This window comes from Notolepis coatsorum (assembly GCF_963971535.1).
Source record: "Notolepis coatsorum genome assembly, chromosome: 3".
NCBI classification, from domain to species: domain Eukaryota; kingdom Metazoa; phylum Chordata; class Actinopteri; order Aulopiformes; family Paralepididae; genus Notolepis; species Notolepis coatsorum.
The window spans coordinates 17,480,805-17,552,893 of record NC_140167.1 but is presented as its reverse complement, the minus strand read 5'-3'; the positions used below and the strand labels follow the sequence as shown (position 1 = coordinate 17,552,893).

The window sequence follows — 72,089 nt, the reverse complement described above, 5'->3', positions numbered from 1 at the left end:
GTTGAAAGATAACTTCACATTTATTGGGTATTCGTTTCTTTATATCGCTTCATGCATCGAGCTCCTCAGCTTCCAACTCTGTGTTGATATCCTGTGTGTGACGTCATCAACTACAGCAAGCAACTAGGAAGCTCAAAACTCAAACCGAATTTTGTGCAGTAAGGCTTGAAAATAGATATTATTTTCTATATATTATCTACTGGCCTAGATCTTTATGCAGTTTTAAAGCACCTTGGCTTTGTTCTGAATGCACTTTGTTCTGAATGCACTTTGTTGTAGTTATCCTACAGAGAAAAGAAAATGCACTTGACTTTAATGCACATTTTGTTGTATGCAAAGAGAAAATGTTTTAATTGTACAATCTTTCAGCAGTCAGTCTGGAATTAATGTATGCATTCTAAAGTGCTGAATAAATGTTTTATGGACCTGTTACAAAGGGTCAGATTAAACCGAATATATATATTTATTGCTTGAGATACCCTGTATAATATTTGTATATCGTTTGATATCCCTTGTATATTCTTTGTACATATACACAGAATATCCCTTTACCTAGGTACAGGCCAGACCATAATATTCGTTCTCCTATTGGACAGCGACCCCCTAGGCGCCACGGCCATACCCCCAATGTCTAGTTCAAAGTCACCGCTAAGACATGTCTCAACATGCCCAGGTTTGCGCAGTAATACGAGACAGAACTGAGGTTGGCACTAGATTATTCACCTTACGTATAAATACGTCGCAGGTGGATACAGCAGTTAGTTACCCTCAAACGAGTTAACCCAACAAGTTGAAGCCTTCACCACGAGTCAACGACCAAGTGAAGTGAGCAACCTTGCGTCTAAATAGAGCACTTAGAACCGCGTGCGAATAGGATAGTAAAAGTGTCAGAGCTTAGTGAAATAACGTCAAGTTCGACCTAATTAAATGTGAAGTACCGTGCACAGGAGAATCTACACCGGCAAATGCAGAGCCTTTTCCGGCTGGATTATACTGCTTTTGGTACTGTGGCGGCTGGAGCAGAGAACCGTCTACCCCGCTGCTGTGTGGGATCTACCCGTGAGGAGCATCACTCGAGCCCGTCTCTAGGAAGAGGCTGGCTGGCTTTCATCCATGCTGTCCCGCATACTTGGATTATAGCTGCTGCTTTTGTCTGCCGATCGAGGGGAGTATATGTACCGCCTCCCGTAGCTGGAGCTTATTGATTCCTCGTTGATCCAGACTTTTGCATCCGAACATTCCTCTCCCCTGCTGGCTTACAACCGGAGGGAACCCCCTTAGTATCTCCAGCTGACCTACGAGTGTGCCTTATATAATTCTTATGCTACAGGTGGTATTAATTATCCCCATCGTAATATGCTCATGGACTTACGCTCTTGACCTATTCATGCACATTCTTCGCCATACAAGCGCGACCCTAATTCTCAATACTGTAATCTAATATTGCTGCTCTTCTAATAAATATTCCAAACAGGACTTTCTTTGTTAAGCCGTGTTATTGTGTGGGTGTTCATCACATATACCTGTGTACTGTATGGCCAGTAATTAAAGTACATAACGCAGTAGTGGTTTAATGATACCATACTCTCAATACAGTCAGGGAATTGTACCCCTCAGTTACAATTGGTCCTTCGAGCCGGAGCGTATCAGTGTAATATTTAATATAATATTAATATTGACATGGCCAGCGGTGAACACTCCACAAACGGCTCTCCTAAGCTAGAACGCCCGCAGCGCAGACGGCAGCCACCTCCTTACCTAGAGGACTACGCTGCCAGTCTACTACCTAGCTTTATACAGACGTTAAAGGCGGATAAAATAAATAAAGCGGATAGTAAAAGCATGTCAAACCCTACCGACCAGGCGACCTTGCCAGTAGAGACCCTAGTGGGTTCTAACGTAACTGACCAAGCCCACGGGGGGGACCAGGGGGGACATGACATGATTATACCCCCAGACAACGTCAACGGGACGGTCCCCGGAGAGCTCCAGGATAAAGAAAGCGCTCCAGGGACAGAACCCGACCCACTACCAGAAGAGAAGCGCGCCCAGGAGACGGACCTCGAGGCGCGCCCAGAGAACAAATCTCCAACGAGCACTGCCAGAAGCCGATCACCTCCGTCAGTGTCTTCCCCCAGCGAAGCGGACAAGATGCTGGCGCAGGCATTCATCGCCACCCTGGCAGCCTCCACCGAACGCGATCGACTTCAAGCGCAACAACTAAGTGAGCGCGAACATTCTACCATGGAAAGAGAACGCCTCCAGGCTCAACAGACGAGCGAGCGCGAACACGCTGCAATCGAGCGAGAGCGCTTCCAGGCGCAACAAAGGAGTGAAGACGACCGCATAAGACTGGAGACCAGACGCCTTCAGACGGAAGAGAACATTGAAAGAGGCCGCGCCGATGCACAGCGCGCCGCCGCCAATGCACAGCGCGACGCCGCCTATGCCAGCGCCAATGCACAGCGCGACGCCGCCCATGCCAGCGCCAATGCACAGCGCGACGCCGCCAATGCCCAGCGCGAAGCAGTGCGCGACGCCGCCCATGCCCAGCGCGAGGCAGAGCGCGACCGGCTGCAGGCGCAGATGATGGAACAATTGATTGCCATGGCGACACCCCCTCTCTCTGCACGGAGCTCCCGGAGATCATCACGACAAGGGTCTAGGGCACATTCCCCTACCCGACCAAGCGACCCGGGTCCCCGCCAACAGGAGGATCCTGTCCACGTCTCCGAACCCCCTCCCCGACCAGTCCATACGAGACCCAGCAACCGGGAAGAACCGGCCTATGTCGCCGAGAGACTGACCAGAAGACTCCAGGACCTAGCAGAGGAAGAGGAAGAGGAGGAATGTCAAGCCGACCAGCAGCAACGTACTCTGGACCAGGAGGCCCAGTACAGCCCCGACCAGCAGCAACGTACTCTGGACCAGGAGGCCCAGTACAGCCCAGACGTCAGCCCCGAGTCACTGCGTTACAGACCCCCGACTCAACTCAAGGGTGAGTTTGACGCACCGCCAGCCCCGAGGAACAGCACCTGGGTACCCGGGCTTTGGCACCCACCAAGTACCAGCCCACGACAGCACGTACGGGGAGACTCGCCCAGGAGGCCTCTCCCCCAACGCTCACCGATGTGCCAGCCATCCATGGCATCGTACCTTGGCACACCGACGTTCCCGGATTTTACACGCGAGGACAGAGCACAGTACACGGAACTACGGATGTGCTTAGAGACTATGATGTCCGACGTCCCCGATGAAACGTACAAATATGCTATCCTCCTCAAGCACCTGAAGGTGCCCAGAGCGCATAATATAGCGCTGGCATATTCCAACTCAAGTACCCCATACACCGCGGCTCTAGTAGCCCTCGACCAGCGTTATGGACGCATATGGGACTACGTGATACAGGAAATAAGAGATATCGACCGCCTCCCCCCAGCCAGAGACAACAGAGCATTGGATGACCTCTCTATCAAGGTACAGTCCCTGGTAGGGATGCTGGGGTCCCAAAAGGAAAAGGGGATATACGAACTGTACGCTAACTCTAATGTAGAAAGGATATTAGAGAAGCTCCCTCCCGCCCGACAAGAGCGTTTTCGGCGGCAGAGACCAACGCGACTCCAACGGCCCAGAGGCATCCCTCCTAGACTTATCTGACTTCCTCGCGACCAGGACCTCGGGGATCAAATGATAACCGCCGGTCGGTGACCGTTATGCACCAAGCCGAATCAGTACCGCAGCACAAGAACCACAACACCCCCTCGACGAAAGAGGAGTGGAAGATTGAATGCCAGTACTGTGAAGGGGAACATCGGCTGTATCAATGCGACCCTTTCAAGAAGCTGACCACGGACGAGGTGAGTCAGTGGATCAAAGACTACCGCCGCTGCTTCCGCTGCGCGCGCAGCCATATGGCAGCTGAGTGCCGTTTGAAGAAGAAGTGCAGCAGGTGCGGCGGCGCCCACCTGGAGGTCCTGCATGACATCAACAGGCGTCCGCCAGGACAACAAAGTGGGCCCGTCACGGTAATGTACCAGGCCGAGGCGGTGGCACCAGTACCGAAGATCCACCAGACCGTCCCCTGGTGTCCCGACTGCTACAGCAGACACTGGGAGTCACGGTGCTACTCGGACGACTGCGAGTCGGCACCACCCCAGAAGATCCAAGGCAACCCACCAACAGGAGTGCTCCATATAGACCAGCATAGCGGGACCCCCCGAGTGCTCATCAAAGTGGTCAGAGTGCTCCTGAGCTACGAGGACAAGGTCCTGGACACTTACGCCGTCCTAGACGATGGGTCTGAAAAGACTCTCCTCCTCGCTTCCGCCGCAGCCCAGTTGGGCCTGCGGGGTGCCAAAGGAACAATGACAATACGTACCATCAGAAGAGACCAGAAGACCATAAAGGGTGAAAATGTCTCCTTCAAGATAGCAGCGGTGGACCAGCCCGAGAAGCAGTATAGTATTACCAACGTCTTCACCAGCCACGACATAGGCCTGTCGCAGTACACCTACCCCATCCCACAGCTGATGGCGAAGTACGTGCACCTACGCAGACTACCTATACCGCTTATCGACGGCGCCACACCGACCCTGCTCATAGGCTCCGACCACGCGGACCTCATTCTCCCAATTGAGGCGGCCCACATCGGACCCAAAGGATGCCCAGTCGCGGTTCAGACCCGACTGGGGTGGACGCTCCAGGGCCCCCTCTACGGACTTGACAGTCAACCCACGTCTACACGCTGCCTACACACAAAGGTGAGCGACACCGGCCACTCTCCCGTACAGCCCGTTGAGAGGCTATTGACATTAGGCGAGAGGCCTGTGAGAGAACCGTGGGCACAAGAGGGAGTTCCGAACTCCACCCCCCTCAGCTGCGCTCCAGACGTAGCTGACCTCGAACCCAGCACCCCAAGCGACTCCTTGATGGGGCGGCCGGAACCGGGCCCTCCTCAGACGGGGTACAGACCAAACAAGAGGAACAGACGGAGGATGTGGAGGCGCAGGCAAGCACAGATCAAAGCAGTCGCAGGCCCGCTTCCTCCTAACCCCCCTACCATCCCTTCCAGCCCGTCAGAAGCGGGTCAAGGACGGGGACAACTTAAAAGTGGACACAGTCGTCGTGATCATAGACCAGTCACTACCCCGAGCTGCGTGGCCGGCCGGCCGCGTAAGCAAAGTGATCACTGGTGCCGACGGAAAAGTCAGAGCGGCAGAAGTGCTCGTCCAGGGACGGACATACACCCGACCCGTGGCGAGGCTGATAGAGTTGCCAAGGCTACCCGACTCCCTTAATGACGACCATGACCCACTGACTTTGTGAATTGCCCTACTCCTCACAACGGACATTGAGTAGTGGACAAGACGGTTAATCTGTCTCTGCTTATCTAATTAGGTGCGGACTAATTAGGAGGCGGCTGTTACAAAGGGTCAGATTAAACCGAATATATATATTTATTGCTTGAGATACCCTGTATAATATTTGTATATCGTTTGATATCCCTTGTATATTCTTTGTACATATACACGGAATATCCCTTTACCTAGGTACAGGCCAGACCATAATATTCATTCTCCTATTGGACAGCGACCCCCTAGGCGCCACGGCCATACCCCCAATGTCTAGTTCAAAGTCACCGCTAAGACATGTCTCAACATGCCCAGGTTTGCGCAGTAATACGAGACAGGTCAGTAGCTCACGTCATGTAGCCATTCACCCCTAATGTTACCGGAGGAATTAGCTAGCTAGATAACATTACTAAGGATAGAGGCTAACTATACAAAGCTACTGACCATGTAACATTGCTTACTGACAGTTCTTCAATTCTTTCAAGACAACTGAAAGATTGAGGTGTAAAAGTTGTCACTTTTATTATCATTAGTAAGGAGGGAAAGCCGAAATGTAGTCTGGTCCGGTCAGACTCCCGGCTATTCCAGTGAGATGGCTATCAGCGCGAAACAGTGCATAAATAATACCTAGGTGGTTCTAGTCACTCAGGACCGCTGCGTGAATGATTGATTTTGGGAAAGCTTAGCTTTGTTATAGTTGACCAGATATAGCCTAGCTAGGACCTGTATACAGTAATAGCCTATCTGCCTATGTGTAGCATCCTGAATATTCTGCTAAGTATTCAGAAGTGCTGACTAACTTGTTACTTCCCCTGTGTGTATAAAGTGTGATAAACAGTGTTCCTTTTGATATCTCGCCCGGACTAATGATGCGAGGTGCTCTTCTTTCTCCGGCTTCGATATGGACCATTAACATGACATTGAAGCATCTTTCTCCCTGCCTTGAGTTGTCCTATAGTGGGACCAGTTGCGGTCGCCAGCAGGGGGCAGTGGTGGCAGGTGGAGCGGAGGAGGAAGGAGCAGCGAGTGAGAGATGATTACCTGGAGGGTGGAACAGAAGGAAGTTCTCTTCGACAGTGAACTCGGACGTGAGCGGACGTGAACGGGCGTGTGCTCTGGACGAGCCCCGTTTGAAGAGTCCCGTTGAAGAGCCCCGTTGAAGAGCAACGGGAGATAATAAGTACTTGCTATAACACGGGTTATCCTAGAAGTACAAGCGGTAGTGAAGTGTGTGAGTAAGCGATACGGAAAGAAGAACCAACGTCCATAGATAACGTGTTATCCCAGAAGTGTGAGCGGTGTATTAGCATGCTGCTAACGGCTATAGTGACTCAAGTATATCACCAGGCGAGCGTCGCTGAAGACCAGTGGTGCATACAGCCACGTTGCGTTAGCAGTACAGACAATAGCAGGAGGGTTCACTAAGACCCACAGTTTAGCTATGTTTAAGGTATCCAACAGTTTAGAGCGCGCCAGCCCAGTCAGCAGCCCCGCAGTGGACGTCTCATCAACGCAGCAGAGGACACCTCTTCCTCCAGCAGAGGTCACCACAACACAGCACGCTCCTCCAGTTCAGCCACTGCCCCTGCTACCTACCCCAGCCCGCTGGCTGTGCTTGCAAGATCGCCCGACGCCATCTTGTCACCCGGACGAGGGGTGGTGAGAGTGGATCCGCCATCTTGGTTAAGTACAGCGGTACTTTGTGTGCCCAAAACAGTATCCATTTGAGCGAACGCTAACGACCAGTGTCTAGGGATACCCCAACCATTATAAGCCGGCTTTAGTGTAGGTTTTTATTTGGTAACGTGGGCCCACATGTAACTTATTTCTTTTGTATTGTGATAACTGTGTGACGTTCTTGAATTCCCATTGAACTCCTTGACATGTGCCTGGGTCTTCCCCTAATCCAGTGCTTCTCAAACTTTTTCTGTCAGGCCCCCCTTTGGCGGACCAAAATATTTTTGGCCCCCCCCCTCGCCCCAACAAAATAGTCATGAAATGGGCCATGTTTAAATTTATTGAAATAACACCAATATCGTGACCTTTCAAATTGACAACACCTTCCCTCGCGAGAGCCACCTTGCATCGCTGTGAAACAGCACTGCAGAATGGTCAGCTCCCATCTCCTCACACAGCACAGAGAACAGGCGCGCTTTCAGGGGTCGGGTTTTGATGAAATTTACCACGTTTATAACTTCTGTCAAAACCTCATTCAGCTCAGGGCTAAGCTGTCTTGACGCTGGCGCCTCTGTGAATTTACAGTGCGTCCATTGCGCGTTTGGCGAGACCCCCTTGATGAGCGCCTGTAGCCCCCTCCTTTTCCCTGCCATGGCCTGCGCACCGTCAGAGCAAAAGCCCACACAGTTCTCCCATTTCAGTCCATGTTCTGTCAGGTAACTGTCAATAATTTTGAAGAGCTCATCAGCTGTCGCTCTGTTTTTGACATATTTGCAAAACAGCAGATCTTCACTCAGTGACTGGGAATTTACAAAGCAAACATAGGAAATAAGCAAACAGTCTTTATTGCTGTCAGTCTTTGACAAGGCAACACGCATGTCATCCTCAAGGCTCAACTTGGCCCTATATTTTGTTTTCAGAGCTGTCATGGATGAAAAGCCAGCTTCACACAGATATGTGGTGCTGAATGGTATCAACACCTTAACTGCTGCATCATGAGATACTTGGTACTCAGCACCACACAAGAGTTTGGATGGAGATGTGTCAGGAAGCTTTGTCTCAATGCTGTCTGTAAAGTATTTTTTTATCCAGAGTAACTTGGTGATCCTTTTCTGTGTTTTATTAAATAATGATTTTCAGATTTTGAGAAATGGTCAAACGTATCCAAATATGGCAACAGATAGCACTTTAGTGATCATTTTCTTTAATCCAATTTTTTTTTTATTTATTTATTTTTTTTATCTCAAGGCCCCCCCTGTCATGCCTCTGCGCCCTCCCTGGGGGGCGCGCCCCACACTTTGAGAAACACTGCCCTAATCCAAGCGGGGTTTTGTAATAATGTATTGAGCACTAGGTGCCTATGTTGGGAATAGCGTTCCCCTATAATGCAAGTGAGAGCACCCGGTGCCTAATGTGAATATATGCCATATGAACCACATAAAGTATAAACTGTAACTTGCTAATTGACCAGGCTTACATAAAGGAGACGTAGATGGGAGCACGGTGTGAGTGTCTATTTCTGAGCCCATATTCTAACCTTGTTGACCGGGTAAATATATATGACTGTCGTATATTTATTTAACCCTTCCACCCTATTCGCAGCATATGATTAAGGGTCTCTACAGGTGGTCAAGGAAGGGTACTGCTTTGAGGGAAGCCCAATATCTTTATTGAACTAACAGTCACCGGGTGTGGGAGGGCTAACGGAGGTACTGGGGGAAGTGAGAGTGTGTGGGGAGCTACTGCTGACCGCCCTGGAAGGCGAGGAAGACCAGAGTACCACCCCCCAGGTTAGTAAAGCTTGGGCCCCATCCGCTCCTGCTGCCCGCCCTCCAGAACGACGTTCCGGGCCCAAAGACGGGGGTTCAGATAGATTGAAATCTACTGTATCCCGCTACCAGGTGGCTGTGTATAACTACTCCCATAAGCAGGGATAATCCACCCTTCTACATTTGCATAACATTATTTTCATGTTGCTCCAGATAAAGTGGAGCAGAATGCAAGAAGAGGAGGAGGAGAGATGGAGGTTGAGCTGGCTGAGTCAGGGGAGAGAGAGGCAAGAGACAGACAGCAAGAGACAGAAGACAGACAGTATGAGCCTGAGAGAGATGAGAGAGAGGAGCCTGACTAGAGGTGAAACTGAGAGGTGAGTAGAGATGGGCCTGAGAGATGAGAGAGAGGAGCCTGACTAGAGGTGACACTGAGAGGTGAGTAGAGATGGGTATCGAAATTCGATTCTTGTTGAAGTGAATCGATTCTTTAGACGATTCCGCTATCGATTCTCGATTCACTAATTCCAAAGAATCAATTCATTTCAGTCCATTGACTTGCATTAATGTTCTAGTCATTTTGTCAAAATGTTGTAGTCTGTAGGGGAAATATTAGGTTAATGTTGTAATGATATGCAACTGAACTAGTGAACTGAACTGTTGAACTGACTAAACTGAAATACTAGAACTAGTGAACTGAACTGAACTGGTGAACTAAACTGAACTAGTGAAGTGAACTGAATTGAACTAGTGAACTAAACTATCAAACTGATTCAACTGAACCAGTGAAGTGAATTATTGAACTGAAATTAACGGAACTAGTGAAGTGAATTTAACTAGTGAACTGAACGAGTGAACTGAACTATTGAACTGAACTAAACGAGTGAACTGAACTATTGAACTGAACTGAACCGAACAAGTTGCGATGCATTTAATGGGTTAGTGCAGTCTAATGGTGAAAATGTCATCAGTCAGTGAATCTGAGAGGTGAGACCTGGCTGACAAGCTATAGCTAGCTATAGCTAGCTAAGCTAACTAACTTGCAGATCTAAAATGATCTGATGCTACAGTTGATCATATTAAACTTTTTTGTAATTTGCATCAGACAGGAGGAGAGTAGAGGAGAAGAAGGAGTGATTGAGCTGGCTTAGTCAGGAGAAACCGAGAGAGTGGAGAGAGACAGGCAGCAAGAGACAGGCGACAGACAGGAGACCCGGGGCCACCCCACAACCCAGAGATGAGACTGAAGAAGCCGTTGCTAGAGCAGCAGAGAACATAAGACTGGGGGCAAGAGGAAAAAGCAGTGAGGGGAATGTTAGTGACCTAGGGGGAAAGGATTCTGGCCCAAACCAAGTAAAGTTGAACCAATATCCCCAGCACAACTTTGGTGTCAAGAAGAGATCCTTTAATGCTCACTGGTTTGACTGTCATAATCACGGCGAGAGCCTTCTTCACCCCTCCTCCTCCTCCCCCACATTCACGGCGGAAGCCTCACTCACCCCTTATCCTCTCACACCCATATGGGCAGCATCCGTTCCCCGGATTCACACGCTGCCAGCTCATCAATCAACACGGCTGTGACTCATCCCCTCATCAACGAGATGGTACTTCAATCTGCAGATCCTGTCCTACCCTCGTCGGTGTTAAACTAGCTTCCTAGGTACGACGACGAACCTAGGCCTTGCAAACCTGTCCCTGTTGATATTCCTTGTCCTATATATGCCCAGGACCTCCGCTCCAGTACACCTCCTACCTGGACATCCCGTGCTGCACAAGGAGTGCTACTGCTCTCGCCCACGACACAGTCCTGTGTCTACTGCCCCGTGCTGCACTAGGAGTGCACCTGTCCTCACCCCAAGAACATTCTTGTACCTGTCTGTCGCACATTCCTGTAAACTGTCTGCTTGGGGAAATAACATTAAAACCACCCTAAAACGCTCCATTCTCTCTCCTCCTGTGTTCTGCTATTGGGCTCCGCCAAACCCCATCCTCACATTGACAGCTTTACATGGCTGGAGTACTCCAAGTCTAGAAATGCAGCCTTCTGTTTTTCTTGTAGGATATTTGGGAAACATGTTAAGCATGACACCTTTGTAAATACTGGCCTACAGAATTGACAAAGAATCAAAAACAGTGCCCCCCTGTGTCCCAGTATGTGCTTGGTCTAGATACGCCCCTGCAAGGGGCTACAACCATGTGGGTTCAACCCCATTACATTATTGGTGTGACATTTTAAAAATAGAATTCTGGTGCCGTGGTGACTTTTGGTGACAACTCTTTGTTGTTGTCAAGGAGATTTGGATGATTGTCCAGACCCGATTTCAACAGACCACGGCGCTGTCCAATGCTTCATGAAAACATTAACAAGATTCTATGGCTGTAGCTACCAATGGAGATAAAACTATGATGCACTAACAATATTCTATGGCTGTAGCTACAATGGAGATACAATATGATACATTAACAAGATTATATGGCTGTAGTTACAATAGGATAGGCTCCAGTACATTCAGAACTCTGGGTTCTCAGCCACACCAAACCCTGGCAGCACATCACCCCCACCCTCCCTCATACACCTTCACTGGCTTCCCGTAAAATATCGTGTCACCTTCAAGATCCTCCTGCTCACATATAAATCCCTACACACCACCGCCCCTCAATACCTATCCGACCTTCTCCACACCAACACCCCCTCCCGGAATCTCCGCTCCTCTGACACAGGCTTACTCACCATCCCACAAGCCAGGTTGCGGACCTTTGGGGACGGGGCTTTTAGTGTCGCGGCCCCCACCCTTTGGAACTCCCTCCCCATGGACATCCGAAATGTGAACTCTCTCGCCCACTTTAAAAACCTGCTGAAAACCCACCTCTTCACCCACCAGGCACATGGTCTCTGATGCTCCTTAGCATCCTGTTCATTCTGTTTGTTCTATTTTGTTTTGTTCTGTTGTCCTGTTCTGTTTGCTCTGTTTTGTTTTTGTAATGTTTCTCAGTTTAGGCCACCATTATCCCTCTCCCCCTCCCCCCTTCTTTTGTAAAGCGCATTGGGTATGTGAAAGGTGCTATATAAATCCAAGCCATTATTATTATTATTATTATTATTATTATTATTATTATTATTATTATTATTATTATTATTAGGGATGCTCGATATTGGCTTTTTTACCGATACCGATATACCGATATTGTCCAACTCTTAATTTCCGATACCGATATCAACTGATATCAACCGATACCGATATATGCAGGGTTCCCCCCCCCCCCACCAGGGAAAATTATAGGTAATTAACATTACATATATCTTTGTGGAATTAACACAACATTATGCATACTTTTGACAATAAATAAAATCTGAATTTGTTCTTACTTGCTTGTCTGGGTAAATAAAGGTTATAGAAATGTAAACTAAAAAAAAACAAAAAAAATTGAAAACCGATACAGATATTTTCCGATATCAGATAATATCATTATTATTAATAGAGATAAAATATGATACATTAACAAGATTATATGGCTGTAGCTATCAATGGAGATACAATATGATACATTAACAAGATTCTATGGCTGTAATTACCAATGGAGATAAAACTACGATACAGTACATTAGGAAAGGTCATTTCTATCTATGCTAGTCCGTGCTGTATCCAGTGACTAAAACAACTTTTAAAACATGGAAGTCTGAACTGAAAGAACTTACTCAGTGATCATTTGTGTTCCATCCACCCACAGCCAGGTCCGCCCGTTCATTTGTTGCTTGTTCTCTGTCAGACCAATCCAATGGCGGCGATTGGTACCATTCCCGATGCTATTCTTAATCTTCTTGATGAGGTAGTTCTGACAATGTAGTAAATAAACAACAATGGTCTGATTTACCACAATTTTATGGTTGTTTTTATTAAACTGGACTTTGAAGAAATCTTTACTCGTTACACACAGTCATAGTCATGCAGCGAACACACACATATGCGATGGGTGACACACACAGGAAACACACACAGAAAACACACATAGGAAACACACACACAGGAAACACACACATAGGATCTTTCGCAGATGAAATTTCCCCTCTGCACTTGACCCATCCCGACCCGTCGTCCTCCCCAAGGGCAGCCGGGAGCAGAATGATCAGATTTGCAACTGATCATTTTGATCAGTTGCAAATCGCTTCCGCGCTACCTGTTGAATACGGGGGTCAGCACGGAGCAGATGCAATGCTGAGCCTCTCACTGTTTTGCACACGGCCCTCACCTTATAAGGAGCTGGCGGGGCGTGTCTGTATGGACATTCAGGTGTATGAGAACGTGCTTCCTGTTTAAGAATGAGTGACGTCTTTCATTCATGGGAACCCAGCTGCAATGATTTTTGGCCACTTACGGAGACCGTTTCACGTGTTCAGGAATGCGGAGGGGGATTTTTGTAAATTTGTTAGTACAACGTTTTTACCAAGATATTTACAAAGGTACTTACTTATCAACATGTTCGAGAATGAGGACCAATGTCTGTATCCCTAAGAGCTGCCTCTGCTTCCTGCACTGCCCCTGTCTTGGGTTCCATCCCTCTACTCCCTCTAGTTGGATTTGGGACCAACTTGCAAACTACTGTATCGTTGCTTTCTGATAACAATAACTCACCTTCACACACTGAAGCTCCTCTGTTAGACTTGTTACTGGTAGCTGGAGAATTCCTTTCCCATACAATGCCACACTACTAATACACATAGGAACCCCTAGCCATTTCCTAATGTAAGAATGAACCAATCTCTCAAGCCTCTCCACCTTTGATATTGGCACTTACTTCATATTCTGACAATGGCCACATCAAGGGAATAAACCAAACTGCAAACACCATACCTTCAACTCACGTATTTGTATTTTCTGGTTACTGTTCATAGCCCTATACATTTGTTAGACCATTTTGTCCTATAAAAGGGACAACCCACGACTTCCAGCAGTTTGTGGAGGTTGTACCATCTTGTCACTCTTTGGAACTGAACCTCACCCGCTGTTCTCCCAGAGCTCTGGTCTGGAATAAACCTCACCCACTGTTCTCCCAGAGCTCTGGTCTGGAATAAACCTCACCCACTGTTCTCCCAGAGCTCTGGTCTGGAATAAACCTCACCCGCTGTTCTCCCAGAGCTCTGGGTCTGGAATAAACCTCACCCGCTGTTCTCCCAGAGCTCTGGGTCTGGAATAAACCTCACCCGCTGTTCTCCCAGAGCTCTGGGTCTCTTTCTGTCGTCTTTGCCTGAGAAATGCTTCGTCTGCTGGGGTCGGCTTCTCACATCCTTACAGTAGTAACTAACAGATGACATCTAATGGTTTCATGGTATCAACACAGTACCTGTTCCCCCGGGCTGTTGATGATCACCAGGTGAGCTCCATTTCTCTGACAGAACTTGCTGCTCTCATTCCAGGTCTTCTTCTCCGTAGAGTAGTAGTAAGAACTGCGACCTTCAGCCTCTTTCCCTGTACATGAATCATAACAATCATAACAGTCTCATAACACACCGTTTTGATGAATTCCACTTTACTTTAGTATTTCTCACCTGCAATCTTCTCATTCAGTTGATATGCATTTACATTTACATTTAGTCATTTAGCCGACGCTTTTATCCAAAGTGACTTACAAGTTCTGTACGACAAGTCATCAGGAAGGGCACAACTCTATCAGCTGAGTAACAATAACAATGTTCATCTAAGTGTTGAGTGCTACAGTGTAGGTTAGTTTATTAGGACGAGTGCATGACAGTAAGGTTAGTTAGGGTTCGATTTTCTTTTTTTTCTTCATTTCAGATAATGGTTGAAGAAGTGCGTCTTTAGTCGACGGTGAAAGTATATATAGTAGAGGGGACTCCTGAGACCAGTCAGTTTTTATAAGACGGTTTGCCAAAATGTATTAGAAGTACATAGTACAATTTAGTGCAATCGTCTTACCATGAGTTTTGATTAAGGAAAGTATGCAAAATGTAACTAATTTGCACAAGGAAGAGCTAGAAATGTGTATAGTAGTGATGAGGAATGCTGAGAAATAGACATACATCATTAAAATACACCACTTTTACATTTGGTCACGCCATGACAATTTTACTCACTAGCACATTATACTAATGAAAAAGATAAATGTATTACTCGAATAAAATCTACAATACCACAAATAGTTTTAGAAAGATTAGAGTTCTAAAACAGAACTGAATGATTTCCATTACCCATATCTGAAATATTTAAAAAGTTGAGAAAAAAAAGAACATACCAAGTGTTGTTGTTGTAGGTGGAGTTGTTGTTGTTGTAGGTGGAGTTGTTGTTGTAGGTGGAGTTGTTGTTGTTGTAGGTGGAGTTGTTGTTGTAGGTGGAGTTGTTGTTGTTGTAGGTGGAGTTGTTGTTGTTGTAGGTGGAGTTGTTGTTGTTGTAGGTGGAGTTGTTGTTGTAGGTGGAGTTGTTGTTGTAGGTGGAGTTGTTGTTGTAGGTGGAGTTGTTGTTGTAGGTGGAGTTGTTGTTGTAGGTGGAGTTGTTGTTGTTGTAGGTGGAGTTGTTGTTGTTGTTGTAGGTGGAGTTGTTGTTGTTGTAGGTGGAGTTGTTGTTATTGTAGGTGGAGTTGTTGTTGTAGGTGGAGTTGTTGTTGTAGGTGGTGCTGTTGTTGTCATCATCATTATTGTGGTTGGATCTTCTGTGGATACCACTGTTGAATCTGTCATGGAAAAACAAAGATAATTTCAATAAATTATTAAATTAATAATTATTGAAATAATAATTACAATAAATTATTATGTCTATTGTCCTATAAAATATGTAACACAAAAGTATAACAAAGGCTAACGTGCAGCCAGATAGCTTTCTACTGAACGCACAGAGCACCATATTCTCCCCACGAAGAAGGTGCAGGTTTTCCCAGCAGCTGAGGCGTCTGCGGCAGTAGCAGCGGAGGTAACACCGCCGCCTATCCGAGTGGGGGCTCGAGAGCCGCGTCTTCCTCCTCCAGAGCGCTACGGTGGAGCTACATAGGGCTGCAGAGAGTTCATCACGCAGTGGTCCCTTGTTTTCAGCTTACAGCCTCTCACTTTTCCCACCGAACTGTCCAAGGTGGCGTATATTATCACCCTGCTGACCGGCCGTGCTCTTTCCTGGGCCACGGCAGAATGTGAGATTGGCTCGGCAGTCTGCACCAGCGTTGATACCTTTACCCAGGAGTTAAAGAGGGTCTTCGAGACCTCCCGGGTAATTTCCATCTACGAGGCAGGTGGACGGCTCACGTCCTGTCGACAAGGTAACCACTCGGTGGCCAACTACGCCATTGAGTTTCGCATAGTGGCCCGAGAGACAGGTTGGCAGGAAGGCACCGTGTGTGTTCTCTTTGTCCAGGGACTTGCGGAAGAGATGCAGGATGAGCTGGCTTCCCGGGACCTTCCCGAACATTTGGATGATGTCATCAACCTTGCCATTCGTGTGGACAACCGTCGCCGAGAACGAGGACGGGAGAGGGAATCATTGCCACAGGTACCCTCCCGACTCCCTCTTGGTTATGGTACACCTGCCCGATTTCCATGGGAGAACTGGGGTGACGAACCCATGCAGCTGGGTGCTATGCACCTGTCCAACATCGAGAGGCGGCGACTTATTGAACAGAAGCGCTGCTTCCACTGTGGACGCACTGGTCACCGCTTTAACACCTGTCCTGGCATCTCGGGAAACGGGAGCTCTCGCTAGGCTTGGGAGGGGTATTAGCGGGAATGCATTTATCCTCTGCCACCAACAAGTCATTTGGGTGGGGCTCTCTGCCTCATCTTAAACATGCACAGGCCTTGGTAGATTCAGGGGCAGCGGGGAATTTAATGCACAAGGGGTTGGCTCGGGAGTGGGGGGTTCCTTTAGAGGCTTTAGAGGTACCTATTCCTGTTCAGGCCCTTGACGGCCAACCTCTGGGTAACGGCCTTATTACTCAGCGCACGCCACTGGTGCGTCTCCAGGTAGCGGGGGGTCAGTGGGAATCATTGCATTTTTATATCATTGTTTCACCTCATTCTCCTATTGTTTTGGGTCATCCTTGGATGGTAACAAATAATAACCCTTGTAATAACTGGTCTACGGGTGAGCTTTCGCTGGAGAGAGGCGCTGGGCCGGTCTCCATTGAAGGTTCATCCACTTTGTCTTCTTCTGTCTCCCTCCAGGGTGGCCGTAGCTGCTGCAGATTCTACATCCTCTCCTAATCCCGATTTAACAGGGGTCCCCGATATTTTTTGGGATCTGGCGGAGGTTTTTAGCAAGACCCGTGCTAAAGCACTTCCTCCTCATAGGCCATATAATTGCACTATTGATCTTCTACCCGGTACCTCTCCACCTCAGGGTCGTTTGTTCTCACTCTCCCGTCCTGAGACGCTTTCCATGAATTGCTATATTGAGGAGGCATTAGCCGCTGGTCACATTCGTCCTTCCACCTCACCTGCGGGCGCTGTTTTTTTTTTGTAGCTAAAAAGGATGGTGGCCAGCGTCCTTGCAAAGATTATCGTGGTTTAAACGACGTTTCTATTGAGAACCGTTACCCATTGCCTCTCATGGACACCACCTTTGAGTCACTACAGGGGGCGCAAGTTTTTTCCAAACTTGATTTACGTAATGCCTATAACTTGATTAGGATTAGAGAGGGGGATGAATGGAAGACTGCGTTTAACATGCCCTACGAGTACCTAGTCATGCCCTTTGGCTTAGCTAATGCTCCTGCAGTCTTTCAAGCGCTGGTCACGGACGTGCTGCGGGACCTAATAGGAGTGTCGGTCTTCGTTTATTTAGATTCTTATTTTCTCTCGTGATATTTCGCAGCATCAACAGCACGTTCGACAGGTTCTCCAGCATCTCTTCCAGCATCAGCTGTTTGTTAAGGCCGAGAAATGTGTGTTTCATACAGACACTGTGTCCTTTCTGGGGTTTGTATTAACCCGGGGCGATATGCGTATGGATCCGGGCAAGGTGAGGGCGGTCCTAGACTGGCCTCGTCCTTCTTTGCTCAAACAGTTGCAAAGTTTTTTGGGGTTTGCTCATTTCTATAGGCGATTTATTCTTAACTTTAGTGCCTTGGCTGCTCCCTTAATAACGGCTCTCACAAAAGCATCTCTCCCAGGCCTTGACTGGTCGCCTCGAGCCGAGACAGCTTTCTGTGACCTCAAACGTCGATTTACCTCCGCCCCTATATTGATTCACCCCGACCCAGAGGTTCCGTTTCTGGTAGGAGTGGATGCCTCCGACGTCGCGGTGGGGGGGGGGGGGGGTGCTCTCTCAGGACGGGAAAGTGCATCCTTGCGCTTTTTTTTTCACGTCGTCTGTCCTCGGCTGAACACAATTACGACGTGGGGAATCGGGAATTATTGGCCATTAAACTAGCATTAGAGGACAGTGGTTGGAGGGGGCTGCACACCCATTTATTGTGTGGACCGATCACAAGAACCTGGCTTATATCCAGGGGGCTAAACGCCTTAACGCTCGCCAAGCTAGGTGGGCGTTATTCTTCACACGCTTCCGCTTCTCCATCTCCTTTCGGCCCGGGTCAAAAAACGTCAAACCTGCCGCACTCTCTCGCCAGTTCGATCCTACGGACAGAGGAGATACCCCATCCCATTATTCCCCAGGCTCTTATTCTTGCTCCTGTGTCATGGGGCATAGACAGGGTGGTAAGGTCGGCACTGGCACGGAAGCCCGATCCTGGGGGGGGGGTCCTCCGGGGCGGTTGTATGTGCCCAAGGCTGCGCGCTCACGACTGTTGCAATGGGCGCATGCCTCCTTCCTTACCGGTCACCCTGGGGCCTCCAGGACCCTGGAGTTCATCCGCAGGAGGTACTGGTGGCCCACAGCGGAGGGGGATACGCGTTCCTTTGTGGCAGCCTGCCCGGTTTGTGCGCGCAGCAAGACCTCTCTGCGTTCCCCGGCGGGTCTCCTCCGTCCTCTTCCCATTCCTAATTGACGCCTGCTGTGTGTTTGACTCTCTTTATAATGGCCTTTGGTGTTTATTCTCTCATTTGTCAGTTCTTCATCTAACGTTACCGTGAGTAGCTGTCTACGGAGAGTCGTGTCGCTCCAGGCCTGGAGGATGCAGCTGCCGTGTTTTTGATTATTGTTTAATTATTATTTAGTTTGTTTTTCTTTTGTATAATACCAGTATCGCTCTTGATGTTTCAAAAATAAAAGGAAACTGTTTTTGGTGAGAAGAGCAACTACCTTCTCCGCACCTTTCTTCTGTTCTGCATTTGGGTTCAACACACCTACCTGAGTCGTAACACATGGAGACGCTGTTGAAGACGGGTGGCTTATTGGTGAGCGTTACCCATTCAGGCCTAATTTTATTTAATACAATTGTATTTTGTGTCATGTTTCCAAATAAGATTGTTCACAACAAAATACTTTCTACCTTCAATTTGTTCATGATTAGATGACCTCCGTGATCAATCTTGCTCTCAGTGAAGTCTATCTTTATAGTTATTCCACATTCCACAAACAGGCATGTTCCCATCGCGGTATTTAATTACCATATATGGTTGATTAGGGGCGGTTCTGTATGCAAATACTTATAATCGTGCACAAGCATAGACGGTAAGAACAATTGGTATTTATCAACACGGAGTGTGCGTACGAGCCGGTACGACCTGTGCACGCACGGTTGATAAATACCGATCTTTCTGTGCGTAGACATTCTAAATTCTGTGCGTAGGAATAAAAATGTAACACTTTCTACGCATTATTGATAAATGAGGGCCCTCCAACCCCTGCATCATTTACATTTTCACATGTGTACACACCTATGTATTTTTTATTTGTATTATTATTTATTTTCTCTGTTTCATCTCTAAGCTGTCTCCCTTTCTCTGTAGTATCCCCACCATGTTGTCATTGTGAAAGTCCAAAGTCCGTATTGTGTTTGTCCGTGTACTGTAATGCAATGTCTGTAAAGTGCTTTGAGATACCATTATGTAAGGCGCTATATAATCTTTATTATTATTATTAGACTCACAGAACACTCCCAGGTAGATGATTCCAGCCAGTAGAAGACATAGCAGCGCAATACTCAGTGCAGCAATTCTCCACTTCTTCAATGCTGTGGAGAGACATGAACACATGATCAGAGGGACATGAACACATGATCAGAGGGACATGAACACATGATCAGAGAGACATGAACACATGATCAGAGGGACATGAACACACGATCAGAGAGACATGAACACATGATCAGAGGGACATGAACACATGATCAGAGGGACATGAACACACAATCAGAGAGACATGAACACATGATCAGAGAGACATGAACACATGATCAGAGGGACATGAACACACGATCAGAGAGACATGAACACATGATCAGAGAGACATGAACACATGATCAGAGGGACATGAACACATGATCAGAGGGACATGAACACATGATCAGAGAGACATGAACACATGATCAGAGGGACATGAACACATGATCAGAGAGACATGAACACATGATCAGAGACATGAACACATGATCAGAGGGACATGAACACACGATCAGAGGGACATGAACACATGATCAGAGGGACATGAACACATGATCAGAGGGACATGAACACATGATCATGAACACATGATCAGAGGGACATGAACACATGATCAGAGAGACATGAACACATGATCAGAGAGACATGAACACATGATCAGAGGGACATGAACACATGATCAGAGGGACATGAACACATGATCAGAGAGACATGAACACATGATCATGAACACATGATCAGAGGGACATGAACACATGATCAGAGGGACATGAACACATGATCAGAGAGACATGAACACATGATCAGAGAGACATGAACACATGATCAGAGGGACATGAACACATGATCAGAGAGACATGAACACATGATCAGAGGGACATGAACACATGATCAGAGGGACATGAACACATGATCAGAGGGACATGAACACATGATCAGAGGGACATGAACACATGATCAGAGGCTCTGGAGGGACTCCGCTACCTTTGAAAATACACTGATATAATAACATTGTCAGCCTAATTAGGATGTAGTATGTAATGAAGGATGAACACCTCTATACTCATTATCAATCAATCATCTTTATTAACAGACACAGGGTCCACAGAGTAAAAAACACACACAAACATAATAATCCACAAATTACACTAATAAAAACATAAACCAATAGCAGCTCTACAATGTCGGGGAGGTTGCGACCCTCTCTGCGCCGCCCCCCCATCTCCCTGTCTCCGGCTGTCTCGGAGCGATGACCGGAGTGTTGAACGTCCCGTGATTAAGACGGGGAGGACGCGACCCTCTTTGCGTCGCCCCTGTGCCTCAAATAGATTCGCTATCAGCTCTATCTTTAATCTTTCAAAATGTTCAGTTGCTATCGCTATCAGCTCTATCTTTAATTTTTCTAAATGTTCAGTTGCTATTGCATGCACTCATCTGTGTTTCACTACACACATGAGTGCATGCAGGGCCGCCTCAGGGGGTGTGCGAGCAGTGCGGTCGCACAGGGCCTCGCGGGAAGGGGGGCCTCTCACAAAAGAAAATTAAAAAAAATTAAAAATAAATATTTTTTATTTATTATTTTTTTTATTTTTAATTTTATTTTTTTTTTTATTCTTTGCGAGGCCCCCCTCCCTTTTTCATCACAGACCTAAAATCTAGTTTTGCTTATATGCTTATATATTTCACATTAGACACGTTTGTAGAATGTGTCTGACTTGTTCCTGGCTCTGAGGCTCTGCAGGCAGCTCTGAGGCTTTGCAGGCAGCAGAATTGGTTTCAATGAGGGGAGGGGTTACAGGTAAGGTAGCGTCTGACTATTTCGCGCGTGCAGCATTGGAGGTTATGCCAGCCAAGATGAAGAGGACATCGTTCGGCAGATGGACTGAAGATGAAAGTTGTTGCATGTTAGACAGTTCAGTCAGGCTAGCCATCCCGGCTAAAGACAGGGACAGCTAGTTAGCTTTAGCTACATTATAATATTGAGTGCTAACGTGTGGTTCAGTCGGGATATAGCCATGATGATGTCGGCTAGTAGCTAGCTTAGCTAAAGGCTAACTAGCGTTAGCTAACCTAGAGACAGCGCGTGCAGCATTGTTATGCCAAGATGAAGAGGACGGTCGTTTGGCAGATGAACTTCGTCAACTCCATGCGGTTGTCTCCATCCCCCTAATGCACTCTATTCTATTCCCGCCGTGGATATCTCTCTCTCTCTCTCTCTCTCTCTCTCTCTCTCTCTCTCTCTCTCTCTCTCTCTCTCTCTCTCTCTCTCTCTCTCTCTCTCTCTCTCTCTCTCTCTCTCGGGAGCCAAACGGGCAGACTAGCTGTTGTAGTACTAGTAGCTAACGGTGTGTGGCCTGGTGTCAGCACCTGGTGCGAGGGAGGTGAGCTTGGTGTTTCATTATGAGAATATCTCCATGCTCAAGTCGGCTATAGTCCACGAGGGACTTGTTGCCGGCACCGCTATGGTAAACACCACTCTGTAGTGGGACGTGTATTGCCTTCTTTTTCCCTTCTCTCGTCGTATGAGAAGAGGAAAACACAGCGGCTGTCTGAAGTGTTGGCCTGTATTGCTTTTCTCACGTTGTACAGTTTTTCAGTGGTAGCCGCATAGCTTGCTTCTGCGTTAGCTAGTGGTTAGCGATAGCCGGGTTGAGCTAACTGTTAGCCAGTTAGCTGTTTAGCTACGACGTTAGCTGCTCGTTTTCGCTCGCCTGGGAACGTTAGCTTGATGCTATCAGTTAGCCTAGAGTTAGCTGTAGCTTGTGCTACGACCATTGACATTAGCCGTGAGAATAGCGGGCCCTGGCACTCTGACTACGACATCATCTTTGACAGAAGATGTAGTCGGGCCTGCACCATGACAAGGATCCGGCCATAGCTTCTTTTTGTCCCGCCAGCGAGAGGCCTTTCGTCAACGTGGAGACCTGTGTTGCGGCCTTTCGCCCTGCGTTCCTTGGTGCAGGTAAGATGTCCATTGGACATTACCCCACTCTTCCTTCCTTCCCCTCCCGAATGTTTAGTTAATAACGATGTTTTTTTCCAGGCAAAACATATGTTACTTCACAACATTTGGAGATACGACATGTGCTGTGTGTGAATTGTCTTGGTCGTTTGTGTAGCTTGGGTAGCGTTGGCCAAAGCTGTGTGTGGCCTGGTGTCAGTACCTGGCTAGCCTATTTAGCTGATGTCGGCCATTGGCTCCTTGCTACTTTGTTTTCTCTGGTATAGACCCTCTTCTCTTTGGATTTAAGTGTTGATCTTTGTCCTTTTGGATCTATGTATATTCATGTTGCCTTTGTGAAGTTATCTTTTCCTTCTGTTTTGTTCTTCCATTAAAAGTTGAATATCCTTTAGGGGCTCATCTTTGCTTATCTCTCTCATACATGCTCTCTCTCTAACACACACACACACGACACACAGACATGCTCTCTCTCTCTAACACACAAACACACATGCTCTCTCTCTCTCTCTCTCTCTCTCTCTCTCTCTCTCTCTCTCTCTCTCTCTCTCTCTCTCTCTCTCTCTCTCTCTCTCTCTCTCTCTCTCTCTTTCTAACACACACAGTCTGCCTATGGCGGCCTTTCTCGATGGCTAGGCTGTGCTCGCTGAGTCTGTACATAGTCAAGGATCTTCAGTCACAGTGCTCAGGTATTCTGCCACTGTGTACTCTCTGCTTAGGGCCAAATAGCATTTAAATTTCTTTCCAATGTGTCTCTCTCTATCTCTCTCTCTCTCTGTACACTGTATATTGACTGTAGAACGGGAGCTCTCTCTCACTCTCTCTCTTGCTATATGTTGACTGTATCATGCCCAGCCTCGGGCAGCGCTATTATTTAAGAATATGTTGACTGTATGAAAGAAAAATAAAAAAAATTATATATATATATTTATTTTTTACCTTTTGGGGGGGGGGGGGGGGGCTCGCGTTTAAATCTCGCACAGGGCCTCGCATTTCTCCCAGGCGGCCCTGAGTGCATGCTTACCAACTGTCCGTCTGCATCACTACTATCACCGACATCTAAGAAGGGAGAACCCCCCTTGAATGGCCCTTCTAAGGTTTCTCTCCTCCACACTGCCTGTGGAGCATTTTTTCCCTATTGTTAGGTTTTAGTGAGTTTTTCATTACCTTCGCGTGGGGTATGTCTGGGAGTGCTTGCATTCTATTATTTATATATTATATTATTATTTACATGCATCATTGTTTACAACTGGACACGGACGCGTTAAACTAACCTAAAGTTAGTTGTTCACCAACAATCTACAGACACAAACAAACACAAAACCGGACTGTTATATTAAATTAATTTATTGCTGTTTGCGTCCGTGTCCAGTTGTAAACAATGATGCATGTAGTTACTGTGTGTTGTTGTTGCCACCGGTTAATTCGCGATTTTTTTATTGGTTTGTCATGACAAACCAATTACATAATCCACCATATGTGTAAAGGCACAACATATTCCAGTTAAGGGTATATTTCTTTAATGATTCGTTATGGCGTAATCAATACTTCCATTTGTATAAATTGCGTTAAGCGGAGCCTGGCTGAGGAGCTGGCTGAGGAGCGCGTCGCGGCCAATCAGAGCAACGCGGAAGGGCAAGTTGGCTGCCGAAAGTATTCACACAACCCGGAGTTTATGGAAGCTAGCCTGCTTAAACTTGACCCACAAGGGGGCAGTATAGAGTATAGAGAGGAGTGCAATATAGGCCCTAAACAGATTCATTTTCACCCCAGCAGAGCAGAAATGGAACTTCTTCCTCAGCACGTTCGCTTGAGCATACAGTACTCGCCGCTGTCGGTACATGTCATCATCATCACTCATTTGATCGGTAATAATGTGACCCAAATATTTTGTACTACAGCAGACGGCCAGCACCAGCCCAGACAGATAGAAAGAAGGAAAAGAAATATCCTTATCGCGTTTAGTCCTGCAAATCAGAACGACACTCTTCTTAGCATTGTATTTCACGTCACGCCTTACTCCATAATCAGAACAGATATTGAGCAGCTCTTGGAAACCACTACTACTTGGCGACAGGATGACCAAATCATCAGCATATACATGAAGTGATTCACCACCATGTTACCAACGCATAACCCGTTCGGCAATTGCCAAGCTGTACAGACAGTTCATTCATATAAAGATGGAAGAGTGCAGGGGAGAGTAACCCTGCGTGATTTTTTTTCGTAGCCGCAGTTTGCGGAGACGCTCCCTGATTGGCCACTGACGTTTCTGGTCATGTGACACGTGCGCCCAATCGCGTGACGTTTGTGTCTTTACCCATTTCCGCCTCGAACAGCATGCAAACTACCTAACGCCTAGTTTATCACTGGTTAAGCTTATAGGCGACTCTTTCGAAGTTGGTTAAGGTTAGAGTTTGGAATCAGGGCTGGCGTTCTATCGCCCTGCTCTAAGACAAACTCTAACCTTAACCAACTTCAAAAGAGTGCCTAAGCTTAACCGGTGAAAGAAACAGGCGTCACACGATTGGGCGCACATGTCACATGACCAGAAACATCAGTGGCCAATCAGAGAGCGTCTCCGCAAACTGCGGCTATTACCAGCGGAAGAGTGCTGCCGAGTGCTTCCGCGTTTTCCCTGATTGGCTGCGACACGCCCCGCGGCAGCGCGGCAGCCGCAGAGCGGAGCGGCAGAGCTTGTGGCATTATGTAGCCGTAATCCCTGATGTTTTTCATTCGATGCTTAGCTCAACTGGCAGCGCTGCCGTGCTGTGGATCCTGCGGTCCGTTGTTGACAAGTTTGATTCCCTTACATTTTTTTTATTTAATTTTTTTAACATGCATTCTTTCGCCGGTTAAGTTTAGGCATGTTAACTTTAAGCATTGTTTCGGAGTTGGTTATGGTTAAGGTTAGGCATTGTTTCGGAGTTGGTTAAGGTTAGAAGGGTTAAGTTTAGGCGCTGTTAAGGAGTTGGTTAAGGTTAGAGTTTGTCTTAGAGAATGGCAATATTCTTTCGGAGTTGGTTATGGTTAAGGTTAGGCATGGTTAAGGTTAAGGTTAGGCATTGTTTCGGAGTTGGTTAAGGTTAGAAGGGTTAAGTTTAGGCGCTGTTAAGGAGCTGGTTAAGGTTAGAGTTTGTCTTAGAGAATGGCAATAGACAGCCTATTTCCGCGCTGCAGCGCGAGGCAATAGACAGCCTATTTCCGCGCTGCAGCTCTCTCGCGCTGCCGCGGTCACATGGGCGTCATGGCCAATGGAGAGCGACGTCGTCGTAGGGCGGCCATCTTGCCCCAGGCAGCTCAGCTACTGATAACATTAATGTCTATGGTGCATGTAGTATTTAAATAACCATAGATTGCTCAATTCTTTACCGATTTTCAAACGGGTTGGTTTGCTATAAACATCAAAGATGTAGTTATGATGCTGCATACGTATAATTTTTTGTTGATTTTTTTGTTGATGTTTTTTTACAAACCGCTTGAATCATAGCCACGTTAATAATGCTTGTAATAAACCAAACCGTTTGTAAATCCGTCAATATTTCAGCGAGTTATGAGTATTTTCGTCTGTGCAGATCACTCACACAAACAGAAAGGCTGACTGGGGCAAGAATTAGTATGTAATGTAGTATGTAGTATGTCATGTAGGATGTAGTATGTAATGAAGGATGTAGTATGTAATGAAGGATGTAGTATGTAGTATGTATGTTCAGTCACTGTAAATAATCAAATATTGATAAATGATGATGTATATTGTACTGTGTGATGATGACTGAAAAAATAAACTACTACTACTACTACTACTAATGTAGTATGTAGTATGTAGGATGTAGTATGTAATGAAGGATGTAGTATGTAATGAAGGATGTAGTATGTGATGTAGTAGTATGTAGGATGTAGTATGTAATGTAGTATGTAGTAACTGACCGCCAAGGGTAAAGATGCCTATCATCTTTACTGTCAGTAAGCTTTGATTTGCGTTGGTCTAGAATAGATGATCAATTTCTCTGTATAGGCTCAGAATACTGAGCCCTCTATTTATCTATCTAAGAAAATAATATTTCGGAGCCACTTGTGCACTTTCATTTAGTGTCCACATGGGGGCAGAGCTCGTCTTTCTTTAGTATAAAGGTCACAGCTTTCTGTGTGACCAAGGCGGAAGTAACTCAGATAACGACGGAGCAGGCAGCGAATTGTATGATGGAAGGACCTTACTCCAGTTAAATTAACTACCCTTGGTAAAGCGGAATAAGGTATGTCGAACACTCAAATGTATTATTATTATTACTGTTGTTGAAGATATGTTGTTGTATATTTATGTGTGTAACCGCCAAACATTTATAAACATATAAAGTGGTGCACTCACGAAGCAGATTCTAATCAAAGGCACCTGCTGCCGGACAAGTAACGTTATTATATATCATTGTTTTTCCCTGAGTGCCTTTGCTATGGAAGACGAGTTCACCCTTTAAATATCTTTAATACAATTGTTTGTTTGAACACTTTGGTATAATAATGAACGACATGTGAACAATATTGAAATGTGAAATATGTAACTAATTGTATGTTTGTGTTTGACTGTCCTATGCAGTTTTCACGGTGCAAACGAGGTGCAAACGGACCAAATGAGGCAACCGTCACTACCTGTACAAAGTACCAAAGAAAAGCTACAGTACTGCTAAGCTGAAATGCAAGAGAAAAAAGAGAAAATAAATAAAAGCATCTGTACGAAACATAACCGCATCTTTATTTCAAGACCAAGCCGGGGGGCAGTTACAGTGAAAACTTACCGACTCTGAAGAGTGAAAACTTACCGACCAGTGGTGAGCGAAGACTTACCCATACTCTGAAGATGATAAACAGTGAGTAAAACCCATACTCTGAAGATGAGCAACAGTGAGTAAAACCCATACTCTGAAGATGATAAACAGTGAGTCAAAACCCATACTCTGAAGAGGATAAATGTATTATGAAACCTCATTCTGAAGTGGATAAATGTGAAATAGACCTTACTCTGAAGAGGATGGATGTATTATGAAGACTTTATTCTGAAGTGGATAAATGTACAATGAAGACCATACTCCAAAGAAAATGCATGTATGTTGAAGACCTCACTCTGAAGAAAATGCATGTACAATGAAGACCATCCTCTGAAGAAAATGCATGTACAATGAAGACCTCACTCTGAAGAAAATACATGTAAGAGGAAGATCTTACTCCGAAGAGAACACATGTATGTTGAGGACCCTACACTAAAGAAAATACATGCATGAAGAGAAGGAAGAATGAACCTACTAATTACCCTCATGCTGTCTGGTATCCATCCCAGCAAACCCACGGACGTGTGGCAACTCCTGTATATCTAATTACCCTCATGCTGTCTGGTATCCATCCCAGCAAAACCACGGACGTGTGGCAACTCCTGTATATCTAAATTAACCCTATGCTGTCTGGTATCCATCCCAGCAAACCCACGGACGTGTGGCAACTCCTGTATATCTAATTACCCTCATGCTGTATGGTATCCATCCCAGCAATACCACGGACGTGTGGCAACTCCTGTATATCTAATTAACCCTATGCTGTCTGGTATCCATCCCAGCAATACCACGGATGTGTGGCAACTTCTGTATATTTAATTACCCTCATGCTGTCTGGTATCCATCCCAGCAATACCACGGACGTGTGGCAACTCCTGTATATTTAATTAATATTATGCTGTCTGATATCCATCCCAGCAAGTGGAACTCTTAAATACCATCTAGTTATTTGATATTTTGAGTGTATGTGATCAAGCACAATGTCGGCCCAAGAAGACGAAGCTGGCAACCTCTTGGAGTTGGAACAGAACAGAACGGGTGCTCGCCAAAGAACTCTAACCGAGAAAGGAAAAGAAAACCGTGAAGTGGAGGATAAGAGGAATGAGAAAGCTTTTAACAAAGCTTATCAGAAGTGGAAGAAGATAGCCAAGGAAGCAAGAGGGAAGCTAAGAACCTTCTGTCCAGCAGAAGAACTTGAAAGACTAAAACAAGACATTCAAGCAAGTTGTGACTTAGTAAGAAGTTTATATGAGTCCATTTTACGTAACCATGCCACGACTCCTGAGATCGCAAATAAAATGGACGCCTGTATTCAGCTGACGACAGACACCCAAGAGCTTGTGTGTAAGCAGCTGGAAACAAAAGAGGAAGATTTTAATGAAAGACTTGAGAAGGAGAGGGTGAGAATAGCTCTGAACAAAGAAGAGTACAGATCTGTATATGGTCACACAAATACTGAAACAATTCACTCTCAACGTTCCAAGGCATCAAACAGGCGGAGGGAAGCTGAACTCGCGGCTAAAGTGGAAGAGGTAAAGGCCATGCAAGTGATCCAGGCTCAGCAAACCAGTCTCCTCCAACTAGAGGGGGAAGAGGCAGCCATGCTGATGGAAATGGAGAAGTTGAAGGTACAGAGTCGACGTAAGCTGGAGGAGGAGAGGATGAAGTTACAGCAGCTACAAGCAGAGAAGGAAGTCCAGGTAGCAGCAGCCCGAGTGAGGGCATACAGTTCGGGAAGTGATCTAGACAACGAAGAAGAAGAAGTCACTGACCATGAAATAAATACTGCTTACCAAAATCCTGAATATAGTGCTCCGCTACATCCTACAGCATTCCAACGTCAAGCATCTCCCAGCGCGACGGCAAACCAAGAGGCCTTCAGTCTAGCCAAAGCAATCACAAGTGCATTAAGCATGAATCGCCTACCTACACCAGAACCAACAATATTCAACGGTGACCCTATGAAATTTGTTGATTGGAAGATGACCTTCATGACCCTGATACATCGAAAGCCTCTCCCAACAAGTGATAAGATGTTTTATCTGAAAATGTACCTTACTGGAGAAGCTCGTAAGTCTGTGGAAGGATTCTTTTACAGAGACTCCGAGGAAGCATATAAAGGTGCCTGGAGAGTGTTGGAAGAGAGGTATGGAAACCCCTTCATTATACAAAGGGCGTTCAGAGACAAGCTAATGAGATGGCCTAAGATAAACACAAACGATCCTCTGGCGCTCCGAGAGTTTGCAGACTTCCTACAGGGATGCACAGAGGCAATTCCACATGTCCGAGGGCTGGACATCTTGAACGACTGTGAAGAGAACCACAAACTGCTCAAGAAACTACCTGAGTGGATTGTGCGAAGATGGAGCAGGATCATCGTAGAAGAGCTAGATAAATCTGGAAGCTATCCAAGTCTTGCACACTTTTCAAAGTTTCTGAACAAAGAGGCACGAATAGCTTGTAACCCCATCGCTACCCCACTACTGTTGAACTCCAGAGCCTCAGACGAGAGGTTTTCCAAGAGAGCCAGAGCGTTGAATACAAGCACTCACATAAAGAGCAACATCGTGGAGACACAGTATTCACCCTATAGAGCCAGACCACCTTGCCCAATCTGCAAGAATGAGAATCATGGCATTGCTACATGCACTAACTTCGCATCAAGGTCTATAGAGGATAAGAGAACGTACATCTACCAAAATCACCTCTGCTTTGGATGTCTAAAGAAGGGACACTCCAGCAAGGACTGTAAACGGCGACATACCGGCAACACCTGCAACCGTCGTCATCCAACGTGTCTGCACGAAGAGAGGTCACAAGCACCAGAGACAACCCAGAGTGGCACATCTACTGCAAACTACCGGGGCCAAGAAGTCCGCAGAGTCGTGTCTCACACTACAACCCGATGTGCTTCTGCGACCTCAAGCATTGTCCCAGTCCTTGTGTCTTCAGTTCAAGAGCCACAGATAACGGTGCTCACTTACGCACTACTCGACACACAGAGTGATACAACGTTTATCTTAGAGGACCTGCTTAAGGAGTTAAGTGTGGAAAGTCAACCTGTGAAGCTGAGACTCAGTACAATGACTGCTGTAAATACAGTTATAACCAGCAAGAGTGTCAGCGGCCTACAAATCAGAGGACTCCATTCTGCAAACAACATCAGAGTGCCACAAGCCTACACTCGTAGCTTCATCCCAGTAGACAAATCCTACATTCCTACTGGTAAAACAGCGCTACAGTGGCCTCACCTCAAGCATCTCGTAAACAAGTGCCAACACTTCTAGACTGTGAAGTGGGTATGTTAATAGGATGTGATTGTCCCTCAGCGCTAGCTCCACTCGAAGTCATCACAGGCTGTGAAAACGAACCTTTCGCACAGAGGACAGAGCTTGGCTGGAGCATAATAGGCTCATCTAACCCTCATCTGGACCGACAAGGGAGCCAGAGCTTTGTACATAGTGTCAGTAAAAGAAATACCAGCCCCGTCTACAACAGATGTCCTTAAAGTACTTGAGTCGGACTTCTCTGAAAGGAACTACGAGGACAAGTACGTGTCTCAAGAAGATGTTCACTTCATACAATTCCTCAGCGAGAACATCAGACAGAAAGAAGATGGACACTACGAGATGCCTCTACCTTTCAAGGGTAGCAGCCCACCATCCCTACCAAACAACAAGAGACTAGCTACAGTCCGCCTCCAGTCTCTAAAGAAGAAGCTAAAGACGGATAAAGAGTATCACGAACGCTATAAGGCTTTCATGAAAGACATCATCGAGAAAGGTGACGCAGAACTTGACCATACCACTTCATATGGAGAGACCGCTTGGTACCTTCCTCATCACGGCATTTACCACCCTCAAAAGCCTGGCAGGCTACGGGTCGTGTTTGACTGCTCAGCTAAATTCTGTGCAGTTTCCCTAAATGACTGTCTATTGACCGGTCCCGACTTAATCAACTCCCTAATAGGAGTTCTATGCCGCTTCAGAAAGGAAGACGTGGCCATAATCTGCGACGTGGAAAGAATGTTCCACCAGTTCTTCGTCCACCCTGACTCTCGAAAATACCTCAAGTTCCTGTGGTGGAGAGAAGGTGATTTGGAAACGGAACCACAGGAATACAGGATGGCAGTTCACCTCTTTGGAGCTGCTTCGTCTCCTGGATGTGCCAATTTTGGCCTAAGGTACATGGCACACCAACATAGAGAAGACTACCCAGCAGCCTCAGCCTTCATTGAGAAGAACTTCTACGTTGATGATGGGTTAGCCAGCGTTTCATCAGTCGAAGAGGCCAAGAAACTGATCATCGAGGCACAAAAATTGTGCAAACGAGGAGGCCTACGCCTCCACAAATTCAACTCTAACCACAAAGACGTCCTCGACTGTGTGAAACCCTCAGAAAGAGCAACAATCACTGACCCTCTCGAACTTAAGCTGGAAGCAACCCCAACTGAGCATGCACTTGGCCTTCAGTGGTCTATAGACAACGACACCTTCAGCTTCAATGTCAACATGAAAGACCAGCCTTCAACCCGTCGAGGAATCCTCTCCATCGTCGCCTCTCTTTATGACCCACTCGGGTTTGTTGCCCCATTCACCCTAAGCGGAAAACGCATACTCCAAGAACTATGCCGCAGAGGCATAAGATGGGACGATCCACTGCCAGATGACTTAAAGCCACGGTGGGAGGAATGGAAGATCGGGCTACATAACTTAAAGGAATTCACAATCCCTAGATGCTATCACCCACATGACTTCGGCAACATCATCAAGACGGAACTGCATCACTTTGCCGATGCCAGCAGCATGGGGTATGGCGCTTGTTCCTACCTCAGGTACAAAAATGACAAAAATACAGTACACTCCAGTCTTGTGATGGCCAAAGCAAGAGTAGCACCCACCAAGGTCTCAAGCATCCCACGACTAGAGCTCTCAGCGGCAGTGGTCGCAACCAAATTAAGTGTGTTGCTGAAAAGAGAACTGCAGATGAAGATCGATGAAGAATTCTTCTGGACAGATTCACAAGTAGTTCTGGGCTACATCAATAATGAGGCAAGAAGGTTCCATGTGTTCGTCGCGAACAGAGTCCAACTGATAAGAGAAAACACTGACCCAAGTAAATGGCACTATATCGAAACAGCAGAGAACCCGGCAGATCATGCCTCCAGAGGCCTTCAGGCATCTCACATTCCTTCAACAAACTGGATGTCAGGTCCTACATTTCTCTGGGAGCAAGAAGTACATCCCAAACTGAATCCCTTCGCAGACTTACTTGTAGGCGATCCTGAGGTTAAGGCTGTCCAAGCTTTCACAACCAAAGTTAACAGTTGTACAGACATTCTAAGTCGCCTAAATCAGATCTCTTCATGGTCAAAGATCCTGAAAGTAGTCGCAAGAATCAAGAGGCTGGGATCGGGAAAAGTACACAACACCGAACTGGTGACAGTCGAAGAACGAGAAAGAGCTGCCAAAATAGTGATCAAGCTTGTCCAGCAGCAAGCCTTCTCTCAGGAAATTAAGAGATGCCAGGAAGGAGATGCTCTCCCAAGTTCAAGTGCTCTCCATTCCCTTGATCCAATTCTGCATCAAGAACTTCTCTGTGTGGGTGGAAGATTGAGACGCTCATCCCTCAGTCAAGAAATGAAACATCCCATCATTTTGCCAAAAGACAGCCCTATCACCAAGCTAATTACGGCTCATCACCACGCTCAAGTTTGTCACCAAGGCCGAAGTCAAACCCAAATGGAACTGAGGGCAAATGGTTTCTGGGTCATTGGTGGGAGCAAATTAGTAGCCAAGCTGATTCACAACTGTGTACGATGCAGGAAACTCCGACGACCTACTCAAGAGCAGCAAATGGCTGAACTCCCTAAAGAGCGTGTGGAAGACTCACCGCCTTTCTCATACAGTGGCATGGACTGCTTCGGCCCCTTTCTGATTAAAAAGGCTCGAAAGGAGTACAAAAGGTATGGCCTGATACTAACTTGCCTAGCTTCACGAGCTGTCCACATCGAGATGCTTGAAGACTTATCAACAGACTCATTCATTAACGCCTTGAGATGCTTCATCAGCCTCAGAGGAGCTGTTCGGCAACTTCATTGCGACCACGGTACTAACTTCGTGGGAGCTAGAAACCAGTTTAAAGAAGCACTCAAACAATGTGACGCCAGTTTACTGGAGATCTTTCTAGCAGAGAAACAGTGTGAATTTGTCTTCAACGCTCCATCCGCCAGCCATGCAGGTGGTGTCTGGGAACGTCAAATCAGGACAGTAAGAAATGTGCTGAACGCCACTATCGCTCTGTGTCCAGGCAGACTTGATGACGCCTCTCTTAGAACACTCTTCTATGACGCTACAGCTATTGTAAACAGCCGACCACTGACAGTAGATGGTATCAACGATCCTATGGCGCTAGAACCCTTAACACCAAACCATCTCGTCATGATGAAGTCTAAAATCGCTCTTCCACCCCCTGGGAGATTTGTTAAAGAGGACATGTATGCAACCAAGAGATGGCGCAGAGTCCAGTACCTAATCGAACAATTCTGGAGCCGCTGGAAGAAGGAATACCTCCTGAACATTTCTACACGCCAGAAGTGGCACGTACCACGGCGTAACCTCAAGGTGAACGACATAGTCATCCTCAAGGACAGTAACCTGCCAAGAAGCCAGTGGCAACTATGTCGGGTCGTCGAAGCCACTCCAGAGAGCGACGGTCTAGTACGTCGAGTAAAAATACAGACTGGGGAGCGAAAAGATCACTCTACCAGACCTTCAGTCCTCGAGCGACCGATCCAGAAATTGGTACTCCTCCTCGAGAGTAATTAGTATAGAAATGCTTGAAAAATATTATTTTGATGCTATGTGAAATCTAAAAGGAAATCCTGTATGACTAAATTAATTGTTTTTGTGCTTATCCGTCATAGCAGGATTTGGTGGGAGTGTAACTGACCGCCAAGGGTAAAGATGCCTATCATCTTTACTGTCAGTAAGCTTTGATTTGCGTTGGTCTAGATGATCAATTTCTCTGTATAGGCTCAGAATACTGAGCCCTCTATTTATCTATCTAAGAAAATAATATTTCGGAGCCACTTGTGCACTTTCATTTAGTGTCCACATGGGGGCAGAGCTCGTCTTTCTTTAGTATAAAGGTCACAGCTTTCTGTGTGACCAAGGCGGAAGTAACTCAGATAACGACGGAGCAGGCAGCGAATTGTATGATGGAAGGACCTTACTCCAGTTAAATTAACTACCCTTGGTAAAGCGGAATAAGGTATGTCGAACACTCAAATGTATTATTATTATTACTGTTGTTGAAGATATGTTGTTGTATATTTATGTGTGTAACCGCCAAACATTTATAAACATATAAAGTGGTGCACTCACGAAGCAGATTCTAATCAAAGGCACCTGCTGCCGGACAAGTAACGTTATTATATATCATTGTTTTTCCCTGAGTGCCTTTGCTATGGAAGACGAGTTCACCCTTTAAATATCTTTAATACAATTGTTTGTTTGAACACTTTGGTATAATAATGAACGACATGTGAACAATATTGAAATGTGAAATATGTAACTAATTGTATGTTTGTGTTTGACTGTCCTATGCAGTTTTCACGGTGCAAACGAGGTGCAAACGAGGTGCAAACGGACCAAATGAGGCAACCGTCACTACCTGTACAAAGTACCAAAGAAAAGCTACAGTACTGCTAAGCTGAAATGCAAGAGAAAATAAATAAAAGCATCTGTACGAAACATAACCGCATCTTTATTTCAAGACCAAGCCGGGGGGCAGTTACATGTAGGATGTAGTATGTAGTGTAGGATGTAGTATGTAATGTAGGATGCAGTATGAAGGATGAAGTATGTAATGTAGGATGTAGTATGTAATGAAGGAAAACAAAAACTCTGGGTCCGAATGGACCCGGTGTGTAACTCAGTACCAACCGTTCTCTTCCTCTCCTTCTCTGCCTCCTTCCTGAATCTGCACAGTCACCATATCATTCTACATTAAGGAGAGCAATACACTTATGAATACACTGAACTGGTTTGTGCTACTCTGTAAAGGGAGAGAGGGGGGATATATGATCCAAGTATTTGTGACTTAATTTGTTATGTTATCCTACACTTTAAGCTGACTGATATTTCCATTACCTGTACCTCTTGTATCTCTGTCTCTCCTTCTCTGCCTCCTTCCTGAGTCTGCACAGTCACCATATCATTCTACATTAAGGAGAGCAATACACTTATGAATACACTGAACATCATTATGAAACATTTCTATTAGCATTTCACCTCTTTCTTATGAACATTTTTCAACTAGTCTTAGGTCGCTTTCACACAGGGGCTGTTTGGTCCGGACTTTCGGACCAGAATTCGATGGTTTTTCGGGTTTGTGTGAATGCGTGTCGAACTCGGTTCGCGGACCAAACAGGCGAACTCTGGTCCGCCTGAAAACGTAGGTCTCGGTTCGGCTTCATCGAACCAAACGCGGAACAAATATAGGAAGTGATTATTATTACCACTGCTCGCAGCACTCACTGCAAAACAAGCACACTGCATCTAATCTCTCTATCTATCTATCTATCTATCTATCTATCTAACTGTGCATCTTGGGAAGAAGGAAGAAAAAACGCGGCTTATTATTATTACCGAGGCGCACGGCATTGGATCAATGGATCAATGCCACGTCAATACTATTATTACCTTACCACTGCTCGCAGCATTCATTCACTGCAAAACAACCACACTGCATCTATCTCTCTATCTATCTATCTCTCTATCTATATATCTGTGCATCTTGGGAAGAAGGAAGAAAAAACGCTGCTTATTATATTATTAATAAAACAGCTACTTGTGGGCACTCATAAAAACAACGTGGTCTACAAGTTGTTTAGCGAGAGGATGGTGGTAATGTGCTTCAATAGAACAATGGATCAATGCCATGTCAAAACTCGGCTCCGCTGATCTGGAGGGCTCCGCAGTCCACACACAGACACACACACGCACGCGCGCGCACACACGGGCTCGCAGCCACACACACATTTCCACTGTCCAATAGACAAGCGCCCTTTTCGACCGCGTGACATTGTTCAGAAGGTTCGGTGCGCTGACAGATTTCTGTGTGAACGCAGGCGAACCAAATGAAGAATGCAACCATGTTGCAACTTCACCCCCAGAACCGCACAGAGTCCACCAAAACTATATGTGAAAGCGACCTAAAGGGCGGGATCCACAAAGAATGGATTGCACGGTGCTAATTGCACCCTTACTTACAATTCATTACGACTCCCTATTTGTGTCTTAATTTGTTATGTTATCCTACACTTTAAGCTGACTGTCCGATATTTCCATTACCTGTACCTCTTGTATCTCTTTCTCTCCTTCTCTGCCTCCTTCCTGAGTCTGCACAGTCACCATATCATTCTACATTAAGGAGAGCAATACACTTATGAATACACTGAACATCATTATGAAACATTTCTATTTGCATTTCACCTCTTTCTTATGAAAATTTTTCACCTAGTCTAAGGGCGGGATCCACAAAGAATGGATTGCACGGTGCTAATTGCACCCTTACTTACAATTCATTACGACTCCCTATTTGTGTCTTAATTTGTTATGTTATCCTACACTTTAAGCTGACTGTCCGATATTTCCATTACCTGTACCTCTTGTATCTCTTTCTCTCCTTCTCTGCCTCCTTCCTGAGTCTGCACAGTCACCATATCATTCTACATTAAGGAGAGCAATACACTTATGAATACACTGAACATCATTATGAAACATTTCTATTTGCATTTCACCTCTTTCTTATGAACATTTTTCAACTAGTCTAAGGGCGGGATCCACAAAGAATGGATTGCACGGTGCTAATTGCACCCTTACTTACAATTCATTACGACTCCCTATTTGTGTCTTAATTTGTTATGTTATCCTACACTTTAAGCTGACTGTCCGATATTTCCATTACCTGTACCTCTTGTATCTCTTTCTCTCCTTCTCTGCCTCCTTCCTGAGTCTGCACAGTCACCATATCATTCTACATTAAGGAGAGCAATACACTTATGAATACACTGAACATCATTATGAAACATTTCTATTTGCATTTCACCTCTTTCTTATGAACATTTTTCAACTAGTCTAAGGGCGGGATCCACAAAGAATGGATTGCACGGTGCTAATTGCACCCTTACTTACAATTCATTATGACTCCCTATTTGTGACTTAATTTGTTATGTTATCCTACACTTTAAGCTGACTGTCTGATATTTCCATTACCTGTACCTCTTGTATCTCTGTCTCTCCTTCTCTGCCTCCTTCCTGAGTCTGCACAGTCACCATATCATTCTACATTAAGGAGAGCAATACACTTATGAATACACTGAACATCATTATGAAACATTTCTATTAGCATTTCACCTCTTTCTTATGAACATTTTTCAACTAGTCTTAGGTCGCTTTCACACAGGGGCTGTTTGGTCCGGACTTTCGGACCAGAATTCGATAGTCCGGTTTTTCGGGTTTGTGTGAATGCGTGTCGAATTCGGTTCGCGGACCAAACAGGCGAACTCTGGTCCGCCTGAAAACGTAGGTCTCGGTTCGGCTTCATCGAACCAAACGCGAACCAAATATAGGAAGTGATTATTATTACCACTGCTCGCAGCACTCACTGCAAAACAAGCACACTGCATCTAATCTCTCTATCTATCTATCTATCTATCTATCTATCTATCTATCTATCTATCTATCTATCTATCTATCTATCTATCTATCTATCTATCTATCTATCTATCTATCTATCTATCTATCTATCTATCTATCTATCTATCTATCTATATATCTATCTATATATCTAACTGTGCATCTTGGGAAGAAGGAAGAAAAAACCCGGCTTATTATTATTACCGAGGCGCACGGAATTGGATCAATGGATCAATGCCACGTCAATACTATTATTACCTTACCACTGCTCGCAGCATTCATTCACTGCAAAACAACCACACTGCATCTATCTCTCTATCTATCTATCTCTCTATCTATATATCTGTGCATCTTGGGAAGAAGGAAGAAAAAACGCGGCTTATTATATTATTAATAAAACAGCTACTTGTGGGCACTCATAAAAACAACGTGGTCTACAAGTTGTTTAGCGAGAGGATGGTGGTAATGTGCTTCAATAGAACAATGGATCAATGCCATGTCAAAACTCGGCTCCGCTGATCTGGAGGGCTCCGCAGTCCACACACAGACACACACACGCACGCGCGCGCACACACGGGCTCGCAGCCACACACATATTTCCACTGTCCAATAGACAAGCGCCCTTTTCGACCGCGTGACATTGTTCAGAAGGTTCGGTGCGCTGACAGATTTATGTGTGAACGCAGGCGAACCAAATGAAGAATGCAACCATGTTGCAACTTCACCCCCAGAACCACACCGAGTCCACCAAAACTATATGTGAAAGCGACCTAAAGGGCGGGATCCACAAAGAATGGATTGCACGGTGCTAATTGCACCCTTACTTACAATTCATTACGACTCCCTATTTGTGTCTTAATTTGTTATGTTATCCTACACTTTAAGCTGACTGTCCGATATTTCCATTACCTGTACTTCTTGTATCTCTTTCTCTCCTCTGCCTCCTTCCTGAGTCTGCACAGTCACCATATCATTCTACATTAAGGAGAGCAATACACTTATGAATACACTGAAAATCATTATGAAACATTTCTATTAGCATTTCACCTCTTTCTTATGAAACATTTTCAACTAGTCTAAGGGCGGGATCCACAAATAATGGATTGCACGATGCTAATTGCACCCTTACTTACAATTCATTATGACTCCTTATTTATTTGTGTCTTAATTTGTTATGTTATCCTACACTTTAAGATGACGGTGTGATATTTCCATTACCTGTACCTCTTTTATCTCTTTCTCTCCTTCTCTGCCTACTCCCTGAGTCTGCACAGTCACCATATCATTCTACATTAAGGAGAGCAATACACTTATGAATACACTGAACATCATTATGAAACATTTCTATTTGCATTTCACCTCTTTCTTATGAACATTTTTCAACTAGTCTAAGGGCGGGATCCACAAAGAATGGATTGCAAGGTGCTAATTGCACCCTTACTTACAATTCATTATGACTCCCTATTTGTGGCTTAATTTGTTATGTTATCCTACACTTTAAGATGACTGTCTGATATTTCCATTACCTGTACCTCTTTTATCTCTTTCTCTCCTTCTCTGCCTCCTCCCTGAGTCTGCACAGTCACCATATCATTCTACATTAAGGAGAGCAATACACTTATGAATACACTGAACTGGTTTGTGCTACTCTGTAAAGAAAGGGAGAGAGGGGGGGATATATGATCCAAGTATTTGTGTCTTAATTTGTTATGTTATCCTACACTTTAAGCTGACTGTCTGATATGTCCATTACCTGTACCTCTTGTATCTCTTTCTCTCCTTCTCTGCCTCCTTCCTGAGTCTGCACAGTCACCATATCATTCTACGGAGAGCAATACACTTATGAATACACTGAACTGGTTTGTGCTACTCTGTAAAGAAAGGGAGAGAGGGGGGATATATGATCCAAGTATTTGTGTCTTAATTTGTTATGTTATCCTACACTTTAAGCTGACTGTCTGATATTTCCATTACATGTACCTCTTGTATCTCTTTCTCTCCTTCTCTGCCTCCTTCCTGAGTCTGCACAATCACCATATCATTCTACATTAAGGAGAGCAATACACTTATGAATACACAGAACATCATTATGAAACATTTCTATTAGCATTTCACCTCTTTCTTATGAACATTTTTCAACTAGTCTAAGGGCGGGATCCACAAAGAATGGATTGCACGGTGTTAATTGCACCCTTACTTACAATTCATTATGAATTGAAAATGAGGGACCCTGATGTAAACAAGACAAACGTCTTTCTCTGGTCTGCAAGCCCTTAACAATTGTGTGTATTGAGCTGTACTGTATTGTACCCATTCTGCAATCTGTTAATACAATATTCAATCAATCAATCAATCTCCATAAACACTCGGGCCGAGTCGCGCGCTTCCAGGCACCAAACACGAGTATAATCAGAAGCGTGTGCGCAGCGTGTCCGTGTGCGCGTCACTTTCCGAGTATGCTAGTGCCTTTAGCGCTCCCGGGCGGCAAGCGTTTTTTGGCGGAGCGTTCCCAGCGCCGAAAGTTGAAAATAGTTCAACTTTTGGAGAGGAGCGCCGCTCATCAATGTAACTTTTTTCGACCGACCAATCAACATCGAGCAAGTGGCGGAGTCGCGAGATGCTCTGGAAACGCTCTGGGCATGCATATTTTTGCTTTTCAAAGCGGTCTGCCTTGAAAAAAAGGCTTTTAGTGGACACATAGCCTTAAGGGACAGGACAGCCAATGTAACGTCCATAACGTTTTCCAGGAAAAGTTGTCATAAAACATGCATCTGGAATGCAATGTCAACCAAACTTCCTAAGCAAAGCTAACTTTTATAAAGATGACATATTAGCAACAATTAGTCATTCTGGTCTTATTTTTTGTATTCTTTACAACTGTTATGGACATTACCGTGAGGACGTTACATTGTGAATGTGTGTTGTTAAGTCCGATTATGACCCCTTTGTTTGATTTAAATCAGAAGTATTTTATGACTCCTTGTTTGATTAAAATCCAACGTATTTCCAGACATAACTTTTTTACAGATTGTTGTGTCTAGGCAGAGGAATGTCCACGTTAGCCTACTGCTAATCGGCTGCGCAGCCTACACGTGTATTTGTTATTGTTTTGCAGAGTATCGTGACAACTCTACTGCTGATCGGATGATTGGGCGGATGAACTATCTGCGAAGATGGGCTGTACAGGACCCCCCACGATTGACCAATGGGTGCACATGCATCAGAAGTTGCCATTCGTCACTCAAACCTGCAAGACGTCTCTGAGGATATTGCTCGCATCCAAGTCAAAAGGTAATGCATACTAATCGATCAGTAAAAGCAATCAAATGAGACATTGACATTTGAGAAGCTGGGGTTTTAAGTGATGATGACATCTCCATGTATTAAAAAGCATTTGTTTTAACTAGTGCTGAAAGTCAGGATAGACCGCGCTCTCAATATATGACACTGGGTGCTGAAATCCTGAGGATTATATGGAAGAAAGCAGGAGGCCGGACCAGCACTCTCAGATTTAAAAAGTTTTAATGGCAGCCTATAGAACAGACATGTTTTGGAACAGGTGTTCCTTCTTCAGTGTTAATAGGCTAGCAATGATAGCTTCTAAAGGTGGGAGCTATATACCAGGTGGGCAGGAAGTGACATCATTGAGGTGAGCCTGGGATTGCTAGTCAACTTTGACCTCCAAAGTAAGGACTTTATAATGTAATATGTTACAAACTCAAAATAAATACAAATATAGACCAGAAACTAAATAAGCCAATTGCAATATTTGCAAAAGAACAACAAAAACAGAAGGAAAAACAAGAGGGAAACATTTCACCATTCGTAAAAATAATAATAATATAATCATAATAATAAAAGTCACTTATTATAGGAAACAGGATAACACGTTTTCTTCATTCATTCCCTTTGGTTCTGTACCATTAAACAAATGAATATAGTAGCCCGTCTCCCCCTCTAGAGGGCTTGTTGACTAGCTCGAGTCCCATATTACAGAAAGTAAACAGTAAGATTGCATTTGGAGAAATAGCGAGCTACGGAACAAACGATAACCCTTTAGAAAGGACATTGTGGTGCGAGTCACTCAATTATGCATTTGAAATGTTATGTTACCAATGTTAGAAATGGTGCATATCTCCGGGACCGATGAACGTTTTTTTCGCTTACTCCTCCTCGTCTTCCTATGGCCCCTCTCACCGGCTGTTGGTGGTTCTAGAATGTTCTATTATGACATCATACTGTGCCACACAAATGTTCTAGAATGTTCTATTATGACATCATACTGTGACATCACAGCGGAAGTTTGAGTTCCATTTGAATAATATAAATAATATGTATGGTAAGGCTGTCCCCGAAGCCTGTTTTTGGGAATCAAACTTCGTCAGGGTTTTTCGAATGGACCTTCGCTTTTAATTTAAAAAAAAGTATTAAAAAAAAAGTATTTTTTTCATTCAGTATTCAATATTGTCTGATTCAATATTAACATTCAGTATTCAATAGTGTCTGATTCAATAAACATTCAGTATTCAAGTAGAACAGCTAGCTAGCCGTTGTGGACACTCACCTTAGGCATCTTGTTTGAGAAATACAGGCTTCAGTCTATGTGTTGTTTAGTGTGATCTGTCTGAACAGTCCTGTTTCAAAATGCACAATGAGATCTTCTGAGCGAATTGTTGAATAGATACAGAAATGTTCTAGAGAATCATGATGTACCGAGGTATCACAATGTCACACACAAACACACGCGTACACGCATTGGCGAAACCACACACTGAGTATAGCCTACTGTGCACGTCAGAGCTTTGGCGAAACCACAAGGTACAAATATTTAAGTAGGTACAGTACAACTATCATCATTGCCATCAATCAATATATGATCAGTCAATGCAGCCACGTTTCCAATAGCGCCTACACAAACACGCACGCACGCTCTCTCTCTCTCTCCTCCAGTCGGGAGCACTAGCATATCACTGTAATATCTTTGTGCATGCTCCCACACGCACGCCCGTATTCCGATCCGTACAATAATAATCACAGATGTATATATTGTCATTTGAAACAAGTTACCAATACATTGTAATCTTTATTACAACACAGTATACACGTGAGTCATCGCTACCACTTCCCCATGCCTCAAGAGAGTGCACCCTAGGTGCCACACCCTCTTATACCCTTTCCAGGTCAGCCCCTGCCCCCTCCCCTCTGCCAATCCCCGGCTTGCGCGACCAATAGCGTCGCCGCCAGCCCAGACCCGGCGCCATGGGCGGGCATTAGGGGGCCGGGCCCGCCCACAGAGTCAGCTGTGCCCACCCTGGTAAAATTATTATCTTTTTTTTTTTTTTGGTCAATCAAAGTCGACTATCCAAATCCTTAGTCGGGGACAGCCCTAGTGGGCACTGATGTCAACAACAACACTACTGAAGCTGAAGTTTTCTACCTTCAAGAACGTCTTTACAGAACATCGCCTTAGTATGCTTCATCGATGCAACTAAGGCCAATTTAATTCAGTTGGCATTTGAGAAGGACTTAACAAAAAAGTTCAGGAATGAGTGGAGGGGCAGTGTTTTAAGAAGATTTCACTCTGTCCCCAAACGCTGCTTGCCGCTCTACTAATGATGGTGAGTAGCCTGTGGAGGAATTTTGTTTGCCTTTTTATGCACCTTATTTTTGTCAGTTCAGTTCAGTTTGTCAGTGAATTCAGAAGTGTTGAATAAATGGAGACTTTTCAAAGATATAGAATATAATAGAATAGAATAGAAATGTATTATCCTGAGGGAAATTTGACACTCCAAATCACTCAACATTAAACATTTAGACAGAACAAGTCACGAATAAGAATAACAAAACAAATGGCCTAAGAATAGAATAAAATGAAATAGAATAAAAATAGAATAAAAAATACAGTAAATAAATACAGTAAAAAATATACTGAAGTCTACAGTAGGTGTAATATTGCACAGTGCTGTTTAAAAAGTAAGAGTCCAGGAAGATGGTAACTGTCACTCTGTGCTCAGTGATGCAGTGAGGCACAGTGATGCATTGTATAGTCTGATGGCTGTCGGAATGAAGGACTTCCTGTGCCGTTCAGTGCTGCATTTAGGTAGTGTGAGCCTATAACATGCTCCTCCTGTCAGCCAAGTCTGTGTATAGTGGGTGGGAGGGGTTTTCCCTGATGGCCTGGAGCTTAGCAAGGTTCCTCCTCTCCGCCACCCTCGCTAGAGTCCAGCTCCACCCCAACCACGCTACTGGCCTTCCTGACCATCTTATCCAGCCTGTTTGTGTCCCCTGCTCTCAGTCCGCTGCCCCAGCAGGTCTGTTATATATATCCGTTCAGTCTGTTTTTGTATAAGTGAATGTTCTTAAGATAGAGAGAAATTTGATTTTTCAATTGCCTCTCTGCTGTTTAGTTCAGCACAGTGGGCAGCGCCAAGCAAGCCACAGCGCCGTTGTCCCAGCTGAAACGTATAAAAGGGAACCTGTGTTGAAAAACCATTGTGCCCCCCCGAGAAAATTGTATGCCCCCCCACTAATTTGTTTCTGCAGCCTGGTCTGCGCCAGCCTCAGGTTGGCAGAGAGGGCTGACCAACCGACCCAAATCCCAGGGTCGCTACAGTATCTACAGATATGTAAAAACAAAAGGATTATATGCAGTTATGTAGAGACAGATGTGTGGATATATATATAATATATATATGGTAAGAATAAATATATACGGTATATACAGCATTATTTTACATGGGGAGGGGGGGGTTAGAGAATGGTAGATAATGTAAATCATATTAATTAATATTCCAAATATAGATTATTTACCTCAACCCCCAGAACCAAAGTCTAGAACTGGGATCAAACTAGCCCCTTTCGTGACTGTGATGCACCGAGGTAATACACAGTCCCTTGTCCAACCATGTAAAATTCCTACAATTAAGTCTGTCTTGCTTTTCTCTATCAAAACGCTTCTCGTACAAGTATCAGAGAAATTTCAAATGTATTCACAGTTGCACGAGAGTTTCGGACAGACAAACGCTAGGGTTTGAAAGCTCTGCGTTGCTAATAAACATTTTTTATAAACTGGTCAATACTGGTCAACAGCTTTATTTCCGGCGTTGGGTGCCTGATGCGCATGCGCTGTGATCACTGCGCTGTGCATTTTTGACGGTGAATAATACCATGCTAAAAATTACCAGACATGAAACACTGATACTGAGCTCGTTCAGGGCCTTCTTGAGATCACGTGTACAAAGAATCTAAGCAAATTAATAAAGGGAAGATGATTAAACAGAAGGTTTTGTAGATACAGTACTGAATTCTGCCACCGAGCACATTATTCATTTGCAGTCCACTGACGGACCGGACGGGCTAAAGATGTTAAGAGGGAAGATTATTAGAGGAGTACTATCTTCAAAGGCAGAACTCACTTCCACATCATAAAAGGAGACCTGACCCGCCTCATAATCTACAAACATCCCGATCACCTGTGGTTTCTCTCTCAGGGACAGGGAGTTTCCAGCAGCTATATATTTTTCACCCTTCCTCAGCACTATAGTCCAGTATCCATTATTAGGGCTCAGCGTGATGCTTCCTTTCCTGTTGATGGACTCTCTGGCCACTCCTAAATCCCACTCAGGATTCTCATTAACCTGAACCTCATAGTAGAATCTCCCAGAGGAGAAACTTTGCTTTCCCAGGACAATGCGTGTCTGGTCAAATCTCTCTGGGTTGTCAGGAAGGTCTTTCAGTGTAACACCCCATTGTACTTCTTTCCCCATCATCAGAGAGGTTGAGGAGTGGATGTGCTGTGTCAGGGTCCAGAGTCACATCCACTGCATACCGCTGGATCCTCATCAGCTTGACTTCACGCAGCTTCTCCATCTCTTCACTGAGAGTCTCCTCCAGCCGAGCCACAGTTCTCATTATCTCCACACTTACATCACTGTGGACACTGCCCTCAGACCAGTCCTTGGTGAGTGGAGGGGTGGAGAGAGATGGGAAGCTGTGGAGTTCAAGTTCAAGTTCAAGTTCTTTAATAGTCGTCATACAGAAGTACAGAATACTTTCATACAAAATGCTTCTTACTGTTACGCTCCAGAGACTGTGCTAGACAAGGTAGTATCAAATAACATAATAACATAATATAGCATGAATTTAGAAGAAGAAAATGAGGTCACAGTGTTCGGTATAGACATATGTACAATGTTCTGAGTTACCATATAATATACAATACACAATACTATGCAGTGTACTAATGTACAGTACTATCTAGTGCAAAGCAGAAATGGGATGAGGTAAAATTTTAGGTACAATTTACAGTAAGGTGTACGAGTTGTAGTGCAATCCTTCATCCATAAATATAAAGTGTGGGGAGTGGGTGCTACAGTGTGTTTGTTTAAAGTGGGTGTGTGCTATAAAGTGTGTGGAGTGGGTGCTACAGTGTGTTTGTTTAAAGTGAGTGTGTGCGTGTGGATGTGTGTGCTATGTGCGTTTGGTGGTTGTTGTTGTGTAGTGTTCATTCATTGTTCGTTTAGCAGCCTGATGGCCTGGGGATAGAAGCTACTTCTGAGTCTTTCTGTGCTCGCCTTGAGACTCCGGTATCGCTTGCCTGACCGCAGCAGTTCAAAGAGGCAGTTGTTCGGGTGACTGGAGTCTTTAATGATTCTCTTAGCCTTGCCCTTGCAACGCTTGTAGTAAATGTTCTGGAGGGTGGGGAGCCCCCCTCCAATTGTGCGTTCGGCTGAACGTGTCACTCTTTGTAGTCTGCTTCGGTCTTGTGCAGTGCTATTCCCAAACCAGGAGGTGATGTTGCCGGTCAAGATGCTCTCTATTGTACATGAGTAGAAGTTCTTAAGGATCTTCTGGCTGACTTGGAACTTCCTTAGGCGCCTGAGGAAGTAGAGGCGTTGTCGTGCCTTCTTCACCACACTGTTAATGTGTGTGGTCCATGTCAAGTCCTCGGATATGTAGGCTCCGAGGTACTTAAAGCTGTTGACTCTCTCAACCGGTGCCCCGTCGATGCTGAGGGGGCTGTAGTCCTTGACCCCCGACCTCCTGAAGTCCACAATCATCTCCTTTGTTTTGCTGACGTTCAGGGAGAGGCTGTTTTCCTGGCACCATCCCGCCAGGACCTTGACCTCTTCCAGGTAGGCCCTCTCGTCGTTGGCAGAGATCAGGCCCACCACCACTGTGTCGTCAGCAAATTTGACGATTGTATTGCTACTCCGCTGAGCCACACAGTCGTGTGTGTACAGGGAGTAGAGGAGGGGACTCAGAACACAGCCCTGGGGGGCCCCTATGTTGAGGGTGATGGATGAGGAGGTGCAGTTGCCTGCTCTCACCACCTGGGGTCTGCCAGTCAGGAAGTCCAAGACCCACTGGCAGAGGTCATAGCCCAAGCCCAGGTCCCTGAGCTTGGCTATGAGTATGGAGGGGACTATGGTATTGAATGCCGAGCTGTAGTCGATGAATAGCATTCTCACATAGTTCCCCTGCCTCTTGTCCAGGTGTGATGCTGCTGTGTGCAGCACATGGGATATGGCGTCCTCCGTGGACCTGTTGGGGCGGTATGCAAATTGCAGGGGGTCCATGTTGATGGGGAGGGAGGAGCAGATGTAGCCCTTTACTAGCTTCTCAAAGCACTTCATGGCTATGGAGGTGAGAGCTACAGGGCGGTAGTCGTTGAGGCAAGCAGGCTTGGATTTTTTGGGTACAGGGATAATAGTGGACTTCTTCAGGCAGGTGGGGATGACAGCCTGTTCTAAGGACAGGTTAAATATGTCAGTGAATACTGGGGCCAGTTGGTCGGCACAGACTTTTAGGACGCGGCCGGGGATGCCGTCCGGACCTGCTGCCTTCCTGATATTCACTTTTTTAAAGGTCCGCCTCACCTCATGCTCTGTTACCCTGAACACTGCGCCTCCATCAGCAGCCGACCCCCCCCCCCCCCCATTGCAGAGGCTTGTGAGCTGGTGTTGTTATTACCAGCATCAAACCTCGCATAGAAGGTATTGAGGTCATTTGCTAAGGAGATGTCACTGTTCAGTTTGAGGGAGGCGCCTTTGTAGTCTGTCATCGTTTTGAGCCCCTGCCACATAGCTCTAGAGTCAGCTTGTTCAAACTGGAGTTCAATTTTATCCCTGTAGCGCCGTTTGGCCTCTGACACTGTCCTCCTTACGTTGTGTCACGCCACCTTGTGGTCATTCATGTTGCCTGCCACTAGGCCGTCATTGTATGCTTTGGTGCGCTCTCTCAGAGCTTCACGGACGGATTTGTCTACCCAGGGTTTTTGATTTGGGTAAACTTTCATTTTGGTAGTGGGGATTGTTTCTTTCACCCTAGTACAAACATAGTCCAGCACTGTCTCCGTGTAGACATTAATGTTATCTGTGTTGCGGAACACATTCCAATCTGTGTAGTGAAACACTGACCGGATCGTCTCCTCTGACGTCAAATCCCATTTCTGCACCTCTCGCGAGACTACGGGAGTACTTTTAATTCTCTGTTTGTACTTTGGTGAAATAAAAATGGACGCGTGATCTGATTTACCAAAGCCACTATCAGAATGAGCCTTGTAGCCACCTTTAAATTGCGTGTAACAGTGATCTAGGATGTTACCGCCTCTGGTGTTGCAAGTCACATGCTGATAGAAGTCAGGCAATACCTTTCTCAGATTGGCGCTATTGAAATCTCCCAGTACTAAAATGGCGGCGTTAACGTTAGCCACTTGTATTCTATTTACCTCGTCGTGTAGTCTGGAGAGCGCAATCTTGTTGCTGGCTTGCGGTGGAATATACACTCCGATCAGGACGATCGCCGTTAACTCCCTCGGGAGGAAGAAAGGACGACACTTGATGGTTATATATTCCAGTTCTGGGGAGCAGTGGTTGGATAATTCCTTCACGTTAGTTGGATCGCTCCAATTTTTGTTAAACATGAAGGCAATACCTCCTCCACGTTGTTTACCGGACTCTGATGACCGATCCTTGCGATGGATAAAGAAGTGATCCGCTGGTTGAATTGCGTGATCTGGAACCTCCGGTGTGAGCCATGTTTCGGTGAAGCAGAGGACATTGCAGTCCCTAACGTCTCTTTGATATTGAATCCTTGCTCGGATGTCATCCAGTTTATTGTCAATTGATTGTACATTGGCTAGCAATATACTGGGCAGTGGTGTACGGTGGCGTCTGGATCTCAGCCTGTTACGGATCCCAGCCCTCTTTCCTCGTCGTCTTTTCCTGGGCTCTGGGAACAAAGGATCTGGTCCTAATCTCCGGAGAATTTCTTCAGGCCATTGATGCGGTTCGGAAAGCTGATCCAGTGAGTAATCCAGTTGGTAAGTTTCCCGTAATCCAATGTCTATGAGTGACTGACGGTCATATACATTAAATGCACCAACAGTTGGTACGAACAAAACTCTAAAAACTATAAATATTAACAAAAGTAAACACAGTCTCGACGGAGGAGGTGGAGGTGGTCTTCAGTGTGCGAGAGCTGCTCCAGCTCAGTGCTTCTCTTGTTTAGCTCAGTGATTTCCTGCTCCAGCTCCTTGATGAAGCCTTCAGCCTGTTTCTCTGCTGCTCTCTGCCTCCCCTCAATCACCTCAATGAGCTCAGCCTGACTTCTCTCAACGGAGGCCACCAGAGCAGTGAAGACCTCGACACTGGGTCTCATTCCCGAAAATTTTCCAAAGATATATTCTGAAAGACTTATCTTGGAACCACTGAGACATAATCTATGACAAGTACACTCTGAGTCCTGAACGTGCTGGAGATATGTCTTAAGTGGCTGAAACGGTAGCAGAAATTATATGATCTGATATCTGCTTGGAGAATGGCATTCTGTCGTAAACTCCAAAGCGCGTTCCTGTTCAGCTCATTTGCATACAAAACACCGCCTCCATAGTTCCTTATAAGGCAACTGGTGACGCAGCTGTGTGAAATGGAATGGCGGAAGTGCTTTGCGAGCCGCGTGATTACGAAACCTAGCATCAGTCAGTGCCAATCAGAGAGCGTCTCCGAGACGGCTAGAACGCGGCTAGGTTTCGTAATCACGCTTGCGCCCATCAAAACTAGATTAGATTAATGTATTGGCATCATATACAGCTCGTGGTACACACCTGCCGCAGCGCGCGCACACACAGACACACACACGCGCGCGCAGTACTGTATATGAATGAATGAATGACATATAATATATATATAGCCTATGGCGGGCGTAATGAATGAACGCAGTATGGCTTATTAAGACTTGTTATGGAATATTAATGCAGTCTATTTCTACCGATTAGCTTTAGTTCTTATTTATTTATCCACTGTCATTTCAGTGTTGGTGTATAGGCTATATAGTGTATTTCAATATAAGTTTAATTGATTAATGATATATTCGAAGGAATGCAGGTTTATAGCTATATCAACCCCCTCCAATGTACAGTAAATGACCAAGTATGGTTTTGTCAATATTCCAATGTACAGTTTTGCTTGTACAGTGTAAGTCTATCCCCCACCCAACCTCCTCCAACAGTTTCTACATCAAATGTAATCTCTTTTATGGACTCTTTTTGTATCACAAACAGTACTGTATTTGCAAATCTGGTATGTCATAAATGTATAGATGTAGCAGTACTGTCTATCTGTGTCATGTGTGTCATATATGTTATGATGAATTGAAAATGGGGGACCCTGATGTAAACAAGACGAAATTCTTTCTCTGGTCTGCATCCCCTTATGTAATTGAGCTGTACTGTACTATACCCATTCTGCAATCTGTTAATAAAGTTTTCAATCAATCAATCAAACAAAGGTCTGTCCCATTGTATACCAATCAATGGGATACATTGCATGTTGACCTGCATTCTTTCAAATGTATATAATTAATCATTAAAACAGATGTGTAACAAATAAGAAATACAAATTCCACAGAAGGCATTCAATTATTATTATTTTCAATCATTTCACAATAATTGCATAATTGTGTTTGAATATCTGAGTAATTATTTGTCCAAAATAGCTGGTTCAGATATGGTTAATCCAGCTGCCCTGTGATCAGATGAATCCATATTATTTATTTTTCCGACATCAAATTCGTAATTTCTTATCGTACAAATATTTTCATATTTATTTTAATTATGATTAAGTAATTAATTCCAAGGAGGCCTGTAGCGTTGACGTGAAGGAATCACTATGAGAACACAGTATGTCAAGTTATAATAACATTTTAAATTAGTCAATCAATCATGAGATTTGATCGTGGGCTGAGAGCATATTTAAGTGTGCTCCTCAGCACTCTTAGATCTGCTCTCAAATAAGATCTCAGGAGAATTTGAAGACTCCCACTCCCAGCCCTAATATGTCTTAAATAGGCCGAAATCTGGCTAAGACGAAATATTTTGTCGTAACTTCGTTCGAGAATGAGACCCACTGTCTGCTATCTCTCTCTTTGCCTCGTCTTGCTGAGGTCCACTGAGTGTTTGATCTGTTGGATCTTCTGCTCACGCTCCTGGATCATCTGATGAACATCTGCCTCTTGTGTCCTCATCTCATCCTTCCTCTCTCTGTATTCTTTCTCTAGAGGGACAGTGTTGTGGGTTTTGTGGTCCGTCTCAGTGCAGAACTGACACACGCAGGCCTGGTCAGTCCTACAGAACAGCTCCAGCGGTCTCTCGTGCTTCTTACACATCCTGTCCTCCAGGTTCTCCACAGGGTTGATCAGCTTGTGTTTTTTTAAGGAGGCCACTCTGATGAGGCTCCAGCGGATCTCACAGTAGGAGGCCAGACACACCAGGCAGGACTTCATGGCCTTGATCTTCTTCCCAGTGCAGATGTCACAGATCACCTCTCCTGGTCTGGCAGGTTGCTGGTCTGGGCTGCTCTCTTGAACGGACTTCCTGAACTGAGGTGCCATCTCTGATAGGACAATATTGACAAAGATATCTGGTCTCTTATCAAAAGTATTTTTACACATTGGACACTGGTACAGTTCATTGTTATCCCAGTACTTGGTGATGCAGGTCTTGCAGAAGGTGTGTCCACACTGGATGGAGACATCCAAACAGATGGAGCACAGGAACTGTTCTTTAGAAAAGAGATAGCTGGATGAGGCCATGTCTGTTAAATAATAAATACATTTCTTCATTAATTTTCTATTTAAAGAATATTTTATACTAGTATGTGAAAACTGGGAAAGCCCATTCAGAATTCTTACCCATTACAAAAGTCCTGCAGGGACCAATCCTGTACCATTTATATGAATGATTGTTTCATCTTTGAATGGATGTCAAGTTCATCTTTATGCAGATGTCACTATTGTTTATTGTATTGCTCCTTCTGTACAACTAGCCAATGATAACCTGCAACTCTCATTTAATGTTCTGCAAGATGTGCTTGTTGGCATTAAGCTTAAGTACTTAATGCAAACAAAACAAACTTAATAATGTTCTCTAGGGCTAGAGATATTGTTTACAATGATTAGCATATCGGATATGAATGAGTTTGTCATCGAACAAGTTACAGAATACAAATGTCATGGCATCTGGCTTGATGTCAAACAGTACTGTATTTGCAAATCTGGTATGTCATAAATGTATAGATGTAGCAGTACTGTCTATCTGTATGTCGTGTATGTCATATGTTATGATGAATTGAAAATGGGGGACCCTGATGTAAACAAGACGAAAGTCTCTCTGGTCTGCATCCCCTTACTGTACCCATTCTGCAATCTGTTAATAAAGTTTTCAATCAATGATAATTCTTGTACAGGAATAGAACAAGCTTCTCTATGATTAGCAGAAAGAGGGTAGTCTATCCATCTTGGATTATGGAGACGTGGTTTATAGAAATGCTGCTCCTTCCACTCTGAATGAGACCTCTAGGCACAGTCCTTCATTCTGCTCTCAGATTTATTAGATTAGATTCGTATGTATATATTATAAAATGTATCGTCATTATACAGCACAAGTACGGTACAAAAATAAATTTGGCATCCAATCAGAGTGCAAATGTAAAAGTAAAGCACAATAGTAATATAAAATGTACAGGTGATTATATGGGTATAACATATAAATTAGTGCTACTAGTAAGTAGTACTACTAGTAATAGTGCTAATCAGATGTATGTACAAAGTTGTAGTATTAATATGTACAATGATACAGGTATAAAGACACTAAGATAAGTCATACTGGCCAGCAGCATAACGCTTTATCAACTCAGTAGAATCATCCTCCATGTGTGTGGTTTTACAAAGTCTACACAATGGGAAAGCACCAATCATCCGTCTAAACCTCGTAACTCTATTCACCCTCAAATCTGTGTTCGTTTTTTTCATCTGCTGAAAAGTTGGGTTTTTGGAGTTATGAGGTTTTGTCCCGCCAGCAGCGATAACTAGTAAGAGTAGGTAAGGGAAATGTACGTACATATATAGATATAGTATTGTAATGTTTCAAGGTTTAAAACATTATTGACGACTCTTGAGGCAGGTGTTAGTTCTCACTGTTTGCTTCTTTATTACAACACGGGTGCATAGGTTACAGTATACACGTGACTCATCGCTACCACTTCCCCATGCCTCACGAGGCCGCACCCTAGGTGCCACACCCTCTTATACCTTTTCTAGGTCAGTCCCTGCCGCGTGTAAATTTCCCCCAACGGAGTTTCACTTCTGCGTTCGGTTTGCGCGATCTGATTGGCCACTGACGTTTTTTTCAGCGCCAATCGCGTTACTCCTAACAATCGCGCCAGCAGGCTGTTACCCTAACCCTAACCTTAACCAACTAACCATAACCCTAACCCTAACCTTAACCAACTAACCCTAACCTTAACCCCAACCTTAACCAACTAACCCTAACCTTAACCAACTAACCCTAACCAACTAACCTTAACCAACTTCAAACGAGAGCAACTTCGAAAGAGTCGCCAAGCTTAACCAGTTTGTTAGGAGTAACGCGATTGCCGCTGAGAGAAACGTCAGTGGCCAATCAGATCGTGCAAACCGAACGCGGAAGTCAAACTCTGTTGGGGAAAATACACAGGCGTCTCTGCCAGTCGTCGCCAGACCCAGGTTGGCAGAATGCAGAGTGACAGCTCGGCTGACCAACCGACCCAAATCCCAGGGTCGCTACAGTATCTACAGATATGTAAAAAGGATTATATGCAGTTATGTACAGACAGATGTGTGGATATATATATATATACATAGTAAGAATAAATATATACGGTATATACAGCATTATTTTACATGGGGAGGGGGGGTTAGAGAATGGTAGATAATGTAAATCATATTAATTAATATTCCAAATAGATTATTTACCTCAACCCCCAGAACCAAAGTCTAGAACTGGGATCAAACTAGCCCCTTTCGTGACTGTGATGCACCGAGGTAATACACAGTCCCTTGTCCAACCATGTAAAATTCCTACAATTAAGTCTCTCGCTTTTCTCTATCAAAACGCTTCTCGTACATCACAGAGACATTTCAAAGGTATTCACAGTTGCACGAGGGTTTCGGACAAGCGCTAGGGTTTGAAAGCTCGGTGTTGCTAATAAACATTTAAAAAGAAATTATAAACTGGTCAACACAGCTTTATTTCCGGCGTTGGGTGCCTGTGATCACAGCGCAGGCGCATCAGGCAGCTAAAGCCATTTTGAGCAGTGTTGACCAGTTTATAAAAATTATTGAAAATGTTTATTAGCAACGCTGAGCTTTCAAACCCTAGCGTTTGTCTGTTCGAAACCCTCGTGCAACTGTGAGTACCTTTGAAATTTCTCTGCGATACTTGTACGAGAAGCGTTTTGATAGAGAAAAGCGAGACGGACATAATTGTAGGAATTTTACATGGTTGGACAAGGGACTGTGTATTCACTCTGTGCATCACAGTCACGAAAGGGCCTAGGATCAAACAGGGACCAACATGTAACCAAACGAGAACTGTACCTCCAGACCACAATAGTCAGCAGAAATAGCCACTGCTGAATAGTAAATATTATTCATTGTTGAAGATTCATATACATATTAACTCACCTGTGGTTCCGTTAGCGTCTTCAGTTCACAAGGCTAGAGGTAACTTGTTTCTGTTCAATAACAATGTAGACTACAGAGTATGGACAAGCATCCAGACACAGTCAACCAAGCCTACTTAAAGGCACTGCACACCTAACACCAATAAAGCCCACACACCTGCCATGCCGCATTGGCAATTAACTGGTGTCTGGTACCAGAGAAAACCCAAAATAAGCACACTAGAATAAACTAAAATAAAACCCACATAAACCGTGATCCATCACATAATTACCTCTGAAGCAGACTGGAAGCTGAATGGATGCAGAATGCACATTGAATAATTAATTTAATGGCAACCGTCCATATTAATAGGCGCTGTCATACTCTGTACTGGGACTTGTGCATTGTAACAACATTATTATGTATCAACATCCATTTAGTTAGCTGTTCAATTAGGCATGTATGAACAAATGTGTGGCCATATAGTTGTGTACAGTTAACTATTCTTAGCTATTTCACATAGTTTGATTATTGTATATTGGACTTTGTCTTGTGTGTGTACTAGTTCAAGTCTCTGGTACTTTGTCATGTATACTTCTAATATTATATGTTATGATGTAAGTAGTGTGTGTGTGTGTGTGTGTGTGTGTGTGTGTGTGTGTGTGTGTGTGTGTGTGTGTGTGTGTGTGTGTGTGTGTGTGTGTGTGTGTGTGTGTGTGTGTGTGTGTGCGTGCGTGCGTGCGTGCGTGCGTGCGTGCGTGCGTGCGTGCGTGTGTGTGTGTGTGTGTGTGTGAAAAATAGCCTCTAGACCAGTGATTCCCAACCTGGGGTCCCAGGGGTCCGCCAGGGGGCGCAGGGGGTCCGCCAGACCACAGATGATTTGAGGTCTTTTTTTTTCTTCTTTTTTTTTTATAATTTTTTTCTTTCAGAGAAATATTTAATTAGCATATTTTATCAACAGAAGCATGAATAGTCTCTCCACTACAATAAAAAATATAGATAAATAAATAAACATCTAAACATGATTTTTGAACGTTAACAGTAGGCTACCGGGTAGCCGCTAAAACGCGAATCAGTTGACTGTATCACTTTCCGTAGCTAGCCTAGCAAGCTAGTTAACTTTCTCGGCTCGTCTGCAGTCAGCCGCCAGAGGCGAAAATGTGTGACAAACGAAAAGGAGATGACGGCAGCTCATCTGCAAAAAAAGTTAGGACCTACAGCAATCGCGAAAATTACATCACCATGGGCTTCACTGAGGGACTAGACAAACGACCTGAGTGTGTGATTTGTGGAGAAAAGTTGGCAAACTCGAGCCTGAAGCCCAGCAAGCTGAAGAGACATCAGGCGTCTAAGCACCCAGAAACCGTTGGGAAGGATCCGGACTTTTTTCGGAGGAAAGAACAGTCTCTCAAGGCGAATAAGCCCGTTGATGTTAGAGTAGCGTGGATCAGGGGTGGCAGTGATTTACAGAAGGCTACCGAAGCCTCCTTTGAGTGTTCGCTTTTCATTGCAAAAGCAAAGAAACCGCACAATATTGGCGAGCAGCTCATCAAACCAGCCTGCATCAAAATGGTTTAGAAACTGTGCGGCCCACAGGTGGCGGATAAACTAAAATCAGTACCACTCTCGAACAATGTAGTGAAAGACCGAATTGATAAGATGTTAAGTGATTGCGAGCAGCAGCTGTCAGAAAAGCTTAGAAAGGGTCCATTTGCCATACAACTTGATGAAACTACAACTGTCGCAGACGAGGCTGTGCTCATCGTTTATGTGCAGTATATCGAAAATGAGGATCTGAAGCAGGACATTCTCATGTCAGTCAACCTTACTACCACCACTCGAGGTGAGGATATTTTTACTGCAGTGGATTCTTACTTCATTCAACATAAATGCAAACCGTTCACCATTAGGGCCTGATTTGAGAGGATGAATACAGGATTTGAATATTGGCCAACATTTTGAAATACATATGGTGCAAGATGAGATTTGTTGATTGAAGGCACAAGTCAAAGAAGCATAGTGGGTCTAATTATGATGCATATGCATGTGTATAAGCAGTTTGTTATTAAAATGACAAAAAGAAGTATTAAAATGACAAAAAAAAAGTATTTTATTAGGAGGGGGGTCCAGGAATTTCATCAGAGATGTTTGGGGGTCCCTGGGGGAAAAAAGGTTGGGAACCCCTGCTCTAGACCCACAGAAGCTCTTTAGAGCTCGTTTTTAGAAAAGTAATGCACTTTTTTGTTTCAAATCTTTAATCCGATTATCATTTTCACTGTAACTGTAACAGTTATGTTACAATAAAAATTTATCCTGACACATATAATCTGTTACTTCCCAGCTGTTACTTCAAAGATAATCTCTCCTCAAAATACAGTCATTTACACTTAAAACAACCTCTCCTCGATCACCCTCTTCCTCTCCTTCAGCTCCTCCAGGCTGAAGCGTTTCGCCAAGCAGCGTTCCCCCCCATGGGAAGCCACCAGTCTGCTGACGCCTGAAAGCAGCTCCCTCACCTGCGGGTAGCTCAGAGCGTTCCTGAACTTCCTGACGTTCAGGACGTGGTAGCGGCTCCCGCACTTCCGGACGAAGTCCCGGAGACTGGCGTGGGCGCCGGACACGTACTCGTCGATATTCTGAACCCTGTGCCGGTGGTCGTCGTCATCGCAGCGCGTGAAGAGGACGATCGCGTGCTCCGTGAAATCCCTCCCGAAGATCTTCTGGATGTACCCCAACATCTCACTCTCTCCCTGCGTGAAGCGCCCCACCTGCACAGTGGGGAAGGCAGGCGGTGGTGGGAAGAGGTACAAGAGTTTCCAAGGCTCTAAACTGTTTTGCACACGTTAATTTAGCTTGGCAGTTATTGAGAGTTAAAGAGTTTGAATATCTCCTCCCGTGATGTCATCAGAGGACACAGAATCCTTGTTTTGCGTGGATTAGAGTTGTGTCGTTGAGGAAATAGAGATATATGGATTTCTATTCTTTCATCTACACACCATTTCATTGAGCTGTAATTAACACAACACAAGTATTTGGTGTCCTCTAATGACGTCACAGGAGGAGATATTAACTTTTTAACTCCCAATAACTGCCAAGCTAAATGAATGTGTGCAAAACAGTTTAGAGCCTTGAGATATGTGTGGGATTATGTGAAAAATAAATCTGTGTTGTTTTTCTGTGAAGTGCCCCTTTAAGTAAAAGTAGAAATATCCTGATCAAAATTATACTAGTAAAAGTAGAAGTATAGGTCCTCCACTCAGAATTTTACTTGAGAAGACTATGGTAGGAGTAAAAGTCCTCTAATCAAAGTTACTTTATTCCAATTTACTGACTAATTTGAACCATGTTATCATCATCTACAGTCGTTATAAACTGTTGTTTCAAGATGTGTACAAATATGTTTGTTTACAATTTTACTATCAAAACATAATTTCCTTGTGAAGGTTTCCCCACCTACCGCCACCCGGACAACCAGACACCACAGACAATCAACACCTTGAACTCGATGACATAAACCAAATAACGAACACAAATGGACTTCACATATTTCACCTAAACACAAACAGCCTGAGACCCAAACTGGCTGAAATCAGACATTTGTTTTTAAACGGTAAGGCTAACATATTGTGTTTCACAGAAACAAAACTCATCTGTACAGGATCCAGAGATTGAAATCGAGAGCTATTCAATAGTCAGGAGGGATAGAAACCAGTATGGAGGTGGCATCTGTGTGTATATTCACAAAGATACCAAATGTATCAACCGTACTGACCTTAACCATGACGAGATTGAAACTGTTTGGATTGAAATCTTATTTGAAAGGGCGAAATCAGTACTAGTAGGCACAATCTATAGACCGCCAGAACACAGTGGCTTCTATGACACACTTGATGGGTGTTTAGCTGGGGTGGAGGGCGTAAAAAAAAATCGTATTGGGGACTGGAACACGGACATGCTACGTAAAGCAGCACCCGTCTTCAATGCCTTCAGTAGGTTTTGTGATCTACACGGCCTCAGCCAGCTAATCACCCAACCCACAAGGGTATGTGAATCAACTCACCATTGACCTCATCCTGACCTCTGACAAGTCCAAGATCTCCAATAAATGGGTTATAGCATGCGGGTTAAGTGATCATTATATGATATTCTGTACCCGCAAAAAGCTACAGCAAAAGGCTGGCTGTCACAAAACAGTCACATCTAGAGACCTCAAAACCTACTCTAGCAAGGCCTTTAACCTTGAAGTGGAGAGCCTGGACTGGTCAGATGAGCTCAATGGTACTGTACACTGGTTGAAGAAACATGGCTTGGCTTCAAAACCAAATTTTCAACAATACTAAACAACATGGCCCCCCTAAGAACCACCAGGGTAAAAAATCGCGCTGAGCCGTAGATGCACACTGAAATACTGACCGCTATGAAAGCCAGAGACAAAAAATGCTCTGAGTTTCGTAAAAGTCAGTCAAAGCTTACCAAAAGCACAAGCAGTGAACTCCAAGCCCATGTGACTAGGGCTGCAACGATTAGTCGACATAATCGACGACGTCGATTATAAAAAATCGTTGACGAGAAATTGTTGCGTCGATTAGTCATAAAAAAAAAAAATTATTTAATTTTTTTTTTTTTTTTTTTTTGACTACCAAATTAGTCATTAGTTGCAGCCCTACACGTGACTGAACTCGAAAGAAACAGACTAAGAAATGACGTAAACTCCATGATCAAAACTGCTAAAAAAAACGGAGGAAAACAAAAATAAACCACGTGAACTTTGGAAATTACTCAATAATCAACTAGGCTGCAGTAAAAAACGTAAAACCAGGTTCTCAAACATAAACATAAAGACGGACAACACGCTCATCACAGACAAACTGGATGTAGCCAATTACTTACTTAAACACTTTCTTCACAAACATAGCCACAACACTGGTAAACAAACTATACCCTCCCACTCAGGGCATTATGGGGTAGAACACATAGTAGCATACTATAAGAACCTAGGCGTCCACAAAGACGACTTCAAACTGGAAATGGTAACTACAGATGAGGTACTCAAAAAACTGAGCGCCCTCCAACCGAACAAGGCCACTGGCCATGACAACATCCCCTCCAAATTCCTCAGACTCAGCAGCCGCCATCACCCCAGTCATCACACACATAATAAGCCTCTCCATAAAACAGGGACACGTCCCCAAGGACTTCAAAATTGCGAGAGTAACACCCCTGCACAAAAAGGGCAGCAAATTAGACCCAGGCAACTACCGCCCTGTTTCTATCCTTACATCCATCTCGAAAGTCATGGAAAAACTGTTATACGAACAGGTCGAAAAGTACCTAGCTGAAAAAGATCGAATCTACGAATTCCAATCTGGCTTCAGAACATCCCACTCCACTGACACATGCCTTCTCTATTTGAACGACCACATCAAACAAGAGGTGGACGCGGGCAAATACTGCGGCATGGTCATGCTGGACCTACAAAAGGCCTTCGACACTGTCAATCACACCATTCTGATTGACAAGCTAAAAGCAATTGGTTTTGATAGTCTATCAGTGAGCTGGATACAATCCTACCTGGAGGGGAGAGAACAGATGGTGGAGGTAAACGGTACCCTATCCCCCCCCCTCCCAGTGAGCTGTGGTGTTCCACAAGGAAGCATACTAGGACCGCTACTGTTCCTAATTTATGCAAATGACATGTCGTCAGCTTGTTCCTGTTTGCGGACGACTCAGCCCTGCTGGTCTCTGACAAGAACAAGTTACAGGTTGAAAAAACCCTCAGCTCGGAACTAGGCAAAATCTCCATATGGCTCGCCGATAACAAACTATCATTACACATGGGCAAAACAGAGTCCATTCTCTTCGGTTCAAATAACAAACTCAGCGAGACCGACGGCTTCTCAGTTACAGTGGGTGACAATATTGTCACAAGGAAACCCACCTCACCCCTGCCCACTTTGACAACCTAGGATGGCTTAGAGTAGACGACAGAGTACAGCAACTTGCAATGGGCGTGGTCTACAAGATACACTACACGACCAAGGTACCCATGTACATGTCAAAATACTCCCCAAAGGTCAGTGAATACCACGATCACAACACCAGAGGGATTTGGTGATTTAACCCAAACTCACCTGGAGCACCAGCAGGAAGACATGAGGTCCTGGCAGGGCCAGCGCCAGGCAGTCCTTCACCGCTTCCAGGTCCTCTACCCCGTCCTCGTCCCACAGCTCGGGGGTGTCCACCAAGACGACCCGCGTCCCCTCCGAGTACACCACCTTCCTCCCGCAAGCCAGGGTCGGCAGAGGGGCCTCTGGGAGCGGCTCACTGGTGGAATATTGATTACCTGCCCTCTGCAGGATGAGGTTCGTAGCGGAGGACTTCCCGCTGCCCGACAGACCCAACAGGACGATGGAGGTGTTCTTTGCGTCGTTGTCTGGTGCGGTCACAAAGTAATTGGTCCACATGGAAGAATAGCGAAGATGATGGAATATAAATTTTTTAAGATCAAGATCAAATGTGAAATGGTTGAATGGCAGGACAATACGAATTATTCCCTACATCTACATGCCGTTTCACTACAACAAAGATAAGCAAGCTACCTACTATATCTTTTTATAATGTGTTTTAATAACAGAACTATCGTTTTTTTAAAGTAGATATTTCATTATCAAATGTTAGTAAAAAGTTAGCCACATACACAGTTAAACTAAGGTTTCAGTTAAACTGAAATCACAGACAGTGTATATTTTGACTTGATAAGAGCACATTTAATAGTTGGTTCAAAGTTTCAAATGCACTCTTATAGAGTCAAATATACACTGATCTCCATAGAGAACATGTATAAGATAGGAATATTGGATAATGCACTGAGGGTGATGAACATCCATACCAATGTATAACTGTGTCGCCCCCTAGTGGAGAAGTCTTTAAGCATCAAGAGATCCATTCTTCATCTTACCACTGGAAGGGTTCATCTGCAGTTGCAACATGGCTCCGTGGCTCCTCACGGCCTCCTCCAGGCCTTCTCTCTTTGCTTCATGTTGCCTTCTATCCACCGCCTCCTCCTTTCTCTCCTCAGCATGTTTACACTTCAGCTCCTGCATCGCCCTCCCTCTGTTCTCCTCGTGGAGCTGGACCATCTGCTTGAAGGTCCGCTCTTTCTCCTCGGCCTCGTGGAGCTTCTGTTTCAGCATCTTCATGGCCGCGTCTTCCGTGTGTCTCCTCTTGGCCTCGCCGTGCATGTGGTCCGTGTAACCGCCGGCACCGTTTTCCCTCAGCATGTAGTCGTTCATCCCGACTAGCGCGTCGAGCGCGTCACCCGCCACGGACGATCCGGTGATGCGGCAATACCTTCCGTCACATGTATTAATCAACTCCATGAGGGCGTCGCCTAGCACCTCGACGACGGCCTCTCCCTCCAGGGAAAGGACGATGAGGAATTTGAAAGCCTCGAGGCCGAAGTTTGCCCGCAGCGTGTCCATGATTCTCCTCTCCTTCTTCGTGTAGCGCCCGCCCTGTATCAGCAGGAGGAAGGTGCCTGGGCCCTCGGTGCATGACCTGAAGCAGCTGTCCAACACCTGGCCGATTTCCTCCTCCGTCATGTCTTGTTTTAGAACAGCGCAGTGCAAGCTCAGTAATCTGTCATCTTTTTGCAGATCACAGACTTCACTGGGCCCCGCTGAACTGAGTGACAGTGGGTGATCTTCATCTGCAAACCTCTCCTGCAGTATGGACTTCAACGAGGCCCATCCCTCCTCTGTTGACAGAACCGTCATCATCTGTTTTGTTTCAGTTTTGCCATCTGCAAAGCGGACGGAGTAATTAGACCCAGTGAACGGCAGAAGGCAAATTGCGTGTTCATAACATTTACAAATACGTATACCCGATGCTCTCAGGACAAATCCATGCAAGCTCGCCACAGATTCAGCTGGGAGCACAAATATTACCCCACATGGGTACATCCAGAACAGAGCGTAACAGACACACACAGAATATGCTCCTGTGTAGACTACACATTTGTCCTCCATGTTGGAAGAAGCAACAGTTGCTATGTGTTCATAATAAGTGAGAAATATATAAACAAAAATACCGCCGAGAGAGAGAGAGAGAGAGAGAGAGAGAGAGAGAGAGAGAGAGAGAGAGAGAGAGAGAGAGAGAGAGAGAGAGAGAGAGAGAGGGGACAGTATAATAAGACACAGGGAATGACAATAGAGTAACTGGACACTGTACAGAACACAGAACAGCAACACAAGGGGGAACAAGCACTCGGCTGACAGAGAGAATTGTAGAGAGAATGGTAAGGGAGCGGGGATTAATCCTAGTCAAATGCTATGGAGTAGAGGTGGGTTTTGAGGCGGGATTTAAACGCACCACAGAGGGAGCAGATCTTATGTCTGGGGGAAGAACATTCCATATCCTGGGGGCCACTGCTACAAGCGAGCGGTCACCTCATCCGAGGGATAGTCAGGAGGGCCATGTTGGATGATCTAAGCGACCTGGGGGCTGAGTAGGGGGTTAGGAGGTCTGATATATACAGGGGGGCTATGCCAGTCATTGCCTTAAAAACAAAAAAGGAGGGATTTTTAAATCTATTCTCAGGGTGACAGGGAGCCAACGGAGGGAGGCCAGCACGGGGGTGATGTGTTCCCTCCTTTTGGTGCCAGTCAAGAGCCTTGCCGCTGAGTTCTGAACCAGCTGGAGACGGGATAAGGATGTTTGACTGATGCCTGGGAATTACAATAATCCAGACTTGAAGTGATGAACGCGTGAATAACTCTTTCTAGCTCTGGGGGGGGGGGGGGGGGGGGGGTAGGATGGGTTTAGCCGTGTTTGATTACAATCGGTGGCACACATCTTGAGTACTGGTGATCATGGCTTGGTGCCCATCAGATAGATACGAGGAATGCATACTTATGCATATTTATCTATTATTAAAGAGATTTGCACTACATGCATACCTCATTTGCAATCGCACCTTACCACAAAGTTTTGTATACCACACTGTTTACTGATTTTTACTACTTTAGGTTGTATATTGTATATGTATTGTATATTCCTCTTTACTTACTTTTTTTTACTTACTTTTGACTTACTTTTTTATTTTTTTGTATGAAGCACACTCTCAGGGGCTCATACAGAACCAAGCATTTCACCGTAAAGTATGTATATTTTATTGTGATATTTAATAAACAAACTTGAAACTTGAAAACTTGCACCGTGGAGGGTTCCCCTGCACCTCCAACAGGGGGCGTATGATCATATTAAATTAAGCAGATGCAGGAGGTATTGTACAGCCTTCCTGTAGCCCGTGGGCTGCAGCTGTCATGCCAGTGCAGGATGGATTGCGTTTCTGCGTAGATTAAAGAGGGCTTAATGAGGTTACTGCAAAAGATGCCATACCCGCTACCAAATTACTGGCAGGTCAAGGTGGATCCAAAACATACTGTAGGCCGAAAATAGCTTTCACTACTAGACAGGGGATTTTCTAGTTTAATGTCCTAAAGGCCGAAAATAGCTTTCACTACTAGACAGGGGATTTTCGAGTTTAATGTCCTAACAAGCTTTTGGTCTTTGTAATGCTCCTAGTACTGTTTTTTTAAAGATTAATGGAGGTGGTCTTGGCAGATTTACAGTGGATTACATGTTTGGTATACCTGGATGACAAAAGATTTGGAGCGCACATTCCAGGAACATCTCCATAGACTCACTAGACAAAGTTCTAAATGCTGTACAGCCAATTAGACCCAGTGAACAACAGAAAGCAAATTGCATGTTCATACATTTACAAATCTCTCAGGACAAATCCATGCAAGCTCGGCACAGATTTGGCTGGCAGTGCAAATAATAATAATGGGTACATCCAAAACAGAGCGCAACAGACACACATCCTCTGATGATGTGATGCTGACAAGAGAGGCCTTTCACAGAATGTATAGAATACCCGTTTGTCGTCCATGTTGGAAGAAGCAACAGTTGCTAAATGATGTACAGCCAACCTCAAAGTAAAACCAGCCAAGTGGTAATCTCTTTTCCACCCAAGTAAACTATCTCGGCCATGTTATCTCTGCACATGGAGCGCGGGCCGATCCAACTAAGGTGGAGTCTGTGCACGGTTGGCCTGTGCCAAGATCTCTCTTTTCTGGGGCTGAACTCTTATTATAATTAATCCCTTTGTGAGGGATTTTACAGATATAGCTTTACAGATATAGCCTGCCCAACGTTTCGATGGGGGGGGGGGGGGGGGATTGTCATCAGGCATTTATGCAGCTTAAGGCTAGATTGGTCACTGCCCTGGTTCTTACCCTGACCCCAAAAAGATACCAATGCCAGTAGTCTTGGAATTCGGGACAATCCTATCACAGGAAAGTGATGGGTTAGAGCGGGTCATGGCATACGCAAGCCGTGCATTAACTAAGGAGGAAAGGAAATGTGCTACCCTGAACAAGGAGTTGTAGCTGTGGTAACATTTACAAAGTACTTCAAACATTATCTCTGGTTAAGGGTTTACTCTTAGGACTGAACATGGTTCTTTACACTGGCTGCATCATAATTTCTACCTTCCTATTTAGACAGGACTGGTCCCACACCACTGGTTATGCATTTGACGGTAGAGGGGGAGGGGCCTAGTGTGGCAGACCAGTCATTGGGAGTGGCAGGGGAGTGAGCCACCTTGGAGTCAGATGTAGGGGTAGAGGATGAGCTAGATCAGGCTCAGCAGGATGATCCAGAGGTGTCTGGTAGGACATTCCTGAGAAAATCATCCGGTACACAGGAAGTGATGTGTTTTTTACGTCACTAGAAGCAACAGCAGTTTGTTTGGAGTGAATAGAGGACTAAGTCAGTCGCATGGATTTTCAAGATGGAAAGCAAGTCAATACAGTGCAAATACAGCAATGGTCAATGTAAATTGGGATGATAAAAAGCTAAGAAAAAACCTTAAACATATAACAGATCACTATAATCTAACTCAATTAATAGAGCAGTCCACAAGAATCACCAGCCACTAAGCAACCAGAATAGATTTACTATTCTCCAATAAAGTGGAAAGAATCACTAAAACATATAAGTACTTAACAGGCCTCTCGGACCACAATATAATTTTCTTTTCTAGAAAACTCTCAAAACACAGTTTCAGTCAAACTCAGCCCCAACCATTAATCACAACCATCCCAACGCATCTTCAGCATAGCTTTGAGGTTGCCCTACAAGGGCTTGAGTGGAATGAAATCTACACAAGTGATGATGTTGAAATGGGGTGTAATGTCTTGCGGTCTAAAATAAGAAAAGTAATGGAATCGTTCACCAGAAATAGAGGAAAGGGCAAAAAAATCACGTTTCCCTGGATAGATAACAAATGCAGAGGTCTAATGAAAAAAAGAGATATATTGCTTAAGCAAGCATTAAAGTCTGGCCTAACAACAAACAGGCAAAGGTTCTCCCATGCAGGAAACCTAGTCACCCACTTCTTAATAAGGAAGGCCGAAGCTAAATATTACATCTACATCATAGAGAGTGCTAAAGGAAACAGCAAAAAAGTCTGAGAGTACATAAACAAAATGACAGGGAAATACTATAAGCAGAATAACAACAATTTAGAACTAAAGATAGACAACATCCTGGTGAAAGATCCCTGCACTCTTGCTAGTAACCTAAGTACGTTCTTTCTAAACTCTGTTAGTGAAATCACACAGCTGTTTAAACCCTCCAAGTCTGTACCATGCCCTGTCCAAAATTACCTCCCCATCTTTAATTGGGAGGAAATCACTGAAACCGAGGTGGCAAATACTATTATATCACTTCATTAATTTATAGTTTATTTATACAGGAAAGGGTAAAAAGCCATTTCACAATGTACATTTAAACTGGCCTTTTAAAAACAAAATAGGCAGTTGGACTACATACAATCATATAAACGTTGTGCACAGCAAGGACAAACATGCATTCATAGCAGTCAATACAAAACAACAGTATCAACAAGATTAAGACCTAGGGAAGATTCGGATCAGTGAGTGCAGATGTTTTCTAGCATCAGATATTGTTTTTAGGCCTGTTTGAAGTGTGAGATGGAGGTTATTGCTCTGATGTGGAATGGGATCTCGTTCCAAATGTTGGTGTTTGTGTGGAAGAATGATCTTAGTCCATAATTACTTTTGTAAGCCGGTACTGGAATGAGTGCATGCATGTGAGATTGATCTGGTGATAGGTTCTTGACTTGTATTGTGTCTTGGGAGTAAAGCTGTGAGTGTTGGTGAAGTGTTATTTCTGAGCATAAAATAGAACTTAGTGGCTAGATTTTTTGTGTAGTTCTGAAAAGTTGTAGCAGAGGAGTGTGAGAGTGCACTGAAAGCATCCAAGGCCAAGGATGCTCATGGGCTTGATACAAACTTTCTAAAAACAAATGTTGACTCCCTGGTGACACCTATTACACACCTGGTTAATTTGTCCATTAGACAATGGGTCTCATTCACCAACGGACTTAAGACAAAACATTTGCTCTTAGGGCCATTTAAGACCTTTTCGGGCCAATTTTGGGATTCACCAACCGTCCCGTCTTGGATTTGGCCCTGACTAAGAGCAGGATTTAGGAAAAAAAGACTGAAAAGCAGTCTTAACTTGACAGACTGTTGTGCTCCGTGTTCTTAAGGGCTTTATTTGGGAGGAATCATAGTGATTGCTTCATGTCAACTCTACAGGCCTCCTTGGAATTAATTAATCATAATTTTAATAAATATGACAATATTTGTACGATAAAAAATTATGCATTTGATGTCGAAAAAATGTATAATATGGTTTAATCTGATCACAGGGCAGCTGGATTAACCATATCTGAACCAGCTATTTTGGACAAATGTATAATTACTTAATTACTCAGATATTCAAACACAATTATGCAATTATTGTGAAATGATTGAAAATAATAATTATTTAATGCCTTCTGTGTTACGAGGCTGGGGGGGAAAGTAGAACCCAATATGCGGATAGACCGGAGAGCCCCGAAACTGCGGAATGACAGGTGAATGGAGGAAACGGAGACGGCAGAATTCGTGTAGATAATGACTCTTTACTTGATGTTCACCAAGCACTACACGAAACAGACAATAACGACACAGCCTTGCTGGTACGATAACAAAAGACTTAGAGCACAAACAAACGAAAGTAAATGGTGCAAACCAACTGACACTAGAACAATAAACTGGAGAAACGTAAAACAAACAGGCAACAACAAACACTACACTTACTAGAAAACCAAGGGAGAGCAACGACGTGGGCAGGAAACAGGTAACAGGAGGAAATTACGCCACAACGAGGAGAGGGAGACACACACATATATACCCTGACTAATTAACATTGGCAACACCTGGCCAGGCCAGTCTAACACAATATTAACAAACTAAACACAAGCAAAGATTACAACAACACCAGACAGGAGAGAACATCACACCAGGGAAGAAAACAACAACAATGACAACACACACCACGAAATCACATTAATCATACTATTAATTATATGAATTACATTAGTCAGCATGTTTAATGTGCCAGCCTGCACCATCTGCTGGTGACCACTAGAGGGTGGTATGAGACCATTGAAAGGAGGTAGAGAGTGTCCAGTGTTATTGTTCTCCTTAACCCAGGCCCCCAAGGACCTGGGATCGTTACAGTGTCCAGTGTTTTTTTTTTATCCACTTTTTCTCCCATTTTCTATATTTTCTCCCATCCCAATTTCGTATCATCCAATTCAACCCTCCCCTGTCACGAACGCTGTTTCTTGCCTCCCACAAGCCGGCTGCAATGTGGACTAAGTCATACATAGCACAAGTCCCCTCCGGTACTTGAGGTAACAGCAGTCGCATCTTTTCACCTGCGCAGCTCGATCTCTCAGTGGCGAGGAGTAACGCGTGGGAGGCTCACGCTGCCCCCGACACTTCCTGATTCTACTGCGCAGGCGCACCAACCGACCTGTAGGAGTTGCTGTCCACAACGCCCGATCCCCACCCATCAGTTTCCCACCCCCTAATACGGCCAATGTGTATTAGTACGAACGACCAGCTAAACTGAAAGCAATGTGGAGCGCTGGGATCGAACAGGCTACAGTGTCCAGTGGCATTTGTATTTCTTATTTGTTAAATATCTGTTTTATTGATTAATTATACATTTGAAAGAATGCAGGTTATAGCCAACATGCAATATATCTCATTGATTGGTACAATGGGACAGACATTTGTCGTTTTATATAGCTATAACCTGCATTCATTAATCAATAAAACAGATATTTAAATACACTATGTAGCCTATACTATACCAACACTGCAAATGACAGTGGATAAATAAATAAGAACTAAAGCTAATCGCGTGGATATATCTATAGTGGAATTCAATAGACTGCATTAATATTCCATAAGTCTTGTTGCAATGCACACACACGCACACTGTATAGCATATCCTGTGTATGTGTATAATGAATGAACAGTAGGCTTATATTACTCTAATTATTTGTTTCTAGGGCTGTCCCCGACTAAGGATTTGGATAGTCGACTTTGATTGGCCGAAATTAGCCGATAGTCGCTATTAGTGTACAATGTACAGTCGCCCCCTCCCCACCCACTCAACCCCACCTCACCTACCCAACCTCCTCCAATATACAGTTTCTACGTCAAATGTATATACTCTCGTTTCTGGACTCTTTTTGTATCACAAACAGTACTGTATTTGCAAATCTGGTATGTCATAAATGTATTGATGTAGCAGTACTGTCTATCTGTATGTCGTGTATGTCATATATGATATGATTAATTGAAAATGGGGCACCCTGATGTAAACAAGACGAAAGTATTTCTCTGGTCTGCATCCCCTTAACAATTGTATGTATTGAGCTGTACTGTACTGTACCCATTCTGCAATCTGTTAATAAAGTTTTCAATCAATCAATCAGTCTAGTGCAGGGGTCTCAAACTTGCGGCCCGCGGGCCAATTGCGGCCCGCTGGATGATATTTTGCGGCCCCCTACATAATTTATTTTATGAGTTTAAAAAAATAAACGTAATTTTGTTTATTATTATATATTTTTTTTTACAATACAAATCTTAGTCAAACCTTTAGTATTATGGATATTAAACATGCTGGCAGAGTACATGCATCCATGTTGTTGTGAACATTTTAATTAAATAAAGAAATTCCCTATCCATAGTCGCCGTGGGAAAGAATAAAATATAAAATAAATAAATAAACCAACAGGAAACAAACAATATTTTCTTTTAGGCCTAATAAAATAATGTATGACTGAAGTGATGGAGACCATGTTTGAAGGCAAACAAAAGCAAATCCTCCTCAGATAGCACAGCAACCAGAATAACTGAAATACTGGCTGGTGATTTGATTAAACAGCTTTGTGATAGAATAAAAAAATGCACAGTGCATTTCCATAGCTGTGGATGAGTCCACTGACACCACTGAGAAGCCTATGTTCTGAAGAACCGTTCATGTTCTGAAGAACTGTTCATGTTCTGAAATGTTATTGCTAAAGATTGAGAAGATTGGATCAGTTGTACTTTTTTTTGGAATACTTGAAACCCTTTTTTGTGGAATATTTGATGCGGCCAAGCCTCACCCAGACTCTACCTCCAGCGGCCCCCAGGTAAATTGAGTTTGAGACCCCTGTGTGATCATTAGATGGGTGAAATCCTCTTCCAGTGCCTCTGTGCCTGTTTTCTTAGGCAGTTAGCCTCTGGTATGCGTGCCATTAGCGTTAGCCACACTTCTAGGCCTCTTTTCTTTTGGAAAGAATGATAAAAAAAAAGAAAAAAAAAAGAAAATGATAGTAATTTTTATTAAAATTGTTTGCATTCGACTAAGAGGTTGGCAGTCGACTACGGCTCATTTCGATCGATTAGTCGACTATTCGACTAATAGGGGTCAGCCCGTTGTTTCATTCGGATTTAGTAGATACTATATGCTCTGCCCTATACGTACAGTAAGTACAGTACACATATTAAGGCCGCCAGAGTCGGGCATACCATGAGCGGACTGGTGGCAGCGCAGTATCTGTGATCTCCTAATAAAACAAGTCATTTGAATAATATAAGCCTACGCGTTCATTCATTACGCACGTCATAGACATACAGTACTGCGGCTACAAGCAGGTGGCCACGAGCTGTATATAATGATGACAATACATTAATCTAATCTAATTTTGATCGGTCGCAAATCGCTTCTGCTACCTATATCGGCCACCATTTCCACACGGCTGCATCATCAGTTGCATTATAATGAGCTGGACAGGTGTGTCTAACTCTTGATGTCATACTTTTCGCGGTTTCATTTGCACACGGCACAGAGCCTGGCTTTATAAGGAGCTGCCAGAGGTGTGTCTGTATGCAAATTAACTAAAGGAGAATGTGCGTTCATGTTTGTCAATGAGTGACATTCCTCATTGGCGGCATCCCAGCTGGGAAACGTTTTGATCACTTAAGAAGCCGCCTATTCTCGGTCCTTGCCCCACAATGGTGGAATGAACTACCCACCCCAGTTAGGACAGCCGAATCCCGTCCAATCTTTCGCCGTCGACTAAAGACTCACTTCTTCAACCATTATCTGAAATGATAATAAGAAAAAAAAAGAAAAAAAAATCTAACCCTGACTAACCTTACTGTCATGCACTTGTCCTAATAAACTAACCTACTGTAACACGCAACACTTTGATAAACATTGTTACTCAGCTGATAGAGTTGTACCCTTCTTGCTGTCTTGTCGTACAGAACTTGTAAGTCGCTTTGGATAAAAGCGTCAGCTAAATGACTAAATGTAAATGCAAATGTAAGACAGCTTCTCC

At 44.5% G+C, this 72,089-nt stretch overlaps 1 protein-coding gene and 1 pseudogene across 2 annotated transcripts in view; both read right to left on the bottom strand.

The window, feature by feature from the left end:
- Positions 1 to 18,532: 18,532 nt before the first annotated feature.
- LOC311225703 (E3 ubiquitin-protein ligase TRIM39-like) lies at positions 18,533 to 52,372 on the bottom strand (annotated as a pseudogene). Its single transcript has 5 exons — positions 51,685 to 52,372; positions 49,725 to 49,931; positions 45,675 to 46,271; positions 19,787 to 19,870; positions 18,533 to 18,618 (listed from the first exon to the last, which is right to left on the bottom strand). The product of its transcript is annotated as an E3 ubiquitin-protein ligase TRIM39-like (transcript).
- Positions 52,373 to 55,892: 3,520 nt separating this feature from the next.
- Positions 55,893 to 72,089, bottom strand: part of LOC311225287 (GTPase IMAP family member 8-like) — a 21,071-nt gene continuing 4,874 nt past the window's right edge. Inside the window, exons 2-4 of the mRNA XM_084310508.1 lie at positions 62,220 to 63,062; positions 61,393 to 61,694; positions 55,893 to 58,029 (exon numbers count right to left, since the gene is read on the bottom strand). Coding sequence (XP_084166634.1) covers positions 57,649 to 58,029; positions 61,393 to 61,694; positions 62,220 to 63,062 — 1,526 coding nt within the window. The 3' untranslated portion in view covers positions 55,893 to 57,648. The remainder of the gene's footprint in view (positions 58,030 to 61,392; positions 61,695 to 62,219; positions 63,063 to 72,089) is intronic.